Source organism: Juglans regia, chromosome 3 (genome assembly GCF_001411555.2).
Source record: "Juglans regia cultivar Chandler chromosome 3, Walnut 2.0, whole genome shotgun sequence".
In the NCBI taxonomy this organism is placed as follows: domain Eukaryota; kingdom Viridiplantae; phylum Streptophyta; class Magnoliopsida; order Fagales; family Juglandaceae; genus Juglans; species Juglans regia.
This window is the reverse complement of record NC_049903.1, coordinates 5,974,127-6,034,651: the sequence shown is the minus strand read 5'-3', so window position 1 is coordinate 6,034,651 and position 60,525 is coordinate 5,974,127. Positions and strand designations below refer to the sequence as shown.

The 60,525-nt window shown below is 35.1% G+C and overlaps 7 protein-coding genes across 14 annotated transcripts; 2 read left to right on the top strand and 5 right to left on the bottom strand.

Moving 5' to 3' along the window:
* The first annotated feature begins 11,222 nt into the window (after nt 1–11,222).
* Nucleotides 11,223–13,685, top strand: LOC109022316 (ras-related protein RABA1f). The gene is made up of 2 exons (XM_035688817.1): nt 11,223–11,641; nt 12,902–13,685. The coding sequence occupies exons 1-2, from the start codon at nt 11,421–11,423 to the stop codon at nt 13,332–13,334; spliced, it is 654 nt and encodes a 217-aa protein (XP_035544710.1). The 5' UTR covers nt 11,223–11,420; the 3' UTR covers nt 13,335–13,685.
* A 1,012-nt stretch (nt 13,686–14,697) lies between these two features.
* On the bottom strand, nt 14,698–16,445 carry LOC109004380 (28 kDa heat- and acid-stable phosphoprotein-like). Its single transcript, XM_035688291.1, has 7 exons — nt 16,400–16,445; nt 15,926–16,029; nt 15,723–15,807; nt 15,611–15,644; nt 15,293–15,378; nt 14,881–14,946; nt 14,698–14,792 (listed from the first exon to the last, which is right to left on the bottom strand). Exons 1-7 carry the CDS (start codon nt 16,443–16,445, stop codon nt 14,758–14,760), a joined length of 456 nt encoding a protein of 151 aa, XP_035544184.1. The 3' UTR covers nt 14,698–14,757.
* Nucleotides 16,446–27,409: 10,964 nt separating this feature from the next.
* LOC109004406 (cyanidin 3-O-galactoside 2''-O-xylosyltransferase FGGT1) lies at nt 27,410–29,345 on the bottom strand. Of its 3 annotated transcripts, XM_035688194.1 has the most exons (3): nt 29,280–29,324; nt 29,154–29,193; nt 27,423–28,982 (listed from the first exon to the last, which is right to left on the bottom strand). In XM_035688194.1, the coding sequence occupies exon 3, from the start codon at nt 28,890–28,892 to the stop codon at nt 27,513–27,515; it is 1,380 nt and encodes a 459-aa protein (XP_035544087.1). In that variant the 5' UTR covers nt 28,893–28,982; nt 29,154–29,193; nt 29,280–29,324; the 3' UTR covers nt 27,423–27,512. The 3 variants fall into 3 exon arrangements, with proteins under 3 accessions (XP_018838487.1, XP_035544087.1, XP_035544088.1); XM_018982942.2 differs by lacking the exons at nt 29,154–29,193; nt 29,280–29,324 and adding an exon at nt 28,983–29,142 and having other exon boundaries at nt 27,410–28,897; XM_035688195.1 differs by having other exon boundaries at nt 27,423–28,897; nt 29,154–29,345.
* A 649-nt stretch (nt 29,346–29,994) lies between these two features.
* Nucleotides 29,995–36,832, bottom strand: LOC109004405. Of its 2 annotated transcripts, none has more exons than XM_018982938.2 (8): nt 36,258–36,832; nt 34,761–34,964; nt 34,126–34,620; nt 33,630–33,740; nt 32,539–32,727; nt 31,465–31,689; nt 30,692–30,812; nt 29,995–30,575 (listed from the first exon to the last, which is right to left on the bottom strand). In XM_018982938.2, the coding sequence occupies exons 1-8, from the start codon at nt 36,669–36,671 to the stop codon at nt 30,463–30,465; spliced, it is 1,872 nt and encodes a 623-aa protein (XP_018838483.2). In that variant the 5' UTR covers nt 36,672–36,832; the 3' UTR covers nt 29,995–30,462. The 2 variants fall into 2 exon arrangements, with proteins under 2 accessions (XP_018838483.2, XP_018838484.2); XM_018982939.2 differs by having other exon boundaries at nt 34,126–34,617; nt 36,258–36,831.
* A 1,706-nt stretch (nt 36,833–38,538) lies between these two features.
* On the top strand, nt 38,539–40,846 carry LOC109004404 (transcription elongation factor 1 homolog). 2 transcript variants are annotated; one of them, XR_004801107.1, is made up of 6 exons: nt 38,539–38,668; nt 39,227–39,365; nt 39,732–39,802; nt 39,996–40,108; nt 40,292–40,313; nt 40,389–40,846. XR_004801107.1 is itself a non-coding variant. In XM_018982936.2 (5 exons), the coding sequence occupies exons 2-5, from the start codon at nt 39,253–39,255 to the stop codon at nt 40,447–40,449; spliced, it is 267 nt and encodes an 88-aa protein (XP_018838481.1). In that variant the 5' UTR covers nt 38,555–38,668; nt 39,227–39,252; the 3' UTR covers nt 40,450–40,846. The 2 variants fall into 2 exon arrangements, 1 of the variants encoding a protein (XP_018838481.1); XM_018982936.2 differs by lacking the exon at nt 39,996–40,108 and having other exon boundaries at nt 38,555–38,668.
* A 310-nt stretch (nt 40,847–41,156) lies between these two features.
* LOC109004403 (transcription factor VOZ1-like) lies at nt 41,157–46,701 on the bottom strand. Of its 4 annotated transcripts, none has more exons than XM_018982933.2 (5): nt 46,519–46,701; nt 45,538–45,800; nt 45,193–45,342; nt 42,317–42,839; nt 41,157–42,185 (listed from the first exon to the last, which is right to left on the bottom strand). In XM_018982933.2, the coding sequence occupies exons 2-5, from the start codon at nt 45,763–45,765 to the stop codon at nt 41,638–41,640; spliced, it is 1,449 nt and encodes a 482-aa protein (XP_018838478.1). In that variant the 5' UTR covers nt 45,766–45,800; nt 46,519–46,701; the 3' UTR covers nt 41,157–41,637. The 4 variants fall into 4 exon arrangements, with proteins under 4 accessions (XP_018838478.1, XP_018838480.1, XP_018838479.1 ...); XM_018982935.2 differs by having other exon boundaries at nt 42,317–42,821; nt 46,519–46,699; XM_018982934.2 differs by lacking the exon at nt 46,519–46,701 and adding an exon at nt 46,213–46,505.
* Nucleotides 46,702–48,784: 2,083 nt separating this feature from the next.
* On the bottom strand, nt 48,785–53,846 carry LOC109004402 (OPA3-like protein). Its single transcript, XM_018982932.2, has 4 exons — nt 53,442–53,846; nt 52,939–53,073; nt 50,190–50,276; nt 48,785–49,249 (listed from the first exon to the last, which is right to left on the bottom strand). Exons 1-4 carry the CDS (start codon nt 53,568–53,570, stop codon nt 49,091–49,093), a joined length of 510 nt encoding a protein of 169 aa, XP_018838477.1. The 5' UTR covers nt 53,571–53,846; the 3' UTR covers nt 48,785–49,090.
* Nucleotides 53,847–60,525: the final 6,679 nt, after the last annotated feature.

Sequence of the window (60,525 nt, the reverse complement as noted above, 5' to 3'; positions counted from 1 at the left end):
ACCTCATGCTGCATGACTCATACATATCCGAAATGATCATGTAATTGCATTTTAGTTATATTATAATACTATCCAATCATGCTTTTAATTTATTTTCATTATCACCAGTTTTAGCTAGCTATTTGGTCCTGTTATTTTCATTATTTTCAGTTCCAGCTATCTGGTCCTGTTATTTCCATTATTTCCAGTTTCAATTATCTGGTCGTGCATTACTTTCATTCCCATAACTTTCAGTTACTTGGTCCTCAATATATATATATATATATAATTAATTATTATGTAGGCCTTAGAATGAATACGTTTGGTATTCGCGTGCATGCGTGCTTATTAAAATATATAGTTATTTCAATGGGCAAATATATAATAACATACTCTATTCTTTCTAGTGAGCCAAATTTTAAAATAATAATAATAATAATAATAATAATAATAAGAAGCCCGAGTTTGGAGAAGGAAAATTGTGGTGGCCTAAAAAGCTCATACGTACCATCGAACGTGAGATGCAAGAAGTTGTGTCAAATAGCATTGGGTCCAGTGAAACTCATAATTAGAATTCAACGAAAGCCAGTAAAGTGTTTGACTTGATTTAGTTTTCCTGCATGGTGTCTCCTCAAATCAATTGCTGTCAAAAAGAATGCAAAGCGCATGAACCAATCCCATCGTATATAGTAGAAATTTTCAAAGCAATGCATGGCCCGCCTGGCAATTCATAATATCGTCTTCTTTGATCAATCAATAATAAACGGGGCTCCTGCGGTTTCTTCAGCAACCAAGAGATAAAAGGCCGACCCCACCAATCTGAGGAGGGTTTTCGAAGAGATCTAGCTCAGGCAGGTGGACCCCGGTCCATACTCATACGTCTCTTTCCTAATTAATCTCTCACTCTATATATCATTGATTTGCAGGTATCTCTAAGATCAGATCATAAGAATGTCAACTGGCATCGGTTAATTTTCGACAACCAGTAAGAAGATATTAGTACCATATATATCATATTAAACCCGTACATCTATAATAGAATTCAAAATTCTTGCAAAAATGTTTACACCAGTGGATGACTCAATCAGATGCTTTGAAACCAAAAACTTCTTTACTCCTAAAAGATCTTAATTTTCTGACTACTCCAAGGTAAAATCATTGAGAAAAACTGTTTACTATCATCCAGTACTTAAATTGTAAGTTGTTCGTACTCCAAGTACTTATGTATAGACAGTTCTTTACGTTGGCGGGGGTGCAAGGGGTGAAAGATCAGACCAGTGACAATGGTAAAAAGTATGTTTAATCTTCCAAACAAGTTGGTAGGGACTCTTGCAGAAATAAAGGAGAAGATTATTAAAGTAATATATATATATATATATATATATATGATAGGAAATATAAAAGAAGAGGGAGAAAATCATGTGAGAAAGATCATTGAGTTGAATACAAAGCATAAATTTTTATTTTTAGCAAAAGTAGTACCTGGATATATATGAGATAAGTTTATATATATTTTAATCATTATAAAAATTAAATAATTTGATTTGATAATTAAGAAAATGTCTAAAGCAAATTAATAATAAATTCAATTCTTAATATTAATAAATGAATAGTAAAAAGAAGTAAGTATCATTATTCTTAAATAAAGGATGTTTAAACAAGAAGTGAATGTATGTTTTCATATACTCACGTGTATATGTACGTATAAGGGTGCGGCTACTCTGCCGCCCCATCTTGACAGCTAGGCTTACCGCCTAGTATAAAGTAAGTTTTTTTTTCTTTTTATTTTTTACATTTTTTTAATATATTTAAATATATTTAAAAAATAAAAAAAATACATCAATATATTTAAAATTACTTTCTTAATTATTAAGTAAAAAAAATAATAAAAAATAAATAAAAAAAGACAAGTAGTTAAATAGAAGTGTCAAATAGAATAGATATAATAGTATTTTCCGTACATATAATATACAATTTTAAACCAAATAGTTATATGTTAATAATTTAAAACAAAAATTGAATGATTTTGTACAAGTATCTTTAAAGTGCTTTACGAAGCGACTGATGGATCTATTAAAAAGAAATAAGCTAATAAATGAAGTGACTGATGAAGGTACAGACCATAAGCTTGAAGTTGACGTGTCTTCTTAAGGGAGGTTGTATATGGTCAAAGACTGGCTCTTTCCACCTGTCGATGGTCGATGGTCGATGGTCGATGGATGATATCTGCTAGATCTGCAACCCTAATGCATTTACAAATGAACGCTGCTACAGATGAAGGACACCGGAGGTGGCCACCGAACAGAGTAAATATGTTTTTTTTTTTTTTTTAATTTCATTTTTTCATTCATTTTTTTATATCTTTAAATAAAAATAAAAAATTTACAACATCATTTAAAAATATTTCTTTAAACACTAAGTAAAAAAATAATAAGAAAAAAAGGAATCGGTTGGCATTTTCCTTACCCACTGAGTGGTAATTCCATCTGTAAAGCAAGCATTTTCCTTTACAAATAGCCAAGTGGTAATTTCTTGGTCGAAATTACTGTTGGGACACAAGTACTTCTGTCCTAACTATTGCCTTCTTCTCTGATTTGGCTGTCCTCTGTATAGCGTGTGAGATCTGTTCCTTGCTATGATAACCAGTACTTAACTGAGCCGAAAAAGTTAAAAATGAAATAAAGGAAACAGGAAATATAACCAAGAGAATATTAAAAAAAGAAAAAAAAAAACCATGCATGATTCATTTGAATCGTACGTCTTATTAGTGCATAGGAACACTTAACCTAATTTTGTCTCATGTACTTTATGCATGCATGCACATATATATATATATATATATATATATATAAAAGATGTTATGGATCTCACTGGCCTGCAGCTAGCGTAAAGGGTTGAACTCACGCAAATAAATTACTAGCTATAACACATTCGTGCAATTTGGCTGTGACTCGGATGATCCCTCTAATGCTGCCAAGTCTCCATAGTCCAACCATTATCTTGCTTACTGCTGCAGGAATCAGAAGAACTGACCTAAAACGGAAAAGTACTAACGTTTCAAGACTATGAGCATGAGTTGTTCAGAAACTGAGTACCACGTACGTCAAACGAAAAACCAAGACCTGAAAAATATATGAGCTAAGAGTGGTTATTGACGAGGTCAACATTGGTTGAGTGGTGCAGATTATTAACGTGCATACTGGTGCGAACAGTGATCGCTCTGCTATATATAGTCGGATTTGATTGAGCGATTTGGATATATCAGAGGAAGTCTGCCAAAAATTCCTCAGTGCATCACACCCATACTGTGTTTTGCATGAACCATCACGTATGATAATCATGACCACAACGACCCCCATACAAAACCAAAAGAATCCTCCCTTCCTCTCTCAGTAACAGGTTTTTGGAATTCCCGACGAAGAAGAGAGTTTCAGACATGGCGATGGATGTTTGGAGTACTGGAAGCAGTTGCGTGGCATGTGCTCAGTGGTGCATGTCCATCTGCGCGTGTGCTCCCATGAAGGGATTAGGTATTGGAACAGTCACCTTGATGGGATTGTTCTTGTCGTTCTGATTCGAGGACATTATATATATTTGATCTGTTATCATGTGTTTTTTTTTTTTGGATGAAATGTTTATGGTAAAAAGAGCTAGCCTAGGGGATAAAATGAAAAGAAAGCTACACTAGAAATTATCTCGAGAAGCTATTTTTTATATAAAATATATATTTAATAAAAAGTAAATAATATTGAAAACCTTTTTTAACTAATTAATGTACTTATAAACCAAATACTCATTTTAGTCTCATCCTATTACCTAAAATGTATGTAGCACTCTCACCATCTTTAAATCATCCTTAAATTTATTTTTTAAAAGATATATATGTTAATAAACAGTGTCACCTTTTTTGGAAGGGTTTTTTTTTTTTTTTTTTGTAATTTTGTGCTTTTTTTTTATATAACATAATTTTGTGCATAATTAATTCGTTTTACAGAAATTTTAAATTTAGGTTAAATATTATGTATGAGTCCTAGAAAAAAGGTCATTAAGGTATGACCAATGTACACCTGTGTTAGTTATAGTGGGGATAGGTTTGGTGGGGAGTGACTCAAGCCCATATCGTTGGATAAGTTATTAACTCAAAACGATTGGGCAAAGTTTTGGGCCTAGCTAGTCATTACAGGTTCTTCACGAACTTGAGTGGCAGAATAATGTCTGAACATATCGGTCGGGAATGGCAATAATTTTATTGTAACGAGTAATCTTTTTGCAGTTAATATATATATATAGATGTATATATATATATATATATTTTGAAGAAATTTGTGACAATTTCTTACGTCAATAGGTTTTCAGATTAGTAATTAGAAGTATAGTAGTTAAAGAATGTTCCAAGGCCCCCATAATGAATATATGTGTCAATTTCTTGCGTCAATAGGTTTTTGGATTGGTAATTAAAAGTTGAGCAATTTAAGAATGTTCCAAAGCCCCCAATAATGAATATCCGGTTTGTGTCGCGTTGTTTGCAGAATTGGATGGCTTGGTTTTTTTTTCCTCAGCAAGCATGCATTATATGTATAACGTAACTAAGCAAATAATAGTGTTCAAGGTGGATTCTTTCCACTGTCTATATATAGAATACAAGTAGGGATACTATCAAGGGTATACGACCAAAAAGTAATTTAGTTGCTGATCATTGTGCCACTGAGTGCGCTCATCGATTTTGTGATCGGTGAATTTTTGTGACCCTCCAATTTCTATTATAGCATCTATAACAATTTGAGCATTGCCTTCCAAGATTGAGGGCCTTTCTTGGCTCTTGCAGTAGATTTGCTATTTGTGTAGCTAGGAGAGCTGTTGAAGCTTTTGCAAAAGTTGGATTTATGCTTGGGATCTTAGAGGTCCAAACCTCCACAAGTTTTCCTTCTAAGTCTTGGCATATAGTTGAAGAGGTTGAGAATGAATCCCTTATTGCTATGTCAAAGGAGAAACTCCATTGATTTGAAGGCCTCGGGATCCAGCTTAGATTTTGGAGGATTTTTGCCTTTTGTTCCCATGCTTGTTTATAAGCTTTGTATGTTGTTTCTAACTGAATTGAATCCTTTTTGGGTGTAGGAATGAGTGATTATGAACAATATCATTTCTTTTCCTCCACATGAAGTCCATAGCTATCACTACAAATAGTTAGAATGAATGTGTTTCTGATTCTGTCAAGCCAAGTTTGGAAGCAGGGTTGATTACCAGTTGTATCCAGTCATTCATGGCGTTGATTAGTGGTGATGCCATGTTCAAAGGCCAATTACTTTGTTTCCATAATATTCGTACAATAGGGCATTGAGCAAATAGATGAAGCAACGTTTCTTTTGCTTGGTTCCACAAATGACAATTTTCTTGTGGAAAGTTAGGGATGATGTTACTCAGCTTAGCCCTTGTTGGAAGTATGTCCCGTGTTGCTTTCTAGAGCAAAAGCTTATGTCGATCATGAATTTTCAACCTCTAAAGGTTTTTGAAGTTGGATGCTAGGAAGCTTTAAAGAATGGTAAGGCCTAAATGTTTTGCCGCGAGGTGGTAGGCTGATTTGATTGATAATTTTCCATTGTGTTTGGGAGTCATATCACTATGTCATTTCTTTGACTGTATTGAGGAAGATGGATTTTTTGAATTTGTGCAATACTGTTTTGTTCAAACAGTGTAAGCATTTTCTCAATGTTTCAGGAGTGAGGTTATTGGTTATGATGTCAAAGACTTTTAAACGGGGTAGGGCTAAGCAAAAATCCAAAAATTCGACTTCGCTATGGCTACACTCCGACTCCGATAAGTCAGAGTTAGAGTAGGAGTTTTTTTAACCAAAAAAGTCGGAGTCAGAGGTGGCGATGTACCGACTCCGACTCCGCTCTGACTCCAACTCCAATTGTCCGACTCCGACTCTGACTCTGACTCTGATTCCGATATTATACATAATTTATAAAAATATATGTATTTTTTTTATATATTAATCATATTTATTTTATATAACTATAACTTATATAGTTAATTAAATTCAATAATATACTAGTATGAGCAAATTATTATAAAATAATATGTTTATACTATAATATAAATAGACTAAATTCACTAAGAATCGTTTAGTATAAACACTAATGTATAATAACTATTACTACCATATAACACTAATGTATAATAACAACTAATACATAAAGATTAATGTATAATAATACGTAATACTAATTATATTATAACTAATGTATGATAACATTTAATCCTAATGTATTGTGTATAAACACAAATATATAAATTTATAATAACATGTAATACTAATATATAATAACTAAAGTATAATAACATGTACTAATAATATATAATAATCAATGTATAATAACATGTAATACTAATGTATAAACATTAACATATAATAACATGTATAATAGCAATAATTTGTACAATGATTTATTTTTTCAATTTTGGTTATGTTTTAGTAAAATTGAAATTGAAAATTATAAAAAAAAAAAAAAGCATAAATCTAGAAGCTCAAATCCGATTAATAAGAGCTCAAGATTGTCAAATTGAAATTTCAAATGGGTTATGAAAAAAAGTCCAGTAAAAAAGCTCAAATCTGACTCTGCTCCGACAAGTTGGAGTTAGAGTCGGATCAGAGGCTATGCGAATCAGATTCGGAGTCAAAGTCGGATTCGGAGGTCGGGCACTTCGACCCCGACATTGTCGGTGCTCAACCCTAAAGAGGGGGTATACCTCGTTCATGTTCTAGATAGGCTTTGGCTTAAAATCTTCCATATCTGGTATCCAAGGTTCTGTCCATACGTTTACTCATAACTCATTGAAGATTTAGAAGCATAAGCCTTTTGCTATCAATTTCATTGTCTTTAGAAGTCCTTTCCATCACCATGAGTTAGATACTTTGGGAGTAACACTCATGAACATAGCTGAGCTGAGGTATTTTTTTTTATAGGATCTTGTGCCATGAACCATTGTTTGCTTGGCTAAGTTCCCAACTTGTTATGACGAACCGACATTTTTTGTCAAATTATACACTTATATTTTTATTTTTATTTTAGTTTAATTATAATTTCTAGCCCAATGTTTGACTAATTGGAGTCCTAAAGAGATTACTTGGGCCTATTAGCCTAGGCGTCCAAGCCCACTTGAGTCCCAAAGGGCTATGTGGTATTAGGCCCAAGGAAGGGCAATTGCGAAATAGGTAAAACCCTAACTAGGGTTAGGACATGTGGCGCCAACTTGGGAAAAGGAAGAGGTTGTTTTGCTCGATCTTTCCCTAGGACTCACATCATTTGAAACTTATGGAAAAGAGTTTCTTGGTAAGCACCTCATCGCCACTTGGCAACCATGTAGGAGGGCTTCTAGAAGAAGCCAAAAGAAAAGAGGAGTGTGGAAGGGTCGGCACACATAGGGCACATACCCTTCTCACCAACCACTTGCTATGTGTCACACATTCACATCCCACCCACTAGACAAATGAACCTAGACATGAAATGGGAGAGTGAGAGAATTAGGGTTTTGGTAACCCAAAAGACCCCCACATTTCTCCCACAAGATCTTGGCAATTCCCAAAAACATCGTGGAATGATTCATAAAAGGAAGAGACACCTGGGGCTACTACGAACCAGAGACATGAAATCCCAATAGGCCTTAGGATTTCGACCAGGAAAAGCGCACACCAACCATGAAAAGCAATCACCCTTTTTGACACTTGTCACACATGAAGTAGAAGCATGGAAATTTATAGAAGCATCTAATCAGGAAAGGCACCTAAAACACAACAAATCCTAGTTCCTAGGAGTCTTGGCCACCACAAACCACAACCCTTTCCCACGCCACTTGTCACACATTGAGAGTTTCTAGGATAGACACTTGGGGAAGAGGAATAGAAGCATGGGAAAAAGGGAAAATGAGCATGGGTAAGAGGTCTTTTGATGCCATTTTCGATTTTCATACTTTGCATTTCTTCTTCTTCTCCTCTCACACGACGAAGCTAGTTTCTCTCCAAGCAAAATGCCACAAACACCATACCAATCCTATTTCCCTCTAGCCACGAGTAAGGAACGGAGTGAGAAGCCACCTCTTCAAGAAGGAGCCACACAGTAAAAAATCCTAAACTCTCATTACCCATGCTCACACACTAATACGAGGGTAATGTGGCAACTTAGGCTCTGTTTTGAGGAAAACCCTTGCTGCAATGGGGAGGAGATGTCGATTTCCACTTTAATTCTTATGAATTTTTTGTATGTTAGTCTAAAATCGTAGTCTTTTTCCACTTCTAGTAGATTGCCCAATGTCTTCCCTATCTGAGTAGTATTTTCCTGAGTCATGTGGTCAAGAGGTAATCCATGAATTTGATTGTAGAAGGCTTGACGGTTTAGTCGGATCTCTTGTAGAGTTGCTCCTAATGGCCTAGGTTTGAGTATTAACAAATGCCCTTTGAAATTCCAAGGGGCTTGATTGAGAATTCTTTGTTTGTCATAAGGGGTTTGGAAGGTGAAAAGGAAGAGGTTGGCTTCCAGAGGTTGGCTTCCAAGTCTTCAATGAGAAATTTCTGGATGAATTTCCATGTGGCTTTTATGCAAGCATAAATAGCAAACTTTTTTAGTGGGCGTGCAACCACTAGGCGCCCAACCAAAGCAAGTTTTGATGTCTTTTTTTATTCTTCCACTGCAAGTTTAAGCTTGAGATCTTTCCATGAGAGTGATTTGGTTTGCGAGATCAGTTGCTCCATCTTTGACTATTGTAGATGTTGTTTGAGATCAGATTAGTGTCTGAAGGTTATGGGAAGGAATTTAATGAAGGAGTAGGTTTTCACAGCAAAGTGTAGAGAAACTCAAAAGAGAGAGTGGACAATTGGATGACTTGCTTAATTATTAAGGGCTTTAGAGAAATTAATTCACTTGTTCCAATTATGGTAATTAATCTGAGCTCTGCTACTCATTATTTCCACTCGTCATATTTTTTTTTATTCTTTTTAAATTAATTGAATTATTCTATTCATTATTTATATATCTCATATTTGGTAAGACAAAAAAAATAAAAAATAAATAAATTAAATGTATAGTACGTAGAGATGATAAATAGAATTTTTCAACCGAACTTATTTAAGGATGATCATGGTATCGTCGCCTTTCAGATTTATGATGACTGTGCTTGTGATGAGGTGGCCGGGAAATAGAGGTCATGAGTGAGTGGATGGTCGGCCATTATGCAAATTAATGCTTTTACGATCAGATGTGGAGGGTTGGTGATTGCTTAATTGGTCAAAGAAGTAGTTGCATCCAGAGGTTTGACAGGGTGTATATATAAATTATGTGGGGATTGCGGGTCTCTTTTTGTGGGGGTGCTGGAATTGCGTGGTAAATGGGTTTTGAAAGATTATTATCTCTGAGTTGCAAGATTTGAGTAAATTGTACGTTTAAACGACATTAATTTCTTTATAAAACTTATTTTATATGCTTAATTATTTCTTTTCTCTTATTTTAGACTTCAAATCTTGAATAACAACTCTCTCTCTATATATATATATGAGATTCAAATATAGCACAATTTGGTGGAGAAATAAAGGTTAGATTTTAGGCCCAAACCTTTTAGGCATATTTTTGTCACAATATAAGAATGATCGATTAATCCAAGTGTTACAATAAAAGGTGATGTCCAAATGGGCGAGTTTTCAGCAATATATTATATACCCTTCTCTCTTTTTTTTTTTAAAAAAAAAAAATCCATGTTTGAACGCTTAGACAACATCTCATCTAATTTTTTTTTATAATCTCATTCTTAAACATCACTCAAACGTAAAATATTTTTTAATTTCAAATCTTCAATCTTTAGATATAATCATTACAACTTTAATATCTAAACATAACATAAAAAATAATACAATTTTTTAAATTTTCAAAACAAAAATCATATTCGAACAATATTTTAACTTTATAATATTTTAACTCAATATTCTTGTTTCATTTATCAAAATTTAATAAAATATCTTAACTCAAAAAATTTCATTATTATTTATAAATAATTTCACTACTATTAGTATTTACATAGGAAAATGATACTATACCTCATGATTTTGCCCCCTCATGCATTTATTTATTTATTTGTTAAAGAGTTAAGAAAGTGACTATTAATGTAATGATGTATTTAAAAAAAAATTAAAAATGTAAAAAAGAAAAATAAATAAAATGTAATATTTGGCCTAAGGACACGCCTAACGGTTATCACTTGACGGCATAGTAGCAACCCTGATGTACATAATTCTCATCACATCTTATCACTCAAACATGTATATATTAACTCACTTTTATTTATATATTTATAGTTTTTTTTAGGTCAAAAAAGTTTTCAATCTACTGTTTTTTGACCATTCACAGGTCCACAGGCATTACCTTGCAGCGACCTTCCGTCAATATTTTTCAAGAAAAGATCAATATGTCATCATACCAACACATAGGCTCTCACGTGCCACCCAAAAATTTTTCTTTATTTTCTTGATTTAAAAAATAAATCATCACAATCCCTAAGTCCACTGTTTGAGGGGATAACAAAATCTTTCTTTTGATACTCCCCTGACGTGACTCAAACCTTTACCTCCTTATCTTATCTTTTTTTTTTTTTTAATTTTTCTTTCTATTAATATTAAATACAGTTTTAGAACATGTAATTTTTATATATTTTATTTAAAAATAAATAAAATTTATTATTAAAAAAATAATTTTTATTATAATTATAAATTTATTTATTATTTTTTAAAAAAATATACGAGATTTATATATTCTAAAATAATAGATATAATTTATTTTTTTCAATCATTACATCCAACATTCAACATTACATCCTAACATTCAGTTCAGACACCCACGTGCACGTGCCCTTCTAATATTTCCGACTTTGATTTCAATTTTCAATCAATTTTGATTGAGGGGAGGAAACTATCCAACCCACCTAGTTGCATTGTGTTTGTCCATTAAACTATAAAAGGAAACTAAAGTGGCCCGGGGTTGAGACTTGAGAGGAGATCATCAATCGATTTGGGTACGAATTGAAATGTAACCAATCCAACTCCAAGGTCAACAACTTTCGCACTGCCCAGTCCGTTTGATAGTAAAAATTTATTTTAAAATATATAATAAATAATTTAATTTTTTTAAATTTTAAAATAATAATAATATTAAAAAATAATATTTCATTTAATTTTTAATTTTCTATCTCAAATCAATCTCATCATCTACTGTTCAAACCGCACCTAAGAATCCCCGTTGTTCCGGCTCGCTCATATCAGTGTCTCTCCCCTCGACAACCTCCCCCTCACACAAATCTACAATTCAAACACAAACATCATGTTTATTTGAGACGAAAACCTCGGTTTTGTCTCATATTTTCTTTCTTACCGAACGGCTTTAAAGAGACTTGTGTAGGAAATGGGGGCGTACAGAGCGGACGATGATTACGATTACTTGTTCAAGGTGGTGCTGATTGGGGACTCGGGTGTAGGCAAATCGAACCTGTTGTCTAGGTTCACGAGGAACGAGTTTAGCCTGGAATCCAAGTCCACCATCGGGGTCGAGTTCGCCACGAGAAGTATTCGTGTTGATGATAAGGTAGTCAAGGCCCAGATTTGGGACACCGCTGGCCAAGAAAGGTTCTCCCCCATTTTCACGTTTCACATTTCCTTACATGGATTTGGGTCTTTTGCGGATCTTGAGATTGCATTCTTATTGAATTTTGGGTGTTTAATAGATCTTGAATTTCCTTGGATGGTTGATACATGTGGTTATATGCACTTTATATGCCTTGCAATTTTCTTTCATTTACACTTTGTTTTTTCAAGGAGAAAATTGAGGGAAAGAAATAAATGGCAACTGGAGTTTGTTGGGAAAAAGAAAATCTTTACTTAACTCAGCCGAATAATTCTGAAAGACTTAATTGGGTTTCTGCATATTCTTTATGGAAACGATGTGGAGCCTTTACAAGACAAATGAAATGTGCATGATGTCATCTTAGAATTTAAGTACTTGTTTGTCATGGAAATTGGTTTTCAATGCTATGTATGAAATTATATTTAGTTGGTGGCATTGTTGCATTACTCATCTAGGTTGGATGCAGTATGATAACGACACCATCTTTACAATCCAGTTACTTGGACGAGCATTCTTTTGGCATTTCCTTTTATTTTTTTAGGCATGAATGAAATGGTTGTTAGAATACCAAAGCTCCGTTTGTTTTTTCGTCCGATATATAAGTTCGTTTGATTGACTGATAGTCATTGTTCTTGATGTGATTGTTAGCTTCAATATGAATTATCCCTGTACGAACCCCTAGGGGTTGGCTCAAGTGGCAAGAGCCTTGTTTTTGGTGGCATGCTTCTTTAAGGTCTAAGGTTCAAACCCTTGGGTGCAAACAATTTTTAGGAGTATTGAATTGGTGGAATTTTTCCTTGAATTACTTGAGATGCACTTGTAGGAAACTCCTTGCTGAGGCCAGTGCACCCTCGAAATTAGTTGTGATATTTCTGTGATGTAAGACATGCTAGGATCTTGAAAATGTTTTTTTTTTTTTTTTTCCAATAAGGGTGCGAAAAACAGGTAAAGGTAAGACTGAAAAGGAAGAGAAAACGATGGTCTGAGTAAGAGAAGCTTTTCTGTAAATTGTAGTCATTTTTCTTTAACATCATAACACTGTTCTGTTCTTGATAGTACGGCCTGTTTTTAGGCCTGTTCAAGTGGATATTTTTTAGAACAAGACCCCACTATTTTGGGCTTAATAAAAAGCTCCCATTAAACTTAAAGCTGGCAGCATCCTCTTGTTTTTTTTGAGCCCCAGATCAACTTGGGTGCATCATGCTCTATTTAGTCGATAATAATTGAATATATTCAGTTTTTTTGCACATTCTTTGCTAAAGGTATCGTGCAATTACGAGTGCCTATTATCGAGGTGCTGTTGGTGCTTTACTAGTCTATGACGTTACCCGACATGTTACATTTGAAAATGTGGAGAGATGGTTGAAGGAGCTTCGGGATCATACAGATGCCAACATTGTGATCATGCTTGTGGGAAACAAAGCAGACTTGCGGCACCTACGAGCAGTTGCCACTGAAGATGCCAAGGCTTTTGCTGAAAGAGAAAGCACCTTTTTCATGGAGACATCTGCCCTCGAGTCCATGAATGTTGAGAATGCCTTCACAGAAGTGCTGACCCAAATTTATCACGTTGTAAGCAGGAAGGCCCTTGATATAGGGGATGACCCAGCAGCCTTGCCCAAAGGGCAAACAATCAATGTCGGAACCAAGGATGATGTATCAGCTGTGAAGAAAGTGGGATGTTGCTCTGCTTAAAATGGAGATGAGATCTAAATTATATATCATCTTTGGAGTTCTATGCTCTGTTCAAATTCTTGTAGAGATCGAGTGAAAGAAATGCTGTGTCAACAGATTATTGACTGTTTGAGCATTATGCTTTGCAAACATGAGTGAACTTTGGGCTATGTCAGTCAAAATTTAGGATCCATAAGATATGTGCCTGTTATTTTCTTTGATTCAATTTGAACTCCCTGCGTCCCCACATTTACCATATTGTATTACTAAAATTATTATACTCTGGTTTTATATTGAGTTTGGCTGTTTTAGGCTGTGGATGCTCGAGGACTAGCTTCGATGTAATATTATAATGATGTTATTTCCTCTGTATATTATGAACAAATGCTTGCATTCTGATTTTTTATGCGACGAAGTGAGGGTGAGGGTGAGGGCGTGCCTAGTGCCTACACCACCGGCCCACTGTCAATCTGCCCCATCCCAGAGGAGACTCCCGGACTCCACCGCCAGACAATGATTTCAAACTCTAACTTCGACCGAGATGTTGGAGAAGAATCCCCCATGATGGCTGCAATATGCCACAATTATACAGGAAACTTGCACGTTGTATGAACGGTACGAAAGTCCCCGGGACAATCCCACGGTAAAGCAACCTCCCCAGGAATAGACAATATCCTCCTAATAAAGGGCGTCTCGTTTACGGTCGTCTTTGCACATGATAATGATCCATGTGTGTGACGTCTGACTACAGAATATTTATTCAGCTGCGGGAAACCAAATGGTATTTATAGTTCTAGAGAGACGGCAGGATTGGAAAATGGTAGAAGAGCTAATGCTAATCTCAAGATGTCGAAGTTAGGGAGGAGGAATCCCATGTAATAGATATTTCCGCAGCCGTTTCATGTGGCTGAAACATGGAGAATCTTTGAGCTCCATCTTCACACCAATAAAAGCTTCAGAACTTCTCGCATAAGGAATGTCAAAACGTTGATCTAGATCAAGAGATTTTTTTAATTTATTTTTTAAGCTTAGACCAAGAGCAAAGTAGCTGTATTTTTTAAATGAAAAACTCTATTTGTACATCATGTCATAAAATTGCCCCAGATAAACATAGAATGTCAGAAAAGGTGCTGACTCGGTATCAATTTCAAGAACACATACGTTGAGAGTGAAGGGGGGTTCCGTCACGATGGTCGATGGGCGTGCACGTCTCCTGTAAAGTTCCAAATATATATTCGTATAGAACATCTTGTATACAGATTTATATTTCCTTTTAAAATAACATGTCCAGATTACTGAGCCGAAAGTAGGGAAAAAAACTTGTTTACACAATTGCCAATATGTAATAATAATGTTCAATTATCAATGTACTAGCAACTAAACAAATAGTAGATTTTTCTTGAACCTAGGACAACACAACTTCGTCATAACAATTTCCAGGAGTTCATTTGCGAGCTTCTGCCTTCTTCAGTTCCTTGGCTGAAACAATGGACACATTATCAATTTCAAGACGTTAAATACTAGGAAACAAAAGACAAGGCAACCTATAAAGGTCCCAAAATCTTACCAGCCCTTTCTTCTTCTCGCTTTTTGGCAGCTTCTGCCCTTTGTTGACGTATAAGGGATATAAACGCTCTGCATGAGAAACCAAAAGAAAACACCTAAAAAGTTAAAATTTTTATATTACTAACGTGCATGAGGGGCATAATGAAGGCACGCCCTAAAAAGTATTACAAACTGGTAAATTTCATGCCATGAGGCTTCTTCTCTTACTTCTATTTAGTCCTGTCAATAGGCCATCAAGATTCGGCCAATGTCAGACAAGACAGAAGCATTATTAACATTAATACTACAAGCCAATTTGTTTTATCGCATCTCAAAAACAGGTATGCCTTCCAATCACACACACAACACAAAAACAAAACACTTAAAGCTGTCACAATTGATTAAGTAAAAAGTAGTTTATAATGATCAATTACCTAAATCTTTCCTAGCTTGTTCTGTTTTCCCCTGTTCTTGCAATTTCATATATTGCTCATGAGCCTTCTGTTTCTCTAACTGCTCCCTGCAACATAAACAAAAACTCAAGGTAAAAACAACTCTGCTTCGCATGCAAATTTTTAACATTGAATAGAAGTATGTACTCCATTGAAGCTTTGTGACGTTCAACTACTATCCAAGATATTATCACCATTGGACAGAAAATAGTTTCAGTTCGATTTTTCAAAGACAATGAATTACTCCAGAAACGGATCATAGATCATCTCCTTGAAGAATGGAAGTGTCCATTCACAAACCTTTCACGCCTTGAAAGTTCAGTTGTTTTCCCCAACTGCACAAGAGAAAAACACATTACTTTTCTGTCAAAACTAACAATGAAGAATGTATGAGATGATTGGGTGGAACTTTCATCAAGATCTCTAGCTTTCAAGGACTTTGGCTGTACCAAATTAGGATTTTCAATCTGAATAACACCCAGAGTGCCTTTCCGCTTCTGCTAACATTATTGGAGAGAAAGACATGGATTTCATGTTGATAAGCCACATCAATCAGACAACCCAAAACACAAGGAAATAAAGAATTCAACATAAAAATTGGTCATCGTTACTAACTTCATTCTTTCCTTCAGATTCGTCAGATTCTTCTTCAGAACCTTCTTCAGATCCTTCTCCAGATTCGTCTTCAGGTTCTTCCACTTCATGCTCAACTTCTTGCTGATACCATCAAGTATAAGGCAAGAGTTATGCATAAGAACAAGTAACTACTCTGAGAAAACAAAAGGGAGAGCCGACCAAGAGACTATTGCCGAATTGAGGGCACTTTAAATTGGTCATAACTCGTGTTACTACAAATCAAGTGTCCATACATATGAGAGAGAGAGAGAGAGACCTGTATGTTTGGCAAGTGAGAGTACTCTCACTATTATTCTTTACTTTATTATTACTTTTTACCTACTTTTTTACTATTCATTACTTTTTACCTACTTTTTACTACTATTTAATATTTTATTATTAATTTTTCATTACTTTTTTATTACTATTCACAAACATTTTCAACACTTCTCAACATTTCTCACTATCCAAACGTATTATTAGTTCGAGGACGTGTAGATGTACCGGCAACTGCAATCATTAGAACGCAACAAAAAATGTTTGAAGTCAGCAACACAAAAAATTTGCCATTAAAATAGTACCTTTTAGCTTCATCTTAAATTAAAGTGGGGAAAAAAATAAGAACTCCATTTTCATCTTAAAGAAAATACAGTCATCAAACTAAGTTAGAGCCTTTCAATTTCTCATGAATATGCATGCATATATTTACGCTTTTTGGTACGGCACACATAACCTAAAATGTGAAACAAATTACATTCGTCCGTAGTGACCATATACCATGTGTTCATGTATATCGGGAAGCACATGCGCAGGGTACTTCCTATCCTAATGCTCCCTCGGTTCTCTCTCAAGAATAGAATGAAAGTGGGACTCTTGCATAAAAGTCATTTACCCTCTAAAGAGTATTATTTTATTTGCTATGATCCATATAAAAAAAAATTTATTTTATTTGCTATGATGTCTACAGGAAAAGAAAGAGTTATTGTATTTGTTATGATGTCTACAGAAAAAAGTACGGCGACCCATAAAAATTGCAAGGAAAAAATGGTGGCAAATGTCAATATCAATGGATTCCATAAGCACAGGTACATTTGGATCTCAAATTTATTATAATTCATCTCAACTCATTATTATAATTTTTTTAAATTTTAATATAAAATATAATAAATAATTTAAATTTTTCAAATTTTAAAATAATAATAATATTAAAAAAATAATATTTTATCATCTCAACTCAACTCAATTTAACATTCAAACGCAATCTCTCTTTCTACCTAATTTTGGTATTGACCTGATAAATATCACAAAAATCATATTACGGTTTGGTTATCTCACTCGAGAATGCTTCTTGAATATGATCATCATATTCAAAGCTTGTATTCCACTCTCACTCCAGCTAATATTTAGAAAATTATCAGCAATCCTTAGCAGGCAGCAATAATGGTAAGTAATGCTAGATACAATCGTATAGTGCATAAGGGTCACGCAATCGTTTTGAAAAATACCAGGATTTACTATTAAAAATTTAATTTTTTTCATACGGGTCTCGTATTTACTCACTTTTTATAAAGCATTTACTTTGTTCGCGGATCTTCTAGAGACGGAACGTGTTACTCTCCCGCAGGGACTCGTTCTCCACCTCCAGGCCTTGCTTCTCTCCTAACATCTTCTCTAGGGGTGTAAGGTGGTCAGTCTGGAGCGAAAAAACCGACCGGACCAACCGGTTCGGTCCTGACCGGACTAGATAGAAAAAGTATAGGGTCGGTCCCGATCCAGAAAGTTGTAGATTTTCGATCTTCGGTCTGGTCCCGGGGTGGAGATTTCTCAGACCGGACCGGACCGACCGAATTTTTTATTTTTATTTTTTATAAATATATTATTTTATATAATAATTGTAAAATAAATTATATAATTTTCATCTAACCTATCCCCATTTAGAATACAAAATTTTAAATATGTAATTACAAATTAATATTATATTAATCATATATTATTAATTAACCTATCAATTCATAATTAACTAATGTGTGACCACCAACATCTATGAGAGTCTAAGACTATGACATAAGTTGCAACTTGCAAGTAAATATAAAACATGTATGGATGTATGGAATCATGGATAATTAAATTATTTATGCTTATTAGTTATTGCTTCATATACAAAATGTAAAAAATTGTAAATAGCTCATTATAACTAATACTAATATATAACTATACTAAATCACTAAGTTTATAACTAATACTAATATATAAGCATACTAATAGTATAATATTAATACTATTATAATGTCTAATATATTATATAGCTATATTAAATCACTAAGTTTATAACTAATACGAATATATAACTATAGTCTAATATTAAATATAGTTATACTAATATATAAGTTTATAACTAATACTAATATTAATCACTATAACTAATCACTATAGTCTATTAAAAATTTAAATGTATTATAAATATATATAAATTATAATTATCAATTTTTCAAACCATAAATTTTTTTTTAATTATCATTTAAAAAAAATAATCACATTTGATAATTTGTTATTAATACTTGTTAATATTCTATAAATTAACAATATTTTATATATATCTTCATCTAACCTATCACTATTAACAATATAAAATTTTAAATATGTTATTAACACTTGTTAATATTCTATGAATTAACTAATATATAATATCAATTAGTTAATTATATAGTAATTATATAAATTAATAATGTAATTTTCATTTAATTTATTATCATTGACCATATAAAATATTTTTTTTTATTGAGTTTGTTACATAATTCACATTAATAAGTCACTTAATTTAATTTAGTATTTTAAATAATTTTTTTTATTAATTGATTTAAAAAAAAAAAAAAGACCGGACCGAATGGACCGACCGGACCGTCCGGTCCGGTCCCTACGAGGTGTTCGGTCCGGTCCGGTGATGGACCGAAAATATTCGGTCCGTCACCGGACCGGACCGACCGGTTTACACCCCTAATCTTCTCCCCGCAGAGGTTTAGAAGCTTGTTCAGCACCCTCTGAGTCTTGAGGTCCTCTTCCAGAACCTCTTACTCTCGGGAAACCAGATTGGCAAGCTCCTTGGCGGCCTAAGAGGTTTAACAGCAATCCATCTCGTTAAAAGAAAAACGAATGGATAATAATGATTAAAAAGAAGAAGAAGAAGAAGAAAAAAAAACAAGGGAGGACCGCGCGGAAGAGCACTCACGTGGGCGAAGAGTGGCTTGAACTTCTGAAAGTACGACTCGAAAAATGCTGTCCGGGTCTTGACATGGCCCACCCCGGAGCCCAACGAAGCCTTTGGCTCGAAGGAAGAAGGGGGCTGGCGGGTACCAGAGGCAGGGCGATCTCGCTCGGGGGGGAAACCTCTATGAAAGGATCTTGCGAAGGGACTGAACCCTCACCCAATGCTTCACCCGCACAGAAGGGGCTGACACTTGGGGAGGAATCATCCTCCACCACCACTAGGTCGGCGTCTTGTGGCGAAGTAGGGGGCACATCATCTGGAACTTAGGGCTCCTAGGTAAAACAAACAGCCAGACGCAAAGAGAGGTGACAAACGAGAAATAAACGGAATAAACAGTTAATAAATAGCAAAAAAAAAAGAAAAGGAAAGACCAGTACCGGTGTGACCTCTTTTGGAAGGAGAGATGGATTCGAAGCTGTCGAAGGGCCTGGCTCGGCAGGCAGATCCGATACCTAAACATGCACTGGGATGTCGGAGTGGCTCGGGGCTGCGATTCCCTAAGAACTTGGTCCTTCAACCTCTAATATGGGAATTGTCCCGTCAGGGTTTTGCCCCATGAACTCGGGGAATATGGGCTCCCACAAGGGCAAAACTCCTTCCTCTGGAAGAGGAACGGTAGGGACCGAGGATTCTCCAGAGTGGGCCAAATCCATGTGCCCGGGAGCAGGGGCTGGAGGATACGGCGGATCGCCCGTGAAGGACGCGTCAAACTCAGCAAGCATCTCCCCAAAGGAGGATGGCCGCTCGCTTTGGGGCTGCTCCTCCACGAGGAGAGTCTCCTCAAAGGAGACAAAGGTTTCCGATGCCTGTGCCGGCCCCCAAGGTTCAGGGCCCTCGAAGGCCGTGGCAAATAGAGAGGCAACAGCGAATCCGACGTCTTCTTCTTCTATAGGGTCTGGACGGGAAGAGCAAGCATGATTATCAACAATTCAAGCAAGAAAAATGTGTGCAAACGTGTAAACCTATGATAACTTACCTCTAGAAGGACTAACTTCCGAGACGGGTCGGCTAGCCCTCTCCCAGATCCTAACCAAGCCGCTTTTGCGAGCAGCCCGACTAGACTCTCCCTTGGATTCCACTAGTCGAGAAGTCTTCCCCTTCCGCTGGGCAGCTGTGGGTTTGGAAGGAAGGGGTAGAGCAACGAGAGGTTCTTCGACAAGAATAGACCAAGGAGAGGTGGGAGCCCCCTGCTCGGTACGCTGTCGTTTAGGGGGTTCCGCTTTGGGAGGGAAAGGAGCGGGACATTTGTCCCCAGTCGGGGAAAGCGGACTCGATGGGAAGTCCCTGCCCAGCATGTGGTTATGGGGGTGAGATGACAAGGAAACGACGAATATAGTCGTCGTTCAGAAGCGCATCCGTCTCGGACAAGTCAGAATGGGCTGAAACTCAAGACACGACGGAAGCAACTCGGAGCTCCTCCCTCTCCAATAGGGTAATGGCCAGCAATTTGGTGGTTGGGACCTTGCCCCACACCGACCGAACAGGGAATTCCCCGTACTCACTTTCCCCCTCGGGATGCTCCCAACCGATGCCCCTTACGAAGAAGAACCACCGATGCCACTCCTTTATCGAAAAGTATCACCTCTCCAAAGATGCGAAACGTCTTTCGGCGGTATAGGACTAGAAGCTGCAACAGTTCCCATCCAGTCGAGTGATTCGGTAGACACTCAGAAATTCACGAGCGGTTAGGTCAAGGTAATCTTCCGAATTGGACAGAACGAGATGAAAGGCCACACAACTAGCCAAGAGCAAAGGCCAGGCGTTGGGGTTAAGTTGTACGGGGGCGAGTTTCAGGTAGTCCATAACGTCGCAGACAAGACGATAGAACGGGAGACGAAACCCGATAGAGAACATGTAGGGGTAGAGTGCGACTGCCGGCGCCAGACCTTGGCGATCTACCATAGTGACGCAAGACGACGGAACCTCAACCGAAGTTCCGTCGAGGAGGGGAAACTCCCTACAAAAAGTGTGAAGCTTTGTCTTGGTCATGGACGAAACCTATCGATGTCCTGCGAAGTAGTTGAAGCGAGATTCATCGACAGCCTGTTTAATCATGGTGGAAGGCGCATAATAGAAATCGAAAGGGCAGTCGAGAATGCGAGACAAAGGTATCAGAGGAGGAGGAAAGTGATCGGCGGAGCATAAATATAAAAGAGAAGCGGTGTCATAAAACAGCTTTTGAGATAAAGGGACGTTGTAGAACACGAAAAGGCACCTCGATAACAGAAAGACGGCGCAGCACTACCACTGCGTGCGTATAAAAAAGAAGGTGAATGAACCGACGGCAGGGTAAAAAGAAATGAATTATTTTGAATTTTCAGCCCACAAGTGTGCTTAAAATTCACAGGGTACTGTGATGGGGGAAAAATCATTAGTTTCGGCCCACGACAGCATGAAGTATTAAATGCAGGAGTTGGGCCACCAATAGGGCCCTGCCCAATCACAGGAGCCCGAGCTGATAAAGTAAAGTCCAGTTTGGAACTGGGATAAACAGATTGGGTCGAGGCAAGAGATCCTGAGGGAGGTTAGAGAGAAAGGGAGAAAACTGTGGCATGCCTCGCCAGACGAAAAGGGGGCACGGGACAGAGGTCGCGTCGCATTTAATGCAGTCTAGAGCAGAGGCCACATCGCATTTAAAACGACCTAGAGTAAAGGCCACATCGCATTAAATGTGGCCCAGAGCAGAGACCCCGTCGCATTAAATGCAACCCATGGTGCAAGGTGTGCGGCATTGAATGCGACCCTGGGCCATCGCTGCTCGGCAAGAGAATGACGCTAAGGCTGCTCAGCAATGGAATACGAAGGACAAGTCAACCATCCGACCCAAAACACCATCGCAGGAAAATCCAACACGGTAAATATAAATAAGGGTCAACCCAACAACAAGTAAAATAATAATATATTATCGTCTTGATTCATGTTCATATCTGGTCTTCTCACTGGTTTAATATATTGAACTAAAGTATCGGAGGACTAACGGACCAGGAGGTCCATTCTCTCTGTTTTGGCTATGCAGGATCACGCTTAAATACCAAAGATGAGAAGTTGCCCAAGCCTGCGAAACACGACATCAACAAGTATGTTCTTAAACTTTCCTCGTCCCATCATGTCAAAAGTCAAAAATTAAAAGTCAGTAGTTGGTGATGATCACCACTCGATGAGAAGCTACTCTTTATGTGTATATATATTTGTGGGACCTGTTTGAGCAAGAAGTAGATTCCTAGGTCTTTCAGGATTAGGAGTTTGAGGAGTTCTACTTGTAGATGACGATGGCGTGGAGTGAAGGGTAATTCCCGGGTGTGACTGCTCGGACGGGTAGTAGAGTTTGCCTCTGACTGTAACTGTGACTGTGACCACAAAACCCAGACCCGTTCTGACCCACCCACTTGTTTCCAATGGATTTGGGCCTCGACCACCTCAAGCCCATAACTAGTTTCGTTTTTACCTAAATAAAATTTTTCGAAAAAATAAAGAAAAGACGGCTACTGTCAAATAAAATAATTGAAATTCAAATGATATTTAATAAACGGACAAACATAGTATTCATAAGCTTCTTTTGTGGGGATATGCTGTTCATAAATCACCTCTTAATTACTGACCATTCCCAATATACTTTTTTTTGTTGCATTACAATATATATTCTCTCTTTTTTGGGCAAAACAATGAGGCTAATGTTTTTTTTTTTTTTTTTTAAAAAAAATACCTCCTTGTATTCATTAACATCTTGTATCATATACAATGAGGCTAATGTTGATTAATCACAATTCATTAATATTTTTATGACCCCCATGTATAATTAATTAGGCTATGATCGTAGAATAACATCAATGTGAAACCCACTACCTAGCTCTAAATTAAGGGCTAGTTTTGGTAGTGGATATTTCACTACTATTCATTATTTTATTATTATTTTTTACTTATTTTTTATTATTATTCACTACAATTTAATATTTTATTATTACTTTTTTACTATTATTCACAAAATATCTGAAATCACCTCACTGCCTAAACGTGACTTAAGCCACTCAAACTCATGTAAAAAGTATGAGTTTTATTTGTTATCGGCATAATATTATATCATGATCTCTTCATATGATGTTAACTAAGGGAAGATGTCTTTTTTTGAGAATGTCTGGACGGCATGTTTCCCATGGTCATGTGTTTCATGGGCGTGATATGAAACTAGGTGCTGGCACATACAAACTGATTACGTGGTAGTTCACAACTTAACATGAGTGCAAACTATGTAGCTTGTGCACATGCTCTCTCTGTTGAACTTGATAGGAGGCATTCTCGTTACAAGTCTTTCACCATGAGTCATCTTCCACTAGTCTGGTTGATAATTTCTAACATGATCACCTAAGATCATTTCAATCTGAATCCAACACAATTTAACATATTAGAATTGGATCATCTAATATATAATTGAATTAAATGAGTAAGGTTATGAATATTAACTCATATACATCAATCCAGATCATCACATGACGATCCAAATTTTCAATCTTATTTTTCAACAATACTATATATATATATATATATATATATTTATATACTAATTAATTATATAATTGAAATTTTATTGAAATTTAATAAAAAGTAATAATTTCTTCTTTTCAATTAATGTAGAATCTTATACATCACTTCTCTTTATTCTTATAATAAGGGATATCACAATAAATCTTGAACAAAAATTACTTTTCATTTATTTTTGTGCAACTTAAAAAATTTAGCTAAAGCCGAGCCAACTACTAATGCTTTAAAGTAGCATGCCAATAAGATGTATGTGAACAGGAAAATGGCGGCGCCATTTGACCAAAATTGAAGCCGCCATTATGTTAACCGCGTTGGTCATTAGAGGTGTGTTTGTTTGTTGGATCTAATGATTTAAAAATGGAACGTATGAACTTTACCTTCGATTTTTTTTTTTTTTTGAAACTATTACCTTCGAATTTTAAAGATAGAGACATCGAATCAAAAGGAAATATAATCCTTAAAACATGAATCTATCTTCAGTGTTCTCAATTCCCTAATTGCTATAATTTAATAGAAAATACTATAGGCATAAATGGATTATACAAAATTAATCTAACGTAACTTGATGTGATTTATCAGATTATAAAATTATTTTTATTATAAAGTACATTTAACAGATCTAACAGTTATCGTTAAATATAGTGTATATGGCCTAATAAGATTATTGAATACTCTAGTCACAAATAAATTACATAAAAATAATCTCACAAATTGACTTGGCTTGATATGATTTGTCAAATTATAAATTTAGATTTAATGTAAAGTAGATATCTAACGGATTAAATAAAATCATATTAATTTATAAAATTATTTTTATATAATTTTATTTATAGATGTAGCAATATCTTATTGAAAACAAGTTAAAAGCCGACTATGTAAGAGTGCCCCTGATTTCTTTCGCTACTTTTTATTGGGTTTGGGATGGCAGAATCCAGGTTGGAAGGCCCCAAGTAATTTTGGATCAAAGGATGAGACCAGAAAGACGTGCTTTGAGCAAAAATGAGGCCCAATTAAACTGCATAATGGGCTGCAGTTGCAACCCCAATAACTACTAATTTCCTGATCTGTAGTTATTGGTGATGGGCTAAAATGAGTGATGGCAGGATCAACAACCCTTAAGTCCATGGGCTAAAAGAAATTTGATGCCGGATGGCCGAAAGAAAAGATCTTTGATACAATAGAGGTATTTTATAGCAATGTATCAAGTAGGTAAATATAAAATCTATATGAAAAAAAATTAAATTTTTAATACTTCTCTCATTCTTTTTTAAAAGAAATGTCAGCACTTGCATAGCTTATGATTATATCTAGTATTACTCATCTTTTTAACATTCTGTAAATCAAAATTTTTTCAAATAGTAAAGTTTCAATAAATTTGGATTCTTTAAACTTCTTGATTGACATTTTAAGATCTAGAACAATTAAGAGAAAGATAGACTCATAAATTAAGAGTGTCATAACATTTCTTAAATATTTAACACTATTAAAGCAATTCACTTAGACTATAAATATTATAGATTCTACTGATATTTCATTTCACCTTTACTTTTAAGTTGTTTTTGTTTTTGATGATCAATTCTGCTAGGGACAACCGACGCGCAAAACTGTGGAGTAATCGAAGCCATGTCAGTCAATATATTAAAAAAAACAATTCTGCTAGGGACAACCGATGCGGGAAACCATGGGGTAATCGAAGCCACGTTAGCCAATATATTAAAAGAAAAATCGTCAGATTCCAGCAATTTGCTCCCATCACCTTCTCATGTTCTCTTTCTCCATCAAAAGCTCCAGAACACAATGTTTAACCAGAGTTCAATGAGAATGAGGGCGAGGCAACTTTTAAAATTGCATCACCTTATAAAATCTCTCCCCATTGTGTTCTGCAATTTTGCTCCCATCACCTTTTCATTTTCTCTTCCTCGTTCTGAAGCCTTTAAAAAGTCTAGAAGAAAAAAAATGGTTTGGAAGAAAAACTGCAATTTTGCTCCTATCATGGAAGAAATTTAGATTCCTTGGGAGAAAAATCTCTAACACCCATTCTCTCTGGAATAGCTCCCTCTGTATCATGTTAGAAGAGCATCTGTGAACTTCTACACAATTTTTATAAGCACAAAGTGTTTTGGGTATACTGTAAAAATAAGAACAAAAAATGCAAGAAAAGCATAAACGAGAGAATATAGGCGATGAAAAGCTGGGGTCTTCCATTCTTCAGCCTTTCGTAACTTGTCGGCGTTGTCTGTTGCCGGGGTGAAGCTTCTCGGACGATGGCGTGGCTGGATCCGACGGAAGTCGGACTACTCGATGCCGACGTCGACCTGATCCGTGAAGATCATTCCGTTGCAGCACCCCAGCACATCGCCGTCATCTTTATGTTCTACTTCATATCCGATTGCAGTTTTCTCCAAATGGACGTTGAAGATGCAGAGCATGACCATGGTCCAGTGGATCGAGCTCTTCCTCCCTGCTACCACTGGAACTTGCAAATGAGAAAAAAGGGAAGATGGGAGAAGATAGAAACGCCGTTGTTTCTATTTGGCCACGTGGTACGTGGTTTCCCAGCGGTTCCCCTCGTCAGTTGTAAATAGACTCTCTCTTCGATTAAATAAACCAAAAATTTCAGCTTTAAATCTTCCGTCGTTGATCATGGTAGTTGCCAAATTTTGCATTGTGTTGAAATATCATACATACATACATACATATATATATATATACATGCACACTAGTGAACGGCCCTGGTGCGTTAGCTTTAGGGTGCACCTAACATAATGATTTAAATAAATAAAAAAAATAAAAAAATAAATAATTTATTTGTCTGGAAAAAGAAAATAAAATGTTAAAGAAAGACAAAAAATCAAGATTAAAAAAAATAAATCTATACTTCAGCAAAGTATGAGCATTGGTCTGTATTCATATTGGATTATCTATTTACTCTCTATATAATAATAAAATATTATTAATATAATAATTTTTTAATTTTAATTTTTATCACATTTTATAGTTCTACTAATTCAAATATTAATAATAATTATATTCTAATCAAATTAATAATAAAAATATTAATATTAATAATAATTATATTCTAATTAAATTAATAATTAATATTATATATTGAGTGTTTTAAGTGTTTTATTAGTTAAATTTACTTAAAGTTGAATTTTACAATGAGAATGTTCTAAAACGTTTTTATTCTAAAGAGTAAAGTCATTTTAAATTTTTTATTTAAAAAATATTGAAAAAAAAAAGGAAAACGAGTATAATGTCAAAACAAAAATGATATGAAAAAAAGACATGTCAATTCATGTGCGCCACGGGGCTATTAAGGATTTTTTGGTAAAACATCTCTTTCATTAAATTCTACAAGAGAGCTATACGTCAAATGGTCAAGAGTCTTAAGGACATTTTAATAAAACAAGACCCTTCATTAAATTTTACAAGGGAGCTACACGTCAAATGATCAAGAATTTTAAGCGTCTTTTAGTAAAACAGGACTTAACGGAAAAATAATAAAAATTATTATTGACAGTTAAATAGTCACTTATAATAGTATATATATATATATATATATATAACACGCACTAGAAAGTTAAAACCGCACGATCATCTCCCATGGTTTGATGTATTTGTTCATTAAAAAGGAATTATATGGACGTAGCCGTTGAGGAATCAGAAGGTAAGAAAGACCAGAGCACATAAGATCATCAAATCGTGAATTAAATTACTTAAACATTATTCACTATCAAGATATAATGATTAATATTACTATCTATATCTTGGGTTGCAATAAAGTCATTTGAGCAGAGAATACAGCTTTTGAACAAAATCGTCAGTGTAGGACTTCTCAAGCCCTTCGCTCAACAAGAACTCTCTCCATTTTGCATGGTTGGCTCTCACCTCCTTCCCCACCGTACTATCATCATCCATTACAGCCCTCACTGCCTGGCGCACACCCTCCCTTGTAAACAGGCCGTCTTCTTCACCCTTTTCAACCTCAACTCCGACTTTTAAATCCCCGCTCATCAGCCTTGCATTGATGATTTGATCCCCAGCGTGTGGCAGAAACACTAACTGGCACTCACTCACCATGGCTTCTGATAAGGAACCTGACCCGCAATGCGTCACGAAGCACCCCACAGAAGGGTGCCTCAGAATCAACTGCTGCTGAATCCAACCCCCATGAACAACCCCTCTTCCATTTACCCTCTCTTCAAACCCTTTCGGCAACGCAGACTCAATCGTTTCATCCCCCATTGGTGGTTTCAAGGCAGCGAGAAATGGCATACCCGATTGTTCTATACCCAAAACCAGTTCATGAAACTGATCCTTCTTTAAAATGCATTCGCTTCCAAATGCACAGAATATCACGGTTTTGGCATGGAAACCATCCAGCCACTTTGCCCATTTCTCTTGTAATGATGAGGTTGGTGGTTCAGGCACTATAGGCCCTGCAAGAATCACAGGTTTTCTAAACTGTCCTTCAATATATTCAAAGTACGGCCCTTCCATCTCCCTACAACTTCTAAGACTAAGCGCGTCACAATCTCTGCAAGAGAACATGAGGCGTTCCAAGAAAGATATACGATGGCCATATTCTTTCATAGTTGCGAACGTTAGTTCTCGGGCCTCATGGGCGCGAAGCTTGATCGAAGAAGATGGGAAACTTGGCGGAGGTGCCTTAAGATCAGCCTCTGTTAAAGGTTTTTCATCAAGTTTTCTTTCTGGGCTCAACAAATAACCAACGGATGCTGGACTAATAGTGCAATGATGTATAGCCTTGATGCCCAGTCGGTGTGCCAACGCTGGTACCCAGTGAGTGAAATCATAAAATATGAAATGGGGTTGGAGGTCACGAAGAGAGGCTTCAATTGTGGGTTCAGTAAGATCCATGGCAGTCATGAGGAGGGAATGCAATGAGAAAGGAACATCTGCGGTTGTTTCGGTACTGGGCGGAAGGCCATCCACCTGTGGAACGGTAATTGGGATGAACGAAATGAGGTCTTTATGCAGATTGAAAGGCTCGAGCTTTGGTTGAGTTTTGGTTGGGAGGAAGAAAGAGATTCTGTGGCCTCTCTCAGCAAGTTTGTTGGAGCAGTGGAGGAATGCGGTTAGGTGGCCCATGGCAAACCACGGGTACATGACTATATGAAGGTTTTTGTCGCTCATAGTCATATTTGCTGCAAAATTAGCTAATTAATTAGTGCAAGTTAACGAGTCACGGAGGTAGCCTACTACGAAGAGGGAGATCTAGCACTTACATACCTGCAATTTTAAATCACGAAGAATGTTGTTACAAAGGAGATTTTAGGCTCCCATCAAAATGAAAAGATAAATCAAATCTAAGCAACCACACGTCAACAAAGACTCCAAAGAGTTGGATCGGTACTACTTACTGTCTTGCAACAATTTAAATAGATAGAGAAGAAGACCAACCTTAGATATATAGGGGTGGCCGGCTGCCAGACAAGTGCATCTGAAAGAGAGAATACGGAATTAGTCAAAAAGGGATATGTTCAGCATGCACGAGAGATCCAGATCTGAAAATCATAAATTTATAACTGTAAAACAATGAAGATCAGATTGATTTCTTGGCATGATCTTGTAGTGGTCCTATTCTTCGGGTTGTGATGGTTTGCTACTTTTGATGGCCTTCCGCTGCCCTCCTACTCTTGTGTGAAGCCTCCGTCTAATTCGATTCACAGGATTTGACATGTAACATGTCACGTCAAGGATTGCTTGCCTTTTCTATTTCTAATTGCATTTCTATCAAACTATACATCTTTAAATTTATAAAACAAATTATTTTAAATTTTCATTTAATTATTATCTAAACACAAAAATTAATACAACTTTCACCAACTCGAAAGGAAAATACTCTTCCAACATTATATTTAAACTTCCCAAAGCTACCTACCCATTTATTTTTACAAATTCCAATACATCACTTATTTACTTAATTGTCATAGAAGTTAGCTCCCTTTGCCACTCGCTGCAAGTTCGCAAGCATGTCACTCATGTTATTATTCTTCTACTCGTAACGTAATGATCACGAGACGGGCTGTAAAAACCAGACATTGAGTACCCAATAAAAAACATAAGAATCAGAAGGAGAATTTGAGTGATTGTATCCTCATAAGGCCCCAATAGAGCGGGTAAGGCCCAAGAAGAGGCCAAGCCCAAAGTCATTATTCTCCTAAGTCCTACCCGTTATTAAGAATCTTGAGCTGCGAGTGGCGAGAAAGCTAAGGGAAGATGAAGCAAAAACATGCAAATATGGGCATACGATATAAATTTGTAGTTAAGCCAGTCATTTTCTAGTTTTGAGTTAAACGATTGCATCAGGACAAATTATCTTCCCGACCCACAAAAGGAGAAAAAGGACAGTAACAACTAGCAAGTCAGAAATTCAAGATAAACGCATCGGAATAAGACTAGTAAACAATGTGACAGTAGCATTCTAAGCCATGACTACATTAATGAACAAGAAATTGTATAATGGGAATGCCAACCCCAGCTGTCCGATAGTAGACTTCCATCGATTCCTTCAAATCTCAGGCCTGGCGATGCTGATGCCGGAGAGAACTTGGGCATAAACAGCTCTTGGTGCTAGAAAATTCACACAAGTTTTCCTGTGGCCATTAATCTAACATGTAAATTTCCAGTATATTGGTGTTGAACCCATATAAGGCGGCAACGACAAGCTGGAGGCAGTAGTCTTCATATACAACTACCAGGCAATGCATCATCTGAATGGCCTGGCCAAAGCAAAGCAGGCATCCGGGTTAACTGACACCAGCAATTCTAACACAACTAATTCATTGGGATGATGCACCTTGAGACCAGGTTCCACAAAACCTACACGACACAAGCCCAAAAATGACGAGCTATATTAACTCAGCAGCAGCTTCAGACACAATGACTTAACAGATTTTTTTTCTGTTTGTAAAAGATAAAACGCAATTTGGACCTACCGGGAGAAAGTTTTTTACCCCCATACAACTCCTTTGCTAGGGGATTAGCAGCCCAGTGATTAATAGCTACCCTGCTCAATGGTTGAAACCCAATAATCTTCCCATCAATTGACAAAACCACCTACATTTCAACAAAAATAAAAAAGAACAAATTAACAGTGATATACCATCAACACAAAACAAGATAATGAAGAGGATACAGATACTCTGGAGCAACGTTGAAGCCAGGCCCCCGAGTTTTGAAAATTATTCAATGGTATTAAAAAAATCCACCCAAGAATACATATATTGTCATCCCCTCTGGTCCCCCCAGATCAAACCTATTTAAGTCACAAATGCTACATCAAAGTTCAAAGAACTATATCTGCCATACCAATCATGATATCATTAGGTGACAAGATTTTCAGCAGGTCCCAGGCATCGCTTGCGCTTTGCTTGGTGCAAGAAGGAAAGCAGTCCATTAAATCAGATTAATATCACAGCCAGCTAGACCAATAAACCAGTCTAGAGGAATCCATGGGATTTGCACATTTCCCTCAATGTCCTTAATTTTCTTCTCTGTTCTCAGCATTTGCAAATGATTTATACAGACTAAAAACAGCAATTATGTATTCTTCCAGTATCCTCACCCAGGGAACAGAAAGATGTTATGCGTGAGGATGCTGGGATCAGAAAATTGTGTAGGCTTACGCTTCTCCTGCATTGTATTATTACTTCTGTGACACTGAGTGCAAGAAATAAAGCAAAGATAAATACGAACAGTTTGTGTTTACCTGATAACTAGCAATATACTGTGCAGAAATTTTCATTTCAGCATCAATTTTCTCTAAAGCAGCAGCTGAAATGCCTTCACCAATGGAATCAGCTTCACTGACCATCCTCAGGTAGGGTGGTAGTTCCCCAGTCCAGGCACCAATGCTTGTTTCTGTCAATATATCCCCGGGCCAACCATAAGCATCCGTCATCTTTTTGACAATTGAGACGCAAAATGCTTCCAACTATCCAAATGAAGTTTACAATTAAACTTTTTGAGGAGAATCAAAATTATAATTCAGGGTATAACAAGAAAGAAAAATGTGAATCTTTAATAACAGCACTAAAGCACATGTTACATATGTAGATATAATTCCCAAAGTCATTAGTAATAGGGGTGCAGTATGTACAAACATGATTTAACAAAGCGCACTACCAAGTCCTCAACTGAATAGCGATTTTATGTCATTTCTATGGATCCATCAAGCATTTGTCAACCCATACCAACAATAAAGTTCATTACAAATGATAGAATATTAATAATCAGCAGATGTGGCTTCGGCTTTCCTTGGGTTATTGCAAATTGTAATTAGAGTCAGTCTACCAGAAGTGTGGGACTTGAGCACCACCTATGATGGATTGGCTTGACGAGGACTTCAGTAATTTAAGGGAGATAAATTGTAATACCTAGGATTGAGAGTAGGAAGGTGATAATTGAGAACCTACATTGCTTGGGAGGGACAAACTCTTGCCCTTTATAATGATTCTAATGGCTCCAATTATAATCATGACAAGTCATTTTATAGAGTATAGGCCCATATGTGGCCTAGGCTTTTCTTGGGTTGTTACATAGGCACAATAATTGCTATATATTCAGTGCAGTTTCAAGATAACTGTTAACCGAGCTCCCTGCTTCTCATTCTTCTAGAGCCTCACATGCTAATTTCTTATAAACTCCCACGTGCTGTTACAAGTTGACGCCAAAATAACTTTTTTTTTAAGTAAAATAACTAAACTAGTTAACAGACAAAATTTCCTCAGTGTAAACTATATTTAATTGATTAAAAGATACAATGTTCGAAATGCATAAATACCTCTGTAGCATCCAGAGACATGTTTAGTGCATGGTCAACTTCAGATGATGGAAGAGATCCATCTTCTACACGGTAAGTTCCTCCTTTGCGTAGATAAGGCAAACCAAGTTGACCAAGAGCACTGATTATAACCAGAAAAACTCCAGTTGCAAGACTAAAAGACAGCAGTTTGAAAAAAGAAGAGCTCCTCTGCAAGTCAAGGAACCAATTATCCCATGTCAATGAACAAAACTAGACTGAATTAAACAAATACTCATTTCAACTGAATTAAATGGCAGAGATCAAGCACAGCTTTTCTGTAACAAGATACCACGAATTACCCCCAGGCCCGACTAGTTGGGAATTAGGATAAAGGTTTTGCTGAAATGAGTCAGTACCAAGTTCCCAATGAATGATACTGACAAGGAGTCATTTGGTTACAGACAAAAAGTATTAGTAAAAAAGACAGAACTACTAAGAGATTGCAATTTAACTGTAGTATAAGCTCAAGTAAAGATTCTCCATATCTATCAGGATGTCCCAAATAGGTACCACTCCTTGGATGTTCCAAACCAAACATATAAAAAACAATTGTTTTTTCCATAAATAACATATCATGAACAATTGTTAAACAAATGATTCATGAAAAAGTTAAGATGTAAATCTTCTTGAACTTTAAGCAACTTTTTTTTTTATTTGCACCGGGTGTCTAGGAACAAGCCCTTGACAAGGAGTTTCCCACAAGTACACCTCAGGTAATTCAATGGGAAAATCCCCCAATTCGATGACCCCTAGAGATTGTTTGCACATAGTGGGATTTGAACCTTGGACCTAAAGGGAGCATACCACCAAGACCAATTGAACTTTAAGCAAAATCACCAAGTATTCATTTCATGTCAATTTTCAAACATGTCACTTCTTCTGATTGATTCTTAAATTTTAAAATTTTCAGAACCCCAACTACCTTAGTTTTGGACTTCAGTAAGATAACTTTCTCATTAAAGAAGGACAAGAAAACCCTTGCTCATAGTGGCCAGCAAGCCACGTAAAGCCAAGGCTCCAAGTGTTATATCAACCAAGAGCCAATGTGGAAAGGAAAATTGATCAAATACCTTTTTGTTGGACAAGTTTGCAAAACTTGCAACCACGCCACATGATAGCTGTTTATTGGGCAGTGAGTAAACATCTTCATAGTACATATCTAAAGTTTCAGCCAATCCAACCTGCAAAGTTTATAAGCTAGGATCAAAACTGAAAAATAATCAATGCTATAAAAAAAAACTCAATCAAATATGGTTCCACTGACTGCTGATAAAACAATTTTAATAAAACTAACCCTTGTAAATGTTTATTACAAATTTGGCTTCATCCCTCTGCCCCAACTCCCCTGGGACTGTACTTTTTTTTAGGGTGCGAGTGTGATGGGGAGGGCTTTAAATCACGTACATTGAAAATAAATTTTGAATTAAGTAATAGTGAAAAAAAAGGCAGGAGACCTCAAATGGTACATGGACAATTCAACATATATAAAATTCCTAGATCTGCACAATAGGAATGAAGCACTATGCAAATCCTAAAACCCAAACAGTTAATAAATGAATGGCATACCATTTGGGAGTGGGTAAGAAGCACTTCCCACTGACTCTGTTCACAATTTTTCCAGCCCTTGAAATCAATAGTGTTGAGTCTATCAGCGTCAATTTGTAGCTTATAAGCAGGGATACACTCACTTGTCCAAGCACTGAACTCAGGACCGCCAATATTTTCCAATTCCACGTGTCCTGATGGCATCCACCAATAGTGCTTTGATTCTGTTTCCTTGGGCTTAAGGTTACTCTTCGTTGAATTAAACTTTTCCAGCAGAATCTTGGCATTTTCAATTATCTCATCCTCAAATAATTTGTATATGATGACTGAAGAATTTTTTGATGCAACCCTTCTGGGCTTTCGAAACCAACGGAAGAAATTACTTGAAGTATTGCCCAATATGTTATCAAGGAAATGCCTTTCATTGCTTTGAAGAGCAGAAATGCAAAAGGCTTCTGCAAGTACAGAGATAACTCTTTCATCTGATGAGGTGAGGCTAAAAGATTCAAGGACCTGCTGATACGAAAGGCATAAGAGAACTGAACCTATCAGTATCATATGGCACCTGCAGGACAGACATATTTATATGGTATTACAATCTATGAATTTGCGATGCAGATGCCAAAACATACGAGTAATAAGGAAGGATTACAAACCTCTCTTGGGTTTTCAAGATCCTTCATATTTCTTTCTGAGCCAGGACTAAAAACCACCAGTTCAAAGTTGTAAATCTGCTGCAAAACTACTTGCCTAAATGTCATGGCCAGTATGTTTCTTGATGTAGTGCTTTCGAGCATATCTTTGGAGATAGACCTTCTAAGCTTTTTGGCTTTTTCTTTAACTCTCCTAGCTGGCAAAAACTGATGAATAAAATGGAAAAATAGGTTTAGAGAACTTTTCAATAAACAATTTCAAACGATATTGTAACAACCCAAGGGAAAGGCCAAGCCACGTGGCCTGTACTCTAAAAAGACTAGTCAATGATACAATTAGAACTCCATTGGAACCAATATATAGAGCAATAACTTATCGTTTCCAAGCAATATGGAATCTCATACACCACATACTCTTATCACTTATCATTCAATATGGGGTATCAAAATCTCCCCCCTTACGTTCCCAACATCCTCGTCGAGCCAGTCTGTCGTAGGTGGCACGACTCAAGTCTCACATTTCTGATTAGGATAGGATATGATACTATTTGTAACACCCCAATAGAAGGCCCAAGCCATGTGGCCTATACTCCAAAAGGACTAGTCAACGATACAATTAGAATCTCATTGGAACATTACAACGAGCAAGAACTTCTTATTCCCAAGCAATGTAGGATCTCATACACCACCTAACTTTATCACTTATCAGAATGGGGTATCATAATAATATCTCGTTGCATTAATGCCTACTTTTTTGTTTGATTGGCACCAGGTGTCCAGGAACAGCGTCCTGACTAATCCCAGGGGTGCACAAGCCCTCGGCAAGGAGTTATTGCACTGTGCCTTTCCTTACCTCTAAAAATTGAAAGCTGGAGTTTTTTAAGGTCGCCAAGTATGCAGCAGAACTTAGAACTTAAGCAATAACCAATCAACAAGAAGACGTACTCAAACCAAAAAACAAAATTCCCATTTCGGTAGGACATATTGGCAGTTTCTCATACAACCCAAAATTCCCTAATGAGAGATACAGTCATGAACTAACTATTCTAGCGCCGCTTTTAACTTTATTACAGCTCTAATCATGTTGTTGGTAGTCGGGTAATTTTTAATATTAAAAAAACAGCAAATTGTATGTCATCTAAAAATTAGGACGTATATAAAGCCCCCACCCCTACAAACCCTGCCTTGGTTGGAAGGAAACAACGTAATGGTCTTTATTCTCTCGTTGTATGCACTGCAAGCCTGTCCCATAAAAGTTTTAACAGATAGTATGACTTAGATGGATAACCTGCACAAGCGGAGCTCAATTACACGCATTAAGAACTATACTTCTTTATGATCCTATATTATTCAAAATTCTTAAGAGCATCAAATTTTGGGCAAGCTCAAAGAGTACTCGGTAATATCACTATGATATGACAGGAAGTAATAAGATTCACTATCTGAGGATAATCCGATTGAAATATAGAGAAGCTCAAAAGGCATGGAAATTGAACGGACCAGCCGGGTAGAGACGGTGCTGCGCTTGTCCGAAGGGCCAGGAAATACGGTCTCGACGACCATAGCAGGCACCCCGGAATCGATGTGCTCGGCAGCAGCTTCACCGCCGTCTGCGGCAGCCGCCGTCAAGGCCTGCTCGAGGTCGACGGATCCGACGAGAGTCAGCCGAGCCAAGTTGTTCTCGTAGGTTCTCACGCACGGGAGTGTCTTCTCGTCGGACTCCACGACGGCTTGGAGGACTTCTTGCTCGGTGGCTGGGAGGGACTTGGGAGAAGAGCAAGAGAGTACAGGGAGGGCATTTCCGGGGGTTTTGAGGGGTAGTGTGGTAACAAAATTCAGGGGCTTTGGAAAGAGAGTGCGAGGGCGAACGGGAACCAAAGGATTGAGATGAGAGAGTGATTGAAGGACTGGCATTGGTTGTTTTCTAGGGTTTTGAGGTCTGGGTTGGAAGGGGTTTAGGATTAGGGGTTATGCAGCGAGAAGATGGGGATATTGAGGGAGTCCCTCGGAAGTTGAAACAACATGACCAATTTCTATGTACGTCGCCGTTTTTAGGTTTCGCTGCCCTATTCTTTAAATTTTGATTAATATGTAAGGATGATATTGGTTAGGTCTGATCCAATCTTAGATGATTTTATAGACTGAACCGAACCTATACAATCCAGGGATTTTTCACCCTAAACCAGATCGAGTATATGTAGGACCGATCCAGGATCGATCCATTTGGTATGGACATGTCCCAAATAGGTTATTCAGCCATCTAAATCTGTTTTTTTTTTTTTTCCAATTTCAATTATTTTGGATCCATTTCAAATTTTATATATTTTTTAGCTAAAAATATTAAAAAAAAACTTGATCTTGAAAAATATAATTATAAAATAAAATAATAAATTTATAATATGATTAATAAATCATTGTATTAGCCTATAAGCCTATTAGGCATATATAGTTATAACTTATAGTGATATTAATACTATACTATTATACATACATTATATTATAATCCTATAACTCTTATGATATATTAATATATATTAATACTATATATTATATTCTTATAGATTATAGTGTTACTGTTATTACTATATATAGACTTATAATGTGTGTGTATATATATTATAATGATATAGTGATACTAATACTATATATTATATAATAATACATTGATATAAATTATTACTAATACTATTATTACTATATACTATATTAATAATTTAATAGTGATATTAATACTATATAATAATATATAGTCATAGTCTCATAGACTCATAGTGATATTAATAATTTAATACTATATATAAATAGTAGACTTATAGACTTATAGTGATTTAGTTATAATTTATAATTATAGTTATAGATTATAATGATTTAGCTTAGTCATAATTATATTGACGATGTTAATTATTACTCTATTACTAGCTTAAAATATGTTAATGCATAATGAGCCGTTGAATTTGAGCCATATACAACTTTTAACATTTTGTATATGATGTAATAAGCATAAATAATTTAATTATCCATACATATTACATTCATAATTGAGAAAAATACATACTTAACATACTATTATAAATAAACATAAAATATTTAATTATACATATATTATTATTTATACTATAACTCTTAATACTTAATAGTATTAGTAATACATTAAAAAATATATTAATTCATTGATACTAAATAGGATCGAATTGGCCGGTCCGGTCGATTTTTTCGATCCGGACCGCCCGATACTCACCCAGACTAATATGTAACTTTATAATAATAAAATGTTATTTTTTTTTGTAATTAATTTTTATTTTTTAATTACTTGTTTATTTTATTTTCATAATCTTTAATAATCTCCAACAATCATATTTATTTTCATTTTCACAATCCAATAATATATAATATAGTAATCTCATATGTATATAGATGGTAAAATCTCATATGTAAATAAAAATCTCATATGTAAATAAAAACTTTATATCTATAATATAATAATCTCAAAAAATACTTAGACTTGCTATAATTATTTTTATATTTGAAAAGAAGAATGAATTTACATTAGTTTATATTTTCGATGAAAATAATTTAGCTAATTCAATGTAAAGTAAATATAGATGATATTTGCTAAATTTAAAGATAAAAAAATTTTAGCTAATACAATGCGAATGCTCTTAGATGAATGAAAAATTTATTATGTATAGACGATGTCGTTTCAATGCCGTGCCGTGTACGTCTGTGACAACGCTTTACTCCCGCGTCTGTAAATATCTGTCAACCTGGAAAGATTTGTTTTATTTTATGTATTTATTTTACTTTTTTGACTAGAAATATCAAATACTCCATCATCAATCTTGCAGATTTTTGGGGACTCTCTACCTACGTGAAGTTATTTCTGCTTGCGAATAAGCCTTCCAAACAGTTCGGTACGCTTCTGTATTGGTCATTATGGTCTCGATTAGCTTTATATCTATCTTTTTGTTTGATTGTAGGGAAAAGTGGCATGTTGCGGGTGTTTTTCCCCTTTCGGTTTGGTTGAAACGTATGATTTGATTTCTTGGTTGTTTTCTTTTCTTTGCGTTTATCAGGAAACAACCTATGTATGTTTTTACTATGTAATTGACGGGGAGCTGATTTTTTTTGGTGGGTTTGGCTTAGGTCCAGTTCCTGTTGGACCTGGGATTTTGTTTGTTCGCGTTAGTAGTTGTGATGGTCTTGTTATCATCTCTTGTGAGTTTTTCATCGTTCTGAAAAAAGAATTTTAAAAAGTACGTTGTTTTCCTGTTGCTTGCGGGTAAAATTTATTCAGTGTTGAATTTTGTTTTTGTTTGAAGGATTTCGATGCTGCTGAAGTGTGAAAAGTTGTTTCGAGTATTTATGCTGTTGTTCTTTCAAATATATTAGAATTGAATGCAACTGTTTTTTCTTTTCCTTTTTTAATTTTTTATGTTGATAATGGGCTGGCTTGCTTATAATAATGACAGTGATTTTCGAACAAGGATTTTGAGGTATGGGGAAGAGGAAATCCAGATCAAAGCCACCACCTAAGAAGCGGATGGACAAGCTTGACACCGTCTTTAGCTGTCCTTTCTGCAACCATGGAACCTGCGTTGAATGCCACATGTAAGTGTACATGTAATTTTCATGTATAATCTCTGAATATCTTATGAATTTCATGTATAATATGTGAATATCTTATGAAACCGATGACAAAATTTGAGAGGCTCTTAGACGGCCCAACTATCTCATTCTGTCTCCTGGATATGTTGGACATCAAGACTGTTGACAACAAATTATCTCTCTAATTTGAATTTTTGACAACATGTTCCTGTATCACAGAGTTGTGTAGATCTAGTGAAAGTTGCTCATGTAACCCTGATTGTGTTGTGGAAGGACATGTGAATGAACATTTTTTTAAGGTTTATACCATATTTTAAGGTTGCAGATTCCACAGTTTTGTTCTTACTTATGGAATGTATCTCGTTTCAGTGATATGAAGAACTTGATTGGGGAAGCCTCCTGCAGAATATGTCAAGAGAGCTTCAGTACCAACGTCACAGGTGATTTGGAAAGCCATTTTTTTCTGAGTAAGATAATTTATTAATGAGAAAAAATGGCACCATCCAGGTTCACAGGAGATATCCTGTAATACTTGGTTTAATATGAGAGGGTGGTAAATGAGATTCCGCATTAGAAATTCTTACCTTTTCTAATCGTTTCAAGCGGCTAAGATGTGACTTGAGTTTTCTTTAGGTCGTTACAAACCAACCCCAAGACAGAAGTATGGTACTTGAGTTGTGCAATTTACAATGGAATAACCTGGCGAGAATGCTGTCATTTTAGTGGAAGAGACTGTAATACCCCAGGTATAGTATAAGAGGGTGATGAATGGGAATATCTGTTTGATGAATATCATCAAGATGTTATGCTGACTTATAATATCATAAATTTATTAGAGGTTGTGGTGGAAATATGAAGCTAAAATGTCAATTTGATCACTAGAGATTATAACTGAATTGATTCTCACGGTTTGTCTCGTCTTTTTGCAGCTTTGACCGAGCCCATTGACATGTAAGTGCAATCTCTCTCTCTCTCTCTCTCTCTCTCGCCCTCGCTCTCTCTCTGACATTGAAGATGTGAATGTAGATATAGTGAATGGATTGACGAATGTGAACGGGTTAACAACCTTGAAGACGACGGTGCTTAGGATGAAGGCCGGATGCCTTTGAACACTAGTTCCAGTGCTGGAGTATCTATTAATAACCGAGCCAGGGACCATCATAGTTTTAATACTCTTGACACATGGTATCTAATTCCGTGTTAGTGTGAGAGAATAATTTGTAAGCATTTCAAGGTAACCACATTAGGAATGTGTCCTACGTAGTTGATCCTAATATCAAATGCCCCCATGCATTGTGCTGTAATACTTAAGATTTATGTGCTGATATATTGTATTGTATGATAAATGTGTTGCTTAGATTTTTGTTCTCGTCTTTGGTTTTTCTGTGATAAGAGCGGGCCCTCGACAATGCTTGTTGGGTCTTTTTCTATGTACAGCATTTTACCTCCAGTTATGTTAAAGCTTCAGCGAAGGATAGTGATACACTAACAATTTTGTTTTATTTAATTTCAGTTCATTTTATTATTCATCAATGCAATTATGTCATTTCCTGGATGAGTTGAAGAGAATTTTTTTCAACACTCCTTCTATTCCTTGGGTATGCCTTTTTCTATCAATCAAATTTTACTTTTACTTGTCACAAAAAAAATTAAGCCATTTCATTTTTATTTACTAAAATATTATTCATTTTATTTAGGGTTATAAAAGAATTGTAAATTAATCATATTTTTCTTTTGGATTCTATTTCACGGTAGAGAGTGAGTAAAGTCAGCATGCATAGTAAACACTTGCTATTTTAGATCCAAAACAACAGGACAGAATCTCTATACTTCAACATCCAGTAAACAGATAATATTGTAAACCAGCAGCCACAGCAGATATCACAGGCTGTCATTAAACAGCCTAAAGCCTACGTTAACATCATTTTGAATACACAATCACAGATTATGACAGACGAAGTACGGCAACGGTAATCATCTACCTATTCCAGTTTTGGTGAGAGTATCTGGTTTTCAGTTTTCAATATATCGCAACTGTTTATAAAAATGGACTGACGAAAAATCACCCATTTTCTCAGTTCGTCACCATCTTTCAGAAGTTAGAAATAAGCTCCAGTTTTTGGGACATTCTAATACCGCACTTCATGTGAGAATGAGCCATTCACAATTCTCCAAAATTGCGAAAAAATGAGCTTCACTTCACAACCACATTGCTGCCTAATGTAACTAAACTAACAACATCCAGCACTTTCAGCATCCAGCCAATCTTCTATAATTACGTCAGATAATACTCACTCATATTCTCGACAAGATAATCATACGGTGCATTTATCCCATATGCCCCATTTGTTGGTGTTACTCGATTTGGAACAGAGTAAACATGACCTACACCAGCCTTTGCATTAACTTTGGCCCTCCCCTTCACAGAGCGCTTAATATCAGATGGAAACTCGGCAGAGAGCCTTCCCATCTGCTTCTGCAGATCAGCAACTGAGTCATTGGTTATTTTCCCCTTGGAGTTCTTCTTCCCCTCAACAAGTTTTAATTCCAATCTATACAAAGCACAAGCATCGCACTTATTGATCTCATATTCGTAGAGGTGCCACTCAAAATGGTTAAGAGGTTGTGGATCCATATAGTAGGACCTCTTCAGGCCTCCATATTCATTGATCACCTGCTTCCTTGACTCGTGCCAACCGCGTCCACTGTAATCTGGCAATGACCTCTGCTTTCTGTTCCCACTCTCAAATGCTCTTCGAGGCTTATCAAAAAAGAGCCATTCCCTAATTGTTTCACCTTCCAGTACTGATAGATCGAAGAGTTCTGCAATCATATAGCAGAACTAACTAATCAGCCTGGAAATGATGTCAGCTAAGTTCAGGATCACTCAGTTCCAACCACTAGAAATCACTGCTAGCAAATAAAAAAATGCAAGGCCAAAAATAAAAACCTACCAGGTGCATTCCATGGAGACTTCGTAGTAGCAGCTCCCTCACATTCTGGGATACCAACATCTTTTCCTTGTGCCTTTGCACTAAGAGCAGCAAAAAGGAGAGCATCCTTCAGGCCAATGCCTCCAGGTCTTAGAACAGGACTCATGCCAGGTGGACCTTCATTCAATGCTAAAGCTGCATGAAAGCTACTGCAATAGTCTTGACACCAGTCCAAGCCTTGCGCAGGCCTTGGACAATCCCAAAGTGCACATTTTGGGCCTAGGAAAGCAGAAGGTGGAGGGCATATACTCGGCAGATAGCTAGAAACATGAGGCACGCCATCCTCCCTAGACAAACCAGTACCACTAAAACCAGTGTAGAAGTTGTGCTCAAAGTCTTTATGCAAATCAAACTGATGATAGTCCAAATGAGTAGACCCATCCGAGTTATTAACTGACACATCGTGACCTTCAGGGGACGGGTTTTTGCATTCAACAATCAATGGAAAACCATGGTCCTGCTGCCCCTGATTCACAGTAAATCCCTGCAAGATATCAAATCTAATCACCAATGAATGGCCATTTTCAAATCTAATTAACATGACATTGCAATAGAACTGTTACATGTAAAGAAGTAAATGATAATATCAAAGAAAGTAATATAACAGATCATGCTAGAAACCAAAGCATAAAAGTATGTTCTACCTAATAAAGTGTACTTACAGTGTACCTAGAAAACAACTAATCCGAACTACCAACTTCACAGCCATGAAGATGATACAAAGTATCCATTCACAGCTCAAATTGATACAAGCTAACCTTACATCCAGGAAAATCACTATGCTCAAGTGATATATGTTTAGGATCCTACTCATATAACTGTCTTAATCATATTATGAATGTATGTTATAAAGGTCAAACTTGACAATGTGGTGAGCGAAGCCAGAATCCATGCACTGGGCCCCTGAGGCCTATCAACTAGGTCTAGACTTAATATCTCTCTCTCTCTCAACCAAAAAATACTTGGGGAGATCGCATTCATCAAAGCAAAAGAAATGAACAATCATCATAAAGGCTCAATAAAAAACAGAAACCAGAGCGTTCAAAAGAAATTATTTGAGCACTTGGCATTAAATATATATTTTTTTTTCGGGCTCTCATTATTAATATATTGCCCATATTGTAGTCTTCTCAGCTAAATTATTGCCACAACTTCTAGTCCCTATGCATAGCAGGAAAGGTTCATTCAAGTGATAAAGTCCCCATGTTTTCTACAGTTAACAGCTTGGAACCTCATTGGAAGGGGTAAAATGTCCCTAGCCCAAGCTCACCAAGCCCAGCCCAAAGGAGGGGTCCCATCTTTAGAGAGAGAGAGAGAGAGAGAGAGAAGGAAATAAGGGGACAAAAGCTGATGAAGGAAAAAGGTGTCGGGGGGAAAAGAAAGGAAGTGACGGGAAAAGGGGAGAAAAGAGAGGGAACGGGGGTCAAGCACGCGAGAAAGGACAACGAAGTAATATAAAGCTGAACTCTTCACCAACCACTAATAGATGTCAATAAAAGGGATCTAAGATCAAAGATGCAGGGAATTCTGGGAGACTTGAGAAAAGAGCTTCTTCAACCTCCAAACAAAAGCTCCAATTTTATTTTCTCCAGGCAGCAGGTGTCATCGACCCATTTGTACAGTAAGCTACGAGAAACCATGAGAGACTGAAAAATACACCATTTATAGTGGATTTGCCCTCCAAACGACTCGTGGATGTAGGCCCTATGCCGAATCACATAAATATGTGTTTCATTCTCCATTTATATTTGTTGTATTTATTTTCCATTTACTGAAATGGACATACATACAGACACCGTACCGCCGTTGCAAATCGTCACCGTGGGCTCCAGACAACACCGACCTAGGCCCAAATCACCAACTGTGGACTGGGAATGATTTCTTCTCCCCTTCCAACTTGTTCTTACAAAATAGCCTTTAACACTCGTAGTCATTTTTTTTAATACGTTTGCAATCTCATAGTTAGGCATGAACAAAAATCAAACTATAATTGAATGAACATAAAATTTTAATCCGCTTTCAGTTACTTCCAGATTACAGGCACATACTAGCTCCTGTTCATATTCTGAAATCATTGAAAGTGAAATTTTTAAAAGTAAGAGGCCAGAAGGTGCTTAGTTAAGATGTAATAAGGTGGTAATTTCACATCATAAAGAAGAGAGTGATGAATTACAGTTCTTCAAGCCATATATATAAACATTAGTGCTTAGTGTTTGATGGTTTCAATCTGAATTAAGGACCTTGATTTATTTAAGGACTTCAGTCCAAGAGTGGGCACTTGAACTAAGTCAGAACTTCATTCCAAGGTTGTCCTCTTGTGAGGAGAGCACTTTTGGGATTAAATATTTCTGAATAAGGCTCTGAGTGTACTAGGAGATTAAAATTTGAGGTTATCTCCGCATCATAATCCCTCTTCAGTTCGTCAAATTCCGGTGTGATCGTCTTATACTCGTGGAAGTAGGCATCTATACCGAACCACATAAATCTTTGGTCTTATGTTCATGGTTAATTGTCATCCAAACCCTATATTTTTCATAGAAAACTTTTTTTTTTATAAGTTTTTTCATAGAAAACTCACATCAGCTTCCATTGACATAGCATTTGAACATAGTCAATATCACATGTATGATAAATTCAAGGATCTTATATTTCATTCAATTGGAACGATTAGAGAGCAACCTCTCCCATCTTTTATTCTTTGAGTCAAACTAATGTATCGCATCCACAAACAAATCATATGTTAATAATCAAAGCCAATATTTATTTTCTTTTAAAAAGGAAACCCTTAAAAAGACAAACAAATAATGGCAGAAGCAATTGAAATTTAGAAATCCCACCTCCTGAAAGATCAGACTGTCTCCGACTTGTGTACTTTGATTATTAGGCTCGGGATTTGGTGCAGCTAATGGACTAGTGGCATCATCTTCCTCCTCACAACGCTGCAATAGACGATATATATCCAAGGAGAAAGACCCAAGGCTACCACCCTATATAAGCATACATATACACCACAGGTCACAATCACACCAATAGAAATTCCAACCTTACAATAATAGTTCACGCAAAATGTCCCCATTGCAACACGTGCGACATAATATATATATATATATAGCATTTAAATATATGCTTTAAGCTATGCTCCCAAAATGATAACGAGTATGATACATTGATACAAAACTAACTTGTTGCAAAGAAGAAGCTGGAGAGGGCTCGTTGAGCTCAGCTTTCCACTCCCGGAGCATCTGATGGACTTGCTCCTCAAGGACTGCAGCATCGACCGAGCGACTCTCCTTCCTGGCAAACTGCAGATCCACGAACATCCCTTGGAGGTCGTCAACCCGGTTCTTTGCCTTGTCCTTGAAGAGCCTGTGTGATGCAGACTTGCAATTGCTCTTCGAACCCTTCCCCATCAGTAAGCCTTCCAACCTTACTTCTTTGTAGAGCCCTGCAATCCAGAAAAGAAAACAAACCCAATTTCGGGTCAAAACCAATGAGGTTTTAGACCAAAAGAGTAATCAAATTCACACCCAATTTATAAGTTAAAAGATAATACACCCACCCCCCATCAACCACCAAAAAATGTCCATCGAACTAAATAACAAAAAAATCTGGAGACGCTCTATAATGAGATTAGCAGAACGTTGCTGCTACCAATAGAAGAATTAGTAAAGTAATTTTAGTGTAAAATGATGCTCATATATTAAAACCAAACGCCAAATAAAATTGAATCTACCAACTTAAGTTTTGAGAGAAAAACCAACACAATAAATAGAAACAGCCCCAAAATTTGCGAAGATGATACCTCACAAAATATTAACCAAACAGGTCAAAAGAAGAAGAAAGAAAAAGTACCATACCAAAAAAAGACAGAAGTCTTCAGGTGATCGCCGTCAAAGATCAGGATAATTAGCAAATAAAAACAGGACGGGAATTGAAAAACCAAACTCAGAAAAGATGGAAACCCACAGAGAGAGTGTCGCTCTCTCTATCTATAACCCCTATGATGCAGGAGATAAATGGTTCGGAGATTGTAGAGAGATAGAAAGAGAGCAAGATATTCGAGAGGACTAGACTGATCGAAAAGAGATGCCCTCACCCTTCAAAGTTTTAATCTTTCTTTTCTGATACCAAATTTCACAATCAGAAAAGCTTTTTGTTTTTACCTTTTTCTTTGTCCGATAGAAATAGCGATAGAATTTGGCTTCGCCTTTGCTTTTGGGTCTTCTAACTTTTATACTCCATGCCGAGTAGTAGTCCTCTTGCTCCTCTCTCCCAAACTCTCTCGAGTGTCCGGGGAGCAACAGCAACGTGGACGCGGCAAAAAAAGCTAAAAGAGATTGGGGGTTTTCATTTTTTGTTTTGCCGACGCTGAAGTGGATTAATGTGGTCGGTTGGTCTTTAGAATTTGCCCTTAGAAAGTCAGATAAATTACTGCGAATATGTGGGTTGGGATACAGAATATCTGCGAGGGACCAACTGGGGCTATTTTAGACTTTTGGGCTTCCGAGTAATAAGATATGGATGATCTGTCCGACACTCGCTCATGGTTTCATGCTTTTCATTTCCAAGCACTAGAAGCTCTATTTTTCAGTACCAAATAATACTTGTACAGGATAAAATAGAAAAATAAAATAAAATTATCGAATATTTAAAATTAACTGTGGAAAAATTGAAGATTCAAGACTCTAAAATAGCGATAAATATCATGAAAATTTGTAAAGCATCTTTATTTTCCCCATATTTTTTTTTATAAGGATAACTGGCATATGAAGACTCAATCCCAACTTCATCGTATAAAGAGGGAATAAAAATCTACTCAAAAAAAAAAAAAAAAGAGGGTATAAAAATCACTATTCCTTAACTTAAGTCCCCTTTAATGTTGAGAATATACTGATTTTAATAAATTTTAATGCTACTTGGGAAAAATTAATGCACTTTTACGGTTAGGTTTTATTTTTATTAATAATTTAAAAAAAAATTATAATTGCGGGGATTGTGCTGTTTGAGAGAACATTATAATCCCTTTTGGATACAAGAAAAGCTCATTTTGTGACACAATTAAGGTTTTTGGATACATTAATCATTTCATCTCATCACATTTTTATAATTTTTTTAAATTTATATATAAAATATAATAAACAATTCAATTTTTTCAAATCTCAAAATAATAATAATATTAAAATATAATATTCTAACAATATTTTATTTAACTTTAAACTTTCATTTCAACTCATCTCATATTAACTCACTATCCAAACTACATCTAAAAGTGATACATTGGTAGCTATGAACAACACTTAGGATAAATGTTTCCAATAGATGTTTAGATAGTGAGTTGAGTTGAAAGTTGAATAAAATATTGTTAGAATATAATTTTTTCATATAATTTTTATTTTAGAATTTAAAAAAATTGAATTATTTATTATATTTTATTTAAATTTTTAATAATTAAATGAGATGAGTTGAGATGAACTCGTTACTCTGCCCTTAAATTGATGATGGTTTAAGATCAATATTGTTAATTTTATAAAGGTGGAGGGTTTTTTTAAGCAGTTGAAGTGAATAAAAAGTAAATCGATACAAGATATAATTTTATAATATTTATTGAACATTTAATGTCATTAAAAAAATCATACAAGTTACAAGTAAGTAATAAATAATATAAGACAGACTTTATTTATTTATTTCTCGTATTAGATTTTAAAATTCCGATAAAAACTTTAATTCAGAAATGATTTCTAAAAATATTATTCCAATACCTATTTAAGTTCACGGTCAAGCCGTAATATATCTTGAAAAGTTTGGCTTTGTTTGACTTTTAATTCCGTGAATTTTAAGTTCATAAAGCCTTCCCAAGTAAGATCTTAAGTTTCGTGCTTCTTCTTTTTGTGTTTTAGCAAACTTGGGTGTTAAGTTACTTACATGCACTCCTTTCTCAGAATACATACCATTGCCCACTTGCCAAAAAATCCCTTCAAATGTCCACTTGGCAATTTGTAATTCGGCCACCTCACTGAAAATGAGCACCATTTTTTGTTGTCCCTTGAGAGAAGTGAAAGATGAGTAGAGGAAGAAACGAATAAATAAAAAGCACTTCCACTACACCACCCATCGGATTCCTGTTTTGATGCCCTTCCTGTTACAAGAGATTTTAAAAGGATGGCAAATTAAGCACAGATTATTAACCCCTGATTAATGGCACCAAGATATCAATGTTTAATCCTGATTAATGGCACAAAGATATTAATGCCCTTCCTGTAATAGGAAGGTTCATCACTAAGAGCAGTGCCCAGGAAAATAAATAGTGCAACGAGACTTTGGCGCTCATCATAACTAGAGAAACGACAATAATACCTCGCCAACCTCATCTGCCTGCATTCATGAACATGTACATCTAGGCGTTTGAGGGGATAAAAGGAGGGGTGGGGGGGAAGTGATGGCAACTGGCCGAGCTATATACATCTCATCTAATTCATATGATATATCATCGCTTGTCTCGATTGACAGCCTCGCCGTATTCATCGACTTCATTTTATTTTCCAGCAATAAGAACACAACTCGCATTTCGAATTTCTTACAGTATTCTTTTACGAATGAGATGGGTGAAGCCAGAACTCAATCTGGGTCAAAAGAATTGGGTAAAGCCCTTCTTCCCCTTGCTGAAGGGAAACTATTCAATACATTAGAAATTGTGTCACAAAAATTGTAATTTATTAGAAGAATCTCTTGTTCAAATCAAGCTGGTTTAGCTGCCTTTCCAGTTTCTGTATTATTATGTCTGATGTTGAAAATGCCTCCAAGTCCTCGTCCCTTGGCAAGCTGCTCCAGTTCCTCGAGTTTTTGCCTAAGAAGTTCCACTTTATTTTCTAATTCCTCATCTCTTTGCCTCATTGCCTGAGTAAAAGATGAACAAAGGGGATTGTGAATAATTAGGTGGCCTTAAAATATTTATACTATCTTCCTGACAATCACAACATATGATGAAAAATCACAACATTTGGGAGTCATAGGAGTCCATAAGAAAATTATACACCTTTTTTTCTTTAATTATTTCATCACAGATGAAGGGAAAATGCACAAACAAACACCATGCCATAGACATGTCTGCCTTCAGATATTCCCTTCATCAACAGGGTGTTAAATAAATTAGTCTCAATTCCTTTCAAGCCGAAAGGCGCACACACATACATTTTTTTACAACAATTCAAAGAGAAGTTTTGATTTAAGCATCCCTGAGCAAACTTTTTAAAATGATCATCCCTTATCTCAAAACTTTGTGCATTCTTACAGATAGAGTTGTGTGATACTGATAGGCACACTAAAATTAGTGGAGAATATGAGAATTGGTTCTGTCTGAAAGACTGAGGACTAAAAAGTCATAGATGATATTTTAAAATGCTTATATATTGATCTATCACAGACTCGGTACAACTCTAAAATATGCTTCTTAAGTTTGCAACCAATCAGTCCACAGATTGGCCACTTTCGCTTGGTCATGCCAAATGAGACAGTATAGATGTTAAAAACTGTGCCTGACTCATACTACAACTTGTGAGGGAGTAATGTAAGATGAAGAGAATAACTCATATTTTACATTTACTAATATTTTATTCCTTTTTATTAGTAAAAAAAATAAATCAAATATTATTAAATGTAATAGGGTGATGAAAGTATTCAAAACTCAGCTACAATTGCATATCAATAAGCACTTGTTGTGATATTTTGGTGTATTATTGTCTCTTGGCAGATCTCCAGATATCTTATCAGTCCAAAGGTATAAACACAAGGATTATATATCAGTTATCACTAGCATAGATGGTTATTGCCAGTTCACCTCAAATTCTTGCTTGCGTAATTCCTCCTTTCTGGCTTCTGATCTAGCACTTCTATGCACTTCAAAGATCACAGCAGCTCCTGCAACCTATATATGTAGAAGTTCGGTCATGTAAACGGTCATTCATACATATAGAATTGATATTTAGGGTGGTAAAAGCAAGTAAATTTTTGTGTTTTTTATGAGGTGTATGATTCTATTCACACCAAACATTGCAGATCCTCCTCCCTTAAATGCAACCCACAATGCCACTCTCCGCATATTATGTACAATGAATTTAAAAGTGTTGTCAAATAGACCCACCTATCTTCACAGTTATATGCTCATGAAATTGAAGGCAGAATCCAATCACAGTCCATCATTTCCCCTTGCTATAGGGTATATGACATATAGAAATGGTGGACTTTTTGCTTCATCCATCTATACAAAGTGGAAATGCATTTCAACTTGCTAATTTGGATTTTGAAAACCCCCAGAAAGAGATGCTCACCAACAAGGAGTCAAATCTCAACCAGAACAGCTATTGAAATTAAGGGTATTAATCAAAACTATCTTCATCTTGCAATTCCTACACTCAATGTCCAAGAGACAAGAGAGCAAACCTTTTCTTTTGTTATAGGTATATGACGAGAGCAAACTTTCTGATGTAATCCTAATTATTAATTAGGCAACACAAAATAATTCAATATTTTGTTGTTATGTATTGCTGACAAAGCAAATTCTATGTATAGTTGGATTATTGGCAGACTATATATTATAGCTTCATTGTTCTAATCTAGGCATTAACATTTCTCTTTAAGAAAAAAACAAGTTTTTTTTTAGTTGCGGTTGCAGGAAAACTCATCAGCCATGACAAGTATTTGTGGAATTGTTTCTCATAAACTAAACAAGTAAACATAGAATTTTTTAGCACTAGCCTTGGGATTCAGCAATATATTTGTTTCACCCAATTGCCTAATGTAGTGGGATCAAGTCCCACAAGGCACTTCTACCCATCCAATTATTGAAAGTCTCTCTGCAATCCTGTGAGCACAAGCATGTTCACTTTTGACATTCCCATCCCCAAATCTCATCCTCTGGTGAGATACAAAGCAGGATGGCAAAAGAATCACAAGTCAATTAAGACCTCGTTTGTTTTCGCAAATGAGATGAGATGAAATGAGTTGAGATTAAAATTAAAAGTTAAATAAAATATTGTTAGAATATATTTTTTTAATATTATTTTTGTTTTCGAATTTGAAAAAGTTGAATTGTTTATTTTATTTTGTGTGGGAATTTGAAAAAATTGTAATGATTAGATAAGATGGATGAGATGAGTTGAGAGGAGTTGTGAAACAAACGAGGCCGATTTCAGGTCAACCATATAGAGGTCTGCTCAGATTTAACTAGTGAATGTTTTGATCATCCTATTCAGAATCAATTTTATCTCACGAGCTTAAATCAAATAACACAGTATTAGTGTATTACAATTCTAAATTGATTAAGTCTTTTTTAAGTACAATAATAATCACATGGTCAAGTTCAAATTTTTCCGCAAGTCAGCTTGTTTGGAAAAAGTTTTCATCCCAAAATTCTCATTTCATCTCATCCCATCTTATTTCCAATCATCACTCAAACACAAATATTTTCAAATTAATTATTACAACTTTTTCAAACTAATCATTACAACTTTTCCCAACTTTCAAACAAAAAATAAAAAACAATTCAACTTTTTCAAATCCTCAAATAAAAATAATATTAAAATACTATATTCTAACAATAGTTTAACTTTATAATATTTTTTATTTAACTTTTTATCTCTCATTTTCCAAAACCCCATAAAACATTACTCAAACTCACTATTATTCACAAACTATCTTACTACTATTCATAAAATTCTAACATCATCTCACTCCCAAAACTAAGACTTTTCTACTAGTAGTAGCAGCATTGGCTCATTAAGTAATAATTATACAGAGTCCCAATTTCCTTTTATTTCCTATAGCTCGGTGACTTATAAAGCCAAAGACAGAGGTGCGGTTTGGATAGTGAGTTGAGATAAGATGAGATGAGATGAAAGTTGAATAAAATATTGTTAGAATATTATTTTTTAATTATTGTTTTGGGCGGGGGCCAAAATTTGTGTTGGTGTATTTGGAGGGAGACAAATGCTAGAAGTTTTGAAGATCAAGAGAGAAAAATGGATGAGCTAAATGTTTTCTTTTTTAAGTCGTCATTCTTATGGGCGAGGGCCATAGTTTGTAACGGACTAAGTGTCCACGACCTTCTTCTTTCTATTGTAACCTCTAACTAGGCGTTCCTCATGTATACTTCCTGTATACCTGAGTTTTGCCTATTTCTATAAATAATATCTTTGATTACCTATCAAAAAATTATTATTTTGAGATTTGAAAAAAGTTGAATTATTTATTATATTTTGTGTGAAAAAATTGAAAAGTTGTAATGATGAGATAATATAAAATAAGATGAGATCGTTTCTCAATCCAAACGAGGCTAGAAGTACATGCATACACATTTATTGCAAGACATGCACCTTGGCTTGCGTGTAGATGACAAATCAAGCATGCATACATAAACGCAAGTAATATGTGACCGCAAGCATAAGGACATACTTCAATTGTTCAAGTTCTGGTAAGTGTCTTTCTTCTTCTTTTTTTTTTTTTTTTCTTTTTTTTTTTTGGGGGTGTGTGCTCAATAGCAATGGTAAAGTAGCTTTGAAAGATTATGCATACAACTAAATAAATGATACCGAGAAGACGAAGAGTTCCCCAATAAGGTCTACAGCAGCCTGAACGGCTTTCTCTTCATTCAAAGGACGAATCTCAACATCGGTTGCATGGCCATATAAGCGTCTTTGAATTTGTGTTGTGAATCGATGGTTTGACTGGTTCCAATCATCAAAATTAAACAAAACGCATTTTAGAGTCTATATTATACAAACCAAGAGAAGTAATATCTGAAGCAGCAACAATGAAATAATTAGATGTCAGTGAATATCACCCTAAGATGACTGGACACGAATGGATCAAGAGGGAAACAAAAGCCACCTATAATTAATAGTTTCTTTCTAATAAATTCCGGATCATAGTTTCCACGCAAACAAAAGGGGGTCATTGCCTTAAGTACACGATTTATTCACCAATCTGAAACGGTATTTATTCGATTACAGCGATCCACATCAACACCAGTTGATAAAATCAGAGCAGAAAAGTGTTTATACGGCTAAAAGTGTGAGATCGCGTAGCTTATTACCTGGGCCATGTCAATGATGAACTGGCGGAACCTGGGGTGAAACGCAGCCTGTTGCTTTAGCCTGCTAGCCACGGGTTTGCTGAGAGTCTTCAATGCCAGCGTCCCGAGCTTCAATAGCGGGAGTACCATTACGATTTACGACTATAATTTTAGATACGAATGAGCACCGAGTACTTGATCTTTGGCCAATTAGAACGAAGGAAACTCGAGCTTATAAAAATTTCAATATTGGTCTCGTGGTTTGACTGGATCAAAGGTTGGGTTTCTTGAAGAAGAGGGCAGGAGGCTGGGAGCAACCCAAGTCAAATGAGAGAGATCAAGGCAATGGGAGAATTGGGGGCCGTTGAGCAATGGTTTACGTGGTCAAGACTCAAGATACGCCCATGGAGAAGCGTTCATTGTGGCCCGTCGGCATCCCTTTCTCTAGTTTTCTTGTTTTCTTTTTTAAATAACATTTAGGTTGTAGACTCAATTGAGATAAATTCAATTTAATTTAATTTTAAATTAAGTTTAATATTTAAATATTAAACTTAAATATTAAATTATTAAATTTATCTTAATTCAAAATTTTTTTATATGTGAGATTCATAATCTTTTTCAATTTAATACTTATTTACACACGAGATCTATAACCATTTCCAACTTCTTATAAATATATATAAATTTATCTTAACATTCAAATACATTTAAACTTATTTTCAGTAGACTCTACAAAATTCATTCCATCATTTTAACTCATTATTATTCATAAAAAATTTAACTCAACATCCAAATGTAGCCTATACTATAAATGGAGTCTGGTTTCTAAAATAAAAAATCTACACAACGTCTTACCATTCACACAACGTCCACATACCACGCTTTTTAAAATTTTTATTTTTTTTCTTTTATTAAATATTTAATATATAAATAATAAATAGAATAATTAAATTAATTTTTAAAAAAATAAACTAACAAAATTTTAAAATTTGAAAATTTAAAAATTTTAAAAAATATGATGTGTAGAGATTGAGAAAGTTGTGTAGCATTGCTCTTTATAAAATAAAGTAGCAATCTGTACTCATTCTATAAAAATATCTTTCACTTTAGGGTTGTAAAACGAATTGTAAAATAGAACGTGTTTTTATTACTAGTCTTAATTAATAAGTAACGGGTTGTTATTACTTGTATGGTAGATGATACATCATTCACATTACTTGTATGGCAGAATTTTATATAAGATAAATTCTATTTTACAAATAAAATATTATCACATAAAAAGTGCAGATGGTGTGTCCTCTACAATAACTTGTAAGTATAGGTTTTTTTTTTATGACATTTTAAATCTGCATTGTGCTTATATATTTGCCTTTTAAAGCAATTGTAGGGAGTAAGACAGTGTGCGGACCCAACAATCTCTCGATTGAGATTAGACTTCCTAAGTCGAATCTAATGGTTCTATGATTAATATTGCTAATCGAATCATAAAGTGCTAATATGCTTAAAATCAATTACCACAATTTTTTATTTTAGGTCCAAGAGTACGCGGAGGAGTATCTGGTGAGCCTTTTCGAGGATACTAAGGTTTCGTTTGGAACTTAAAATCATCTCAACTCATCATTATAACTTTTTCAAATTTCAATATAAAATATAATAAACAATTTAACTTTTTTAAATTTTAAAATAATAATAATAATAAACAATAATATTCTAATAATATTTTATCATCTCAACTCAACTTAGTTCAACATTCAAACGCACCATAAGGTTATGTTTGATTGTTTAATCAAATTTAACTCATCTTAAACTAATTATCGATGGAGTCTACTATTTTTTTTAATTTTTTATAAAAAAGTTATATCCATCTCAATATATTTCATATATTTTAATTTAAAAAGTTAAATTTATCTCAATCTTAAAAGTTAAAATTATCTCAATAGAATCTACAAAATAATATTATTTACTATTTAACTCAATTTAATATCCAAATGCAGCGAAACTTGTTGGCCATTCACGCCAAGAAGGATACAATCATGCCAGAAGGATACTCAGCTGGCTAGGCGCGTTAGGGGTGAGCGTCCTTACAGTAAAATGGAATGCATGATGCATTCCTCAACACGCACAGCCAATTTGGATTGAAAATAATGATAATGAAGCACTCTCAAGCTATTACTAGAATAGTAGAATTTCACGACAAGCTGGTCCAAGCCAGAGCCCAGGCTCATTCTTGAAGATAATGGAATTGGGATAAACCCAAACTGAAGCCCAAAAGCATGAAGATTCGGCCTCCAACTTTTATAAATCAATTTCAGCTGCAGAACTTGATCCAATACTTTTTTGTCATCTTAAATGTGAAATGAGATGAATTAAAATAAAAATTAAAAATTAAATAAAATATTATTAAATTATATTTTTTAATATTATTTTTATTTTAAAACTTAAAAAAATTAAATTTTTTATTTTATTTTATATAAAAATTTTAAAAAATTATAATAACTAGATAAGAATGATTGTAAAAACAAACGAATACATTAATAACTCATATTAGGTGACATATTTTGTGTAACTATTATTTAATCTTTGATACATAAAATTATTTGAAATATGTCGCATCTATAAATGTGATTAGAGATGACAAGATTTATGGTAAACGCTAATCCTTGAATAATGCAATAAAAATGCCATTGCCAAATCATCTATTGACAATTCTTGTACTGCTAAATTAATCTACATCTCACCGAAAGACTAACTATTAAATAGTTTAAACATGGTACTTCATTCTTATTAGAGAATGAAATGTCCTTAAAAATTAATGATCATATAAATAATATCAATAACAAAATATCTCATGATTACATTCCTTAGGGGGTGAGCAATGCTTAAAGAGTGTGGAAAGCATTATGTATAGCACAAGTGGTGCATCTATGTTTATTTTTCTCCAAGTAATTGGTAGTGTGAAATTGTTGTCTCAGGTTTTCGTCATGTATTCTAGTATCAATATAAATGGAAAGGAAAAAGCTGTTTCTCCCGTTGGTAGCTCTTGTTGGGTTTTTATTTTTATTATTTATTTTTAGTTTTTTTATTTAATGATTAAGTAAGTATTTTTTAATAATATTATAAATTTTAAAAAATATATATTTAAAAGTATTAAAAAATTACATGTAAAAAAAAAAAAAAAAACTAAAATCAACTCCAAGCTAGGAATGACACTAATGTCGCTGGTTTGATTGGGATATGCTACCAATTGTTTTTGCCTCCTGATTTTTTGCTCAGACTTACAAGTAACTGTCTATTGGTACTGTTATTAAGGGCTTATTTGCACATTTAGAGTATTGAATTGTAACGAAATAATTTGAATTAAGATATTTTATTAGATTTTAAAAATATATATATTTGAATAAAAATATTATAAAATTAAAAATTTATTTGAATATAATTTTTTAGTTTTATTTTTAATTTTAAAGTTTATAAAAATTATATTGATTTTTGTATTTGAATAATGATTAAGTAATAATTTGTTAAGAAATTTAAAAATTTAAAATTTAAAAATATTTTATATTTTGGTAATATTTAAGAATAGAAATATAAATTTTTTTAATAATTTGAAAATATAATCATGGGTATCTTTGAGTCAAATCATGGGTATTTTGTGTACGTACGGGATGTGTTTCGGTCTTTGCATATCGTTTCGGTAGTCATAGCATTGGCCGACAGATCAACTATTTTGAAGTTGATATTTGGCATATTTGCAATTTAAGTGTGTGTGCATATTTAGCTTTAGAAAAAAATTTTAAATCGTATAAAAAATTATTATTTTTATAACAAACTTCGCTTTAAATATCTTATATGTAATAAGCGTCAATGAGCAGGCAGGTGTTGTCTATTATTTTTTTCCTTTTTGCCCCTCCTTTTACATTTGTTTTCCCTTTGTGTCCCACCTCTTGGTTTATTTTTTTTTCATTTTTATCCCTACTTTTTATATTTGTTCTTGTCTTTGTCCTTTCTTTTATTTTTTTCACCCTATTTACCCTTGCTTTTTTGTTGATCTTCATGTTGTGTCCTTTCGTTTAATTTTTTTGCCATTTTTACCCTTTCTTCAGTGTTTCGTTCCCTACAATGTGCTTGATTTGTTTTTTCTCTTTTTACATTTTTACCCGTGTTTTTTGTTAATATTCCTGTCGCGTCCTGGTAGCTGTTTCTCGAATATGTTCTCATTTTCTAGATCACTCTTCGATATTCCACACGCCTTCCACTTCCACTGCTTCCTTTTTCTTCTTATTTATCAGATTCTCGGTTTCTTTACCGTTTCTAATTTTTTTCCCCATCTTTTTTGTTGTTATTTAGTGATTGAACCGTTTGCTATCAATTTTTTAATCTTAAAATTTCACCATCGCCTAAACAAGAGATATCAGATGATCTACTTTTTTTAGGCTGCTTTCACCGCCTGTGCTTCAGTATAAAAGTAATTGCTATGTATTGTATTTTCTACTATTTGCAATCTGATGAAATCACAAATCTAACTGCTGCCTTGTGACTTCTAAATTTGGTCGACTCAACTCTTTCATCTGTGAGTTTCTCGGGATAAATTAGGTATGTTTGTATTTGCTTTTATGCTTAGTTAAATATGCTTTTTCTAATAGAAATGTTAAACATTTATGGATTAGATATTTCCAACTTTCTTGCCTCCACTAATTTCTATGGATGCATCAAATATTACATACACATACATGTCAGGAAAAGTTTAGAGTGAAAAATTAAACGATATTATACAAAATAAGGCCAGACATGTGAAAATCTGTTCAGATTTATAGAAAAATGAATATCACAGGTTAGAACACATTAACTTCAAACAAAATAAGACCACTTCCAAAAAGAAAATTACATCTGTAGAAAAACATACAACAAACAAGGAAACTTGTCTACATAGTTTTCTGGAATAAGGATTTTATTTCTCAGGTCTACACCAAATTGAGAAATAAAATTTGATGTGTTCTAATATACACTGCTCATTTCGTGTAGAGAGAGAGAGAGAAAGGAAGATGAGATTAGGGTTTGCTTGGAGAAAGAGGGGAGGCGAGAGGGAAGGAGGGAGACAATGTGTTTATGATGTATTTATAGTGCCCTTGTGAATGTTAGGGTTACTTTAGCTGAAGATGATGCTGTTTTAGTCTGGTGTTCTTCTTAATACATGAAGATCGGTGTGCTGGAAAATATAATAAAACAAAAGACAGTTTAAAAGAAAAAATAAAATTTTGGACATTACTTATTACAAATATATTTGAAAGTTAAACTTCAAATTGATAATAAATTATATTAAAATTATTAATAAAGATAAATTTGTAAAAAAATCAATTTTAATATTCTGCAAAATTTATTTCTAATCACAAAAAAATCCCTTCTAAATACATAGTCAATTTTATCTACAATAGAAAATTGTATAATTATATATATGTTCGTGCAAATTGCTATGTTATAATTATAGATATTCTGCAGATAATATGTATGATTATTTTATGATCACTGAGAATCTTAAAATATAAACAAAACTTTTACATTTTATAATTATATATATTAACTTATTTTTTATTATTACATTTTTTGATTTTATAAATGTTATTTTTAAAAATATTTTTTATATTTTCACAATTGGGCACACGTGCATTGCACGTGTTTGCCCTTTACTAGTATATATATATGTATAAAACTTAGGCATTCTAAAAGTATATATTCCATTACTCAATTTTCGATTGCGATTATGAAGTTAAGTGGTCATTACACTTGTAAGATTTGACAAAGGAATTAGGATGGTATCGTCGAGTTCACGTAACAAACAGTACTCATTTCTTCCTCGTATCAAGGTTTTTCCCAATATGAACAAATTTTTTACTGTTTACGTTGGGATACGTGTGCATGAACTTGCATGCCAATCAAGATCGGTACCATTTATATATGTGAAGATCACACAATTAATCTTGGTCCTTAGGATCGAGCGATGAAACATCAAGGGCAGCCGATAGGTACGTACAGTACTACTGGGTCTGTATAATCTGGCATGAATATATTGTATTTTACTGTTTATATGAACAGTAATACTGTTCATGTGACGGGTCCGGGTACACAGACCATTGTTTTGTCATGTATTTCTGTTCATGGAATTGCTAACATTTAATAAGTAGGGTTGGGTACAGACAATATCAGAGTCGGAATATCCTACCTCCAATTTCGATTTTGTCAAAGGTCAAATCCGACCTCTGACTCAGACTCCAATTCATATAGCCTTCAATCCGACTCCAACTTGTCAAAGTAGAGTCGGATTTGAGATTTTTTTCTTAACCCATTTGAAATTTCAATTCGATAATCTTGGATTTGGACTTTCAGATTTCAATTATATTAAAGCATAACCAAAATTAAAAAAATAAATCATTGTACAAATTATTGTTATTATACATTAGTATTATATATTATTATATGTTAATATTTATACATTAGTATTACATGTTGTTGTCCATTGATTATTATACATTATTATTACATGTTATTATACTTTAGTTATTATATGTTAATATTACATGTTATTATAATTAACTATATAAGTTATAGTTATATAAAATATATATGATTAATATATAAAAATACATATATTTTTATAAAATATGTATAATATCGAAGTCAGAGCGGAGTTAGAGTCGGCACATTGCCACCTCTGACTTTGACTTTTTTGGTTAAAAAAACTCTGACTCCGACTCCTACTTATCAGAGTCGAAGGTAGAGTCGAATCTTTGAATTTTTGCTCAACCATAAGAACAAGTAGAAGTGAGAATGTGATTTACCTTCTTTCGGCCGTATGGGAGTTTGGCCCCTCAAGCCCAAACCAGCCAGTAGGTGGCCCAATATAAAATTGATGAAGGGAAGGGGCGGGGCTAGGCCCATCAAAAGTGGTGACTGGACACGTCACCTGCCCAAACAGCAACCCATGTCGCCAGATAGCAGGCACGCCGCATTAAATGATATGAGAAGCTAGCAAGCAATACAAGGACAGGTGTCCATGCACCTTTGGGACAACGTAGTGCACGCACCCCCCACCCTTTACCTACCTCAGGGAACA

What these genes read in the sequence shown, in the direction of transcription:
- LOC109004405 (XM_018982938.2), bottom strand. Translation starts at nt 36,671, where the DNA reads ATGCCAGTCCTTCAATCACTCTCTCATCTCAATCCTTTGGTTCCCGTT. An exon ending in TTCTTACCCACTCCCAAATG is followed by an intron (nt 33,741 to 34,125) that starts GTATGCCATTCA and finishes TAAACTTTGCAG; the next exon opens with GTTGGATTGGCTGAAACTTT. An exon ending in GGGTAAAAAACTTTCTCCCG is followed by an intron (nt 30,576 to 30,691) that starts GTAGGTCCAAAT and finishes TGTGTCGTGTAG; the next exon opens with GTTTTGTGGAACCTGGTCTC.
- LOC109004403 (XM_018982933.2), bottom strand. Translation starts at nt 45,765, where the DNA reads ATGGGGAAGGGTTCGAAGAGCAATTGCAAGTCTGCATCACACAGGCTC. An exon ending in ACAGTCTGATCTTTCAGGAG is followed by an intron (nt 42,840 to 45,192) that starts GTGGGATTTCTA and finishes GATATCTTGCAG; the next exon opens with GGATTTACTGTGAATCAGGG. An exon ending in GTCTCCATGGAATGCACCTG is followed by an intron (nt 42,186 to 42,316) that starts GTAGGTTTTTAT and finishes ATATGATTGCAG; the next exon opens with AACTCTTCGATCTATCAGTA.
- LOC109004402 (XM_018982932.2), bottom strand. Translation starts at nt 53,570, where the DNA reads ATGGTACTCCCGCTATTGAAGCTCGGGACGCTGGCATTGAAGACTCTC. An exon ending in GGGAACTCTTCGTCTTCTCG is followed by an intron (nt 50,277 to 52,938) that starts GTATCATTTATT and finishes CTACATATATAG; the next exon opens with GTTGCAGGAGCTGCTGTGAT. An exon ending in TACGCAAGCAAGAATTTGAG is followed by an intron (nt 49,250 to 50,189) that starts GTGAACTGGCAA and finishes TCTTTTACTCAG; the next exon opens with GCAATGAGGCAAAGAGATGA.
- LOC109004380 (XM_035688291.1), bottom strand. Translation starts at nt 16,445, where the DNA reads ATGATTGCAGTTGCCGGTACATCTACACGTCCTCGAACTAATAATA. An exon ending in GAACTTTCAAGGCGTGAAAG is followed by an intron (nt 15,379 to 15,610) that starts GTTTGTGAATGG and finishes TTTATGTTGCAG; the next exon opens with GGAGCAGTTAGAGAAACAGA. An exon ending in ACAAGCTAGGAAAGATTTAG is followed by an intron (nt 14,947 to 15,292) that starts GTAATTGATCAT and finishes TCTCATGCAGAG; the next exon opens with CGTTTATATCCCTTATACGT.
- LOC109022316 (XM_035688817.1), top strand. Translation starts at nt 11,421, where the DNA reads ATGGGGGCGTACAGAGCGGACGATGATTACGATTACTTGTTCAAGGTG. An exon ending in GACACCGCTGGCCAAGAAAG is followed by an intron (nt 11,642 to 12,901) that starts GTTCTCCCCCAT and finishes TCTTTGCTAAAG; the next exon opens with GTATCGTGCAATTACGAGTG.
- LOC109004406 (XM_035688195.1), bottom strand. Translation starts at nt 28,892, where the DNA reads ATGACTATGAGCGACAAAAACCTTCATATAGTCATGTACCCGTGGTTT.
- LOC109004404 (XM_018982936.2), top strand. Translation starts at nt 39,253, where the DNA reads ATGGGGAAGAGGAAATCCAGATCAAAGCCACCACCTAAGAAGCGGATG. An exon ending in CTTCAGTACCAACGTCACAG is followed by an intron (nt 39,803 to 40,291) that starts GTGATTTGGAAA and finishes GTCTTTTTGCAG; the next exon opens with CTTTGACCGAGCCCATTGAC. An exon ending in TTGACCGAGCCCATTGACAT is followed by an intron (nt 40,314 to 40,388) that starts GTAAGTGCAATC and finishes ATGTGAATGTAG; the next exon opens with ATATAGTGAATGGATTGACG.